This window comes from Mytilus californianus, unplaced genomic scaffold (assembly GCF_021869535.1).
Source record: "Mytilus californianus isolate M0D057914Y unplaced genomic scaffold, xbMytCali1.0.p SCAF_8, whole genome shotgun sequence".
Lineage (NCBI taxonomy): Eukaryota > Metazoa > Mollusca > Bivalvia > Mytilida > Mytilidae > Mytilus > Mytilus californianus.
This window is the reverse complement of record NW_026262734.1, coordinates 75,829,999-75,890,946: the sequence shown is the minus strand read 5'-3', so window position 1 is coordinate 75,890,946 and position 60,948 is coordinate 75,829,999. Positions and strand designations below refer to the sequence as shown.

Below are 60,948 nucleotides of genomic sequence, written 5' to 3'. Positions count from 1 at the left end.
TTCCGTGGAGTGCAAAATAAATAGGATACTTTGGTTAATTGAAGTAAACTATACAACACAGAGCAGAACTCAAATTGGAGATGCAGATTATATATAAAGGGTTAAACATACATTAAGGATATCATCTACCAGGTGATATTGAAGATCTTTTTTTCCAAGGAGTTGTTGATCAAACATTTTTTGAAATGTCGAAATTGAAGATTAGATCTTTGTCCATAAATTACAGCATAAATAAATCCAAGGAGGAAAATGATATTTCATATTTAGAAAGTATTATGAATCATTCTTCAAATGATGAGGTTCAAAAATATTTATTTGAGGAAAAAAAAATTGAACTAGTAAAATTGTCGAAAAGAAAAGGTTAAAGGCATTGCTGCTTAGATCATGTGCTAACTGGCATAAGAAATAACAAAAATACCGAACTCCAAGGAAAATTAAAATCGGAAAGTCCCTTATCAAATGACAATATCAAAAGCTCAAACACACCAAACGAAAGGAAAACAACTGCATGTCATATTCCATAACTTGGTGCAGGCATTTCCTTATGTAGAAACTGGTGGATTAAACCTGTTTTTTTTTTAGCTAGCTAAGCCACCACTTGTATGACAGTCGCATAAAAGTTTTCAAATTATTTTTTTTTAAACGAAACTAAGAGCTGAAAAAGGTCAACATATATCAGAGCAATTAAACATTCTGATGGAACAACGATTTTTTTTTATAGAAATGTGTACACTAGCAGAAAATGAAATCGCGATGAATATGTCCCAACTTAAAAATTTCATTGTTCACTTTCAAATTTTAATTTTTAGGGATTTAATTTTCATAAGATTTGAACTGTATTACCGAAATTAATTTTGCCCATAAGATTAAAGAGGTCACTACAATTCTGGAAGGCTGGCACTATCGTAAACTCACGTTATTGGGGAAAATCACAGTAATTATATCACTTGCTGTTTCATAATTGGTCATCACACTCCAGGTTAACAGAACTCACTTTATTATTTTATGATTTTATATGGAATGGAAAACAAGACAGAATTAAGGGTAACACGCTTATTGGTAATAATTCACACGGCTGATAATATGGTACATTTTCATTTCTTAAATTCTAGTATTTGAATATCAGCTGAATAAAAAGACTGCCGTCAAACCCTGATGGTTGCTAGCAGCAGTTGCTACTGGCAGACCTTATACAGTATGGAGATACAAGAGTTTTACATCTACAGAAAGAAAAGCTGATTGAGATTTCTCAAAGATGTAAAAATTCTTTCTTAAAGGATGTTTTAGTCTGCTTTACTTTTGCAAAATACCTAAAACTTGGCGAAGAAACCATTGAACGCCTGTTTTTTAAATGCACAATATCTTTTCAATTGTGGCAGTCTTTTTCAAATATTGTAAAAAAAGTTATAAACTTGGTTCTCAAAAAGGAGAATGTGTTTCTTGGTTGCAAACATGAAAGTTATCTGTTAGTCATAATTACAAAGAATTATATATATAAATGTAAATGAAATGAAACAAAACCAAATATGGTTGAGTTAAAGAATAGAATAAGAATAAAGAAATACCAATTTCTTGAATATCATATTGCAAAAAAAAAGTCCAAGTTTGTGAAAAAATTTGGTCTCCTTTACAGGTAATATTTATTTAATATCGTTTCATATTATCTATTTTTTAGTTAAGTGAAAACAAAAATGTATAGACTATGAGCAAAGTTGTATGCTTGTCTTTGAAATAATTGTTTTAAAAAGTAAGTCCTGATACATATTGTAGCAAAACAGATGAGTGAAAAGTATTAGAATTGTATGAGAGAAAGTCAGAGAGAGGGTTTAATCAAATATTTATATATATAACCTTAAATACTATAATTATTGTTAAATTAGTCCAATTAGTCAGCGATACATATTGAATACTGCATTATTTTTTTTATTTAACCCCTTGATACCTTTGTCAGGTGGTAATGTATGGGGGTATGTGAAATCCTGACTATTGAAAAATAAATAAAAGTTAAAAAAACGAAAAAAACAAAACAAAAGGTTGATAACTTAAAACTGAGCATCGCGAACCCCCACCAAAAACTGGGGGAGATCTCGGGTGCCCTTGAAGGGCGAGCAGATCCTGCTCCACATGTTGCACCCGTCGTGTTGCGCAGTTAAGTACAAACCCGGTGAAAGTCTATCTCGATAGGTCACACGGGGATTTAACTAAAATATTTCTGATCACATGACGAAAGTCATGGATGCCGAATAATGCAATCCTTTGGAAAATTCTGTGTATCTTAGACCAAATTGACCAACAATGACATTTTCAAACAAATTCGTTGTTCGAAGTAAATTTACGTATTGTCTTTACATAAATTCCGATTTTTACAAAAAACATGTAAAATTTGCAATACTGCATCAAAATTGTTTTCAACAGAAACGTAATAACTGAATTACCCTGTCAGCGCACCCGGTCTCACTTCTTTTGGTGTACATGTGATGCCCTCAATCTTTTTGTTTAACTTGATTTGTTTTAATTTATTTATGGATTTGAACATCGATAAACTGATGTTGCCTAAATTGACATATTTATTTTAAAGCTATATGTATAACATTTGGAAAAAATTTTAAAAGTTTTTTCCATTAAGACTATAATATTCATATTCCCGTAGATTATCGAAAACGTTCCTTTTACGTTCCTGCAAGTAACAAAAAATACAGGAAAAGTTGGCCATGACTCTCACATAAATCACTTCTTTAATACGATATATCTTTTTAAATGTGTGCAATGAACAATTTAAAAGTTTGCTTGTTTGTTTTAAGGAATGGCGAACTCATTATTACGGCATAGTTTCATGCAATGATGGTTATACTAAGCCAATCAAATTCTTGAACAGGTAAAAAGGGAATGACCGATGAAACCTGCTTAACTAGTTCATTTCTATGTAAACGGTTACATTTTTTTGCACTAAGTACACAATCAAAAAGGGACTAGGTTGAAATGACGATACTAAAATAAAACAGTATGCGGAGCTCAATATGTCTTTTGATTTTTATTCTTTGGATAGCTGCCACAACAATGTTCACTTATTTTTTCGTTTATGCATATAGAAAACGTGATAAAAATTTGGGCGGAATGAATTCATTATTTTTCAGACGGTAACGAAGTGAAACAAGTGAAACGAATATTATGTAATGCAGCAAAAATCAATATACATTTAACACTGACATATCTCCCAATTGCTTTAATTAGTAATAGAGAGTTTATATTCATATTTCCCTTTATCATTATGTCAAAGCTAAAGAAGAGCAATGAACTTTTAAACTGAGGTCAAAGTATAATAGAAAATGTCGGATACACATGTACACCATATAATGAATGAGCATACCCAATTTGTCAACCTACATGGTAATGTTTTTGAAAAAGACCTTTCAAAACTTTTATTCTGACTAATTTGGTGCGAAAATGAAAAGAAGGTCATATTATATCCTTTTGGAAACGACTAAGGAAATCGATAGCTAGGAAAAACTTCTAAATATCTGATGTCATTGTCAAATTTTGGAGCTACATTGACCAATCATCACCAATCAATCAAACAAACTTCGAGAAGGCATATTGTAGTAGAATTTTCAAATATGCATCTGAATTGTAACATTCAATACTACGGTACTGACATGCTTTATAACGCACATCTTTGCTAAAATTTTCCGTTTTTAAATTTGTAAAGTATAAAGAAACTAATGTTTCAACACCCTCAAGCAAAGTTGACCTTAGATTGATTTTGCTATTATTTAAGGTAGCCTTTTATCACACAGCTCTTCAACTGTTTCCGTTCGTATGAAACCTTGGCTTTCAAATATTCGGCTTTGAGTGTTCCTGATGAAGGTAAACCCAGAAATACGTTTCGGACACATGATATTTATAAAGCGTTGTTTTCATTCTTTCACTGATATTCAATGTTGTGCATATTCTCCAAATCCTCTAATTTAACCACAATTTTCTGTATGATACGGACAATTTAAATTGGATATAATATGTTTTTCACTGTGATATTTTTATTTTCTACTTAACAAAATATCATTTCATACAATGATATATCCTTAAAAAGCATGAAACTACTATAACACATAATGCAATTGCGATGGATGTCTTACTCTCCATAACAATATTCATACAAAAGCAAAAATGTCTTGTAAATTAAATGAACCTTGCTAAAACATAGCACCTCAGGTTTCTTATGCATTTGACATTAACATACAATTAACTATTTGACTTCATATGAAACTGGAAAAAACATAAATCTTGTAAAAAAAAAAGAAAGTGGAATCAGTCAAAAAATATAATTATATACTCAAAATGAGACATTCTATCAAAACAGAGGGATTAATTATAACAGGGAATAAACTTTCACAGATTGTACCTGTAATGATGGAAATAAAAAAAAATGTGTTTTTTTGTGTATTTAAATAACTACTCCATATTCCTTTACAGATTTTGACCCTCACAGAACATGACAAATTATAAACTTTGATCGTTTGAAGATATGTGGTATGAAAATTAAAAATATACTTGCTCACTCATTATCACTTTGGTGTTTTGTATCTGCAAGATAGTCGAATGATATTAATCATCAAACGCCTACTTTTTCGCTAGCGTTAGCATCAAATTACAATCATATGTCAAATTGAATATAGAGCTTTCACAAGCGTCAATTGAAAAAAAAACAACATAACTACATGATACATTAACGTAATGTTAGCAAAAATAATTATTGTAAATTTTCGTGTAATGGTGCCCCTTTCAATACCTCAAGAAAGCCAAAGTTAAAGTTGGTTTCAGTACATATCGCCCTTATTTCGTCATTACGTTTGTTTCGGTTTTGCCTCAATCATGTTTTCTCTAAATTGTTATATGTGTTCCGTTCAAACTGTTGGTTCAGCATCTTCTATTTGAAATGTTAGTATTATTTATTTGAATTTTTTTTTCTTTTCCAAAAGTAATTCTTTTGAAGTGAAATATTGTCTCTTTTTTTTTTTTATTAAGTACACTACGGAAATTCAGCATTTGAAAATTTACTAAGTAGAACCATATATTAAACAATTTCTAAAAAAATATGCAATATTTCCAGTCAACTAAGCTTTTACCTATGAAGCCTTTGTAAGAAAAATTGTCAGTTGGCACACGAGCTCAGTATAAGATTCAAAGGACTATCAAATTCTGTTGTTTACACAAGTATGTAAATGGAGTTGTAAAATTATAATTTTGATTGTTCATGTTAACCATTTTGTTTCTTCATTACGGTTGGCAATAAACCTGAAAGTATAAAAATGACTAAAGGTAAATGCAATAAAAAAAAGTTTTGGTCGCATGGGTACCCGATTAAAAGGTTATTAAAGAAAATGATGTCATTGTCCTTAAATTAGCATCTTCATTTACTAAAATGATCTAACATGAAAATAAGGAAACTATCCACCAATGCAAGAACCAAATGACAAGAATTTAAACAACCATTACCTGTGCGGCCTTCAACAATGAGCTATCATACCACATCTTAATTGCTATTTCATGTTCCATTCTTAATTGTTTTGCAACAGCAGGACATATTAAAAATCTTTTATAAAACGACAGATAACTGACAGGTTATTTTATTGGATTTCAAATACATCGTTGCTTGTGTTTTGTGCTGGGCCAGGTTATAGGGATTAAATGTTGTTCATATATCTTGCTATAAAAGAGACTGTTAGCAAAGAAACCTCATGGATTTTAAAACATGCAAAGCATAAACCTTTTAAAGATAGAAAAAAGATGATTTTTGTATCTCATATGTATTCGTTACCTTTTGCCTTAGTTGCCATGACATTTTTCACCCCAATTGCAGTACGTAATATTCTTTTGTGCATCAACTCCCGAACACCAAATTCAATGGTACAGCCGAACATTGTTAACAAACCCAGATATCCAATACACTTTCCATATCTTCTATTTGTTTTATCTGCAGAAAAAAAATTTGCTAAACAATTAATTCCAATTCTAGTGAAAACAAAGATAAATATTTTTTCTTCCTGATCAATATACTTGAGGACAAAAATGAAATACTTTTTTTTTGGGGTCAAATCTTAACTGTCTTTTAACCTCGCCATGGAAAAGGTTTCTCCATAGGACAAACTTAGAGGACACATTTCTTTTACTGCTGCTGGATGTTTAACAATATTAACGACCCAATATAATTACATAAACGGTACCAATTTTGCTGCACCAGATGCGCATTTCGACAATCAATGTCTCTTCAGTGATGTTCGAGGCCAAAATATTTGAAAATCCAAAGCTTATTAAAAAGATGAAGAGCTATACACCAAAAAGGACAAAAAAGTAAAGCTAAATCCGGGCAAGGAATCAGAGCTTATCATGAGGTAGATACATTCCTTAATTTTTAATAATTTCCAACATTTTGTAACTGCAAATTTAATAACACAAAATCCATATTTTCATGACCGTACCGAAGTACTGGCTACTGGGCTGGTGATACCCTCGGGGACTATCAGTCCACCAGCAGAGGCATCGACCCAGTGGTAGTTATAACATAAACGGTACCAATTTTGCTGCACCAGATGCGCATTTCGACAATCAATGTCTCTTCAGTGATGCTCGAGGCCAAAATATTTGAAAATCCAAAGCTTATTAAAAAGATGAAGAGTTATAAATCAAAAAGGACAAAAGAGTAAAGCCAAATCCGGGCAAGGAATCAGAGCTTTGCATGCAATTCAACATACCATCACTACAGTAACCATATACATAAGTCACTTGTCCTAAAATCCATACCCCTCCAGCTGAAGCACAGATTTTCTGAAATTAGACATGAGTATAAAACGTAGAAAAAAAAAATGTTCATCTGGCTTTTTATTTAATGGCGAAAAAAGGATGAGTATATATTATTAGGCGTGACAAAATGATAACTCTAATCCATAAAAAAATTATAAATTCATCATTCTCTTCACTATGAAAGCTTACACCGCATCTATGAAAGTGTTTTTTAGGAACTTGAATGGAAATATATAAGACTATGCAATGAAAAGCTAGATAAAGATCACAACGGCAACATGTTAAAAAAATTAAGTTAATAATTAGTCAAACATTTCTGAAGATATGAAATCAAGTATGATCTCCAAAACTGTGACGTACAACTAATGTATGTAGACTCAAGTGATAAATCAGTATTATTAAAAACAGAATTGAAATACAATATAGACATGAATCAAGAAATCTTTACATATGGAAGATGATAAAACAAGGTTTATTTCCAGCACAGAAAATTTCAAATATGCTGTCTTTTTAAAAGGCCTGTTACCAAATTGATTATTATTATTGGTATTGCCATATTTATAAATTAACTGTTCACAAAACTTCCTCTTGAATTGTTAGAAATACTAAGCATTTTCTATCCCCAAAATAGATTACCATGGCTGTAATTGGCTCAATCTTTTTTTTGTTTTCAATGCATTTCAACCTACTGGTAGTTCTCTATTTGAGATTTTAACTTTTTTTATTCTAGCGTCACTGATGAGTCTTTTGTAGACAAAAAGCGCGTCTGGTGTGAAAATTATAAGCCTGGTATCTTTGATGAGTTTGTGAGTTTAAAAACAATAAATATGGAAAAAGTGTATAATGTTATGTTATCTACTTACGGGACGCTGTAAACCTCCAACAAACAACACCATCAGGAATACAGGATAACCCTCCAATCTATAAAAAGGAGATGATGTTCAAATAATGAAGTTATCTTTTTTGGGTTTTGTTCCCAGCGCGTAGCTCCGTGAAGGATACGGCTACACATCAATTATCAGTTACCGTTCGAGAGAAAGCTTTTTTTTCTTCATACTTAATTATTTGGCGTCCTATTCACTTGGCCATGGTATATCGTCAGTTTAATTTGACAATGTTTCACTGGAGTTATGCGACTTCCTGTTGTTTTTTTTAGTATTGTTACAATTACAACTTTGGAACTCAACTCCTCTGAGTCCTTTTATCGTATACTCGTATACTTATTAGGATTGTTTGCAATCATGTGTAAACCTTATTGCACCGCAATTTTATGAGTATTGTGACATATTGTGAAACATTGGGCAAACGACTTCTCTTGAGTCCGTTTAGCAGAAAGTTGTCATACTTGGTACTGTTGTGTTGAATCGTTTGCAATTGACTTGATTTAATAACTTCCATGTAAACAGCAACCCTCTATCCAAGAAATGTGTTATAGGGATAGGAAATGCAAGCTCTGGAATATCATATCAATTGGGAGATATATACTACATAAGCAGGTACTGCTTGAATGTTGCTTCACATAAATGGTAAGTTCACAATTTGTATATTTTATATACTTATAAATGAGCCTTATGCGAGTTTAGTAATATAATTTTAATTAAATTACGAGATTTGATATCAAGCGATATCCAATTGTCATGAGTTGTTAATATAAATACGAATATGTGGTATGAGTGCCAATGAGACAGCTCTCCATTCAAGTCACAATATAAAAAAGTTAACAAGTATAGGTTAAAATACGTTACCCTATTTCTCTTATTGGCAATGTTATCGTTATGTGTAACCCTCTTGATTACCAGTAGTTTTATATGTGCCAGAAAATACGACAGCTGGACGTCAATGACTTCATCCGATAGTAGCCTTCGCGCCCTAATGACGTTACATTTGGGATCCATTGACGAAAAATATTACACTATTTTGTTTTTGAAAAAAAACCAACAATCTCTGCACTCGGGGATATCACTTTACCACTTTACCACGAGACCAAAGAGTCGGTTTAAAAATCATTTTTACATATAAATGGAGAGAAAAACTTTTCAACATTAAGAAACTTATAAACAAGGGAACTTTAATCTCAAAATCATTTCAGATGTCTTTAATGTTATGATGACTGTTTAGTGCTCCATTATATTTAAGCAGTGATGGACAGGGTGTAGCTTCTAGGAATTGATACAAATAGTTTATGCTGATTTTTACGTTTGTGTGATAATTGTACTGAAGAGATTTTGACTCTAATTTAACTTGAATGCAATCCACTTGAAATTAAGTCACCTGCTTACATAACTATTTGTTTTGAAAAAATAAAAAAAATAAAACTGAAATAAACACATTTTTTGGCATTTGTTTTTCAGAAAGAGTACACAACTCCTTCCTGTCAAGTGCATGGCAAAGACAAATGAATTATCATTTCTTTTCTTGGCTTTCAAGTTGGCCAAAAAAGACTGATTGAATTCATACCTGCTGCAATTGAGGTGACCAAACTACCAGGAGACAACCGAAATTATTGATTAAAAAAATTACAAAATTGCAAATAAATAATCAATGAAGAAACCAGTGTCTTGCGCAGGTAAATGGATATATACTACAAACTATTTTAATGATGCAATCATCACAAAATTATTTATACGTACATGTTCTGATGGGCTCTAACAACACAGTTCAGTTTTTCTTTCCCGGGATGATACAGACTTGGGTACTGAAAGAAGAAAACGTAGAGTGTTAATTTGTTTTTTATGTTACTTCTGTGTTAGTTTTGTTGCTGTACACAAATATTAGTTTACCTAAGTATGTTTACATTAAATTTAAATATAGTTTGAGGCAAAAAAATATTCAGCTTGTTATTATTTGCACAGAGCTGGTGCGGTATATGATTTAACATTGCCTTTCAACGTTGAAATACTTAAATCATTCAGGTGTTTTTAACTGCCAAATATTTTCCGTTAAACAAATAACCCAACAGTATATATATATATATATATATTCCATCTTCATGCCTTATATATCATATACTGTTTTACGACGCTAGATAAAAACTGACGAGGAAAGGTAACACCCGGCCACCGAAAGCTTGATTTTATCGAGCCAAGGTGGTCGAGTGGTCTAGCGCGCCAGGCATAGTGCAAGACGATTTGGTGCCACGATATCTCAGTAGCAGGAGTTCGAATCCCGGGCAGGGAAGATAAAAAATTTGCTTCCGGAAATTTACAGATCTAACATTGTTTGGTTGTCATTTAGACGAATTATATATATATATATATATATATATATATATATATAAACAAGTCTAAATTGAAAACAACGTTCAAACCTATGATTGCGTTGGATAAAAACCGCAATTTTTATACGTGTGCATGTAAAACAAATTTCTTGGTAGAGGGGTCTAAATACAGCACAAACAACATTTTCCAAAAGACCAAAATAGTGAAAAAGTATATTTTAACAAAACGCATTTGACTAACAGGTCGAACAACGGATGTTCTTAAACCCTGCTGACTGCCATTGGCGATTGCCAAATAAATTGATCACCAGTACAAAATGGATCTTAATATTAATTTAATACCAAACAGAATATCCGGATTTCGACAATTAATGTCTCTTCAGTGATGTTAGGGATCGAAACGGTATTTGGAAGGCCATATAATTTACCTCAATTTAGGATAGACTCTTGAATTTTAAAGAGTCGAAATAGGATGAACGGATCATATAAACCCGAAGGAAAATATAATACAAGCCCAAACGGAAAAATATAAACAAGTCTCAATTGAAAACAACGTTCAAACCTATGATTGCGTTGGATAAAAACCGCAATTTTTATACCTGTGCATGTAAAACAAATTTCTTGGTAGAGGGGTCTAAATACAGCACAAACAACATTTTCCAAAAGACCAAAATAGTGAAAAGTATATTTTAACAAAACGCATTTGACCAACAGGTCGAACAACGGATGTTCTTAAACCCTGCTGACTGCCATTGGCGATTGCCAAATAAATTGATCACCAGTACAAAATGGATCTTAATATTAATTTAATACCAAACAGAATATCCGGATTTCGACAATTAATGTCTCTTCAGTGATGTTAGGGATCGAAACGGTATTTGGAAGGCCATATAATTTACCTCAATTTAAGATAGACTCTTGAATTTTAAAGAGTCGAAATAGGATGAACGGATCATATAAACCCGAAGGAAAATATAATACAAGCCCAAACGGAACAATATAAACAAGTCTCAATTGAAAACAACGTTCAAACCTATGATTGCGTTGGATAAAAACCGCAATTTTTATACGTGTGCATGTAAAACAAATTTCTTGGTAGAGGGGTCTAAATACAGCACAAACAACATTTTCCAAAAGACCAAAATAGTGAAAAAGTATATTTTAACATCACTGAAGAGACATTAATTGTCGAAATCCGGATATTCTGTTTGGTATTAAATTAATATTAAGATCCATTTTGTACTGGTGATCAATTTATTTGGCAATCGCCAATGGCAGTCAGCAGGGTTTAAGAACATCCGTTGTTCGACCTGTTAGTCAAATGCGTTTTGTTAAAATATACTTTTTCACTATTTTGGTCTTTTGGAAAATGTTGTTTGTGCTGTATATATATACATATATATATATATTGCAGATCAGCTGTGCGATTTGAGTGATTCATCAAGTTACGAATACAATGTGTACCAATAACTTCGAATAAATGAAATTTTAGAGAATTGTCCACCACCAGATAACATTTTTAATGGATGTATGTAAACATTTCGTAGAATAATCATTGTGCACTTATTAAACTCTTTGATATCAAATTCATAACTTTCATATTTTGACCTGCGGAGAATGGTAACACCTATTTTGTATTTAGGTGTGGTTTCAAGTCATATGCTAATATGATTTGTATTGTCGTATGATTAAGCTTTTTCAAAGCCTTTGTAACTGGTTAGTATAACATGAAGAGTGTTTTTTTTATAAACTGACCTGGGATTTGTAGAAGAAAATTAGACGGATTTAAAAATAAAGAAAAGTAAACTGACGACAACACTAAAAAAAATTGCTTTATTGGTCAGGTCAGTAATACGATCTAATATAAGTATTATTAACACAGAATAATTTGTTGCTGTTTTTCTTGCCATGATCCGTATTGAAATATTCTATAAATGTTTTAATTATTATACAATAAATATCCATACTTCGATATCTTTAACTTTTCTTCTCGTATTAAAAACTCTGAACATCGTCCACTGTAGGAGGAGTGCACTTCCAACTCCTGTCAAAACTACATATCCATACCCTTGTGGAAACTTTGAAACCACTGCCATCTTTTAAAAAAAAAATTGTTAATATTGCTTTTTAAAATGTTAATTGAAAGTATGCCATACTCGAATTTCATATATTTTTTTTGCAACAGTGTTTTTGTAGGTAATTAAATTTAACAAATTTACACCCAACACCAGTCAAGACGACTTATTTTTATTCTCTTGGGGAAAAATGAAAACACATTATACAATTCATGCGTTATAAAACTGCCTAAATGACTGTGAATGTTTAAAGCATCTAAATATAACAACTCTAGCCCTTCTACGACTATTCTGTAAGCAGAATTCTTTTTGAAAACTAACCATTGTATCAAAACTTTACATTGATTTAAAAACATACTTATGAATCGTGAGAAATATACGATAAAAAATTATATAATTTCTATCGGTTAAAAACCCTTTTGCTCTCAATGGTGGATGACTTACCTGAAATAAACACAAATATCAAAAACGCTTTTAAATGAATGCAGTCTACACAGAATCAAAAATTGTGTCAAGCTTTGGTAAAGATTTGGTTAAAGCAAGCTTCACTTGATACCGAAACGCATAGACGTATTAACGAAATCAATATGTGTACCATACTATATATTTACCGGTCTTAAACAGGCATATAAAAATCAGCCAAAAATGAGCAAGGGAAAATAAATCAAAATGCTGAATTATTTTGTACAATGTTGGACAATAAAAAAGTGTTACAAACATTACCGAACTCCAATGTAAATTCAAAAAGGGGGAAGTCCATAAAAACTGACAAAATCAAACTGTAGACTATGTCAACCAACAGAACGAACGGAAAACAACGGCCATATTAATGAGTTGGCACAGGCATTTTCCGGAACAAAGAATCATATAGAGAAATGGAGAAGGCAGTCATTTTCGGTTTATTATTTTTAGATAGTAATGGAAAAGCCAATCAATAATTTAAAAGAATATTTATAATGCTTAAAGTTTTCTCTCGTCACTTGTATAATATTCATATGCATTTATTGTAACTGTTTTATTCTCTACACTGTTTTATTCTCTACGGGAAACAAGTTTGCTATTATTCATAATTATTTTGAAGTTAATCGGATTGACAAGTCATCATCCATTATCCCGAATTTGCAATTTACTTGTCCGCTCTTGGACAGTGTTGGACTGATAGTCCCGAGATTATCCCTATAGCTCAGTAGTCAGTGCCTACGTTCTGACATGATTCATAACATATACAAGTAATACATTATTCGTTGAAAAATATTAAAATATAAATTACAGGAACAACAGTTCTCATGGTACTCTGACAACACACAGACTCTTAACTGCTTTACACGTGTTATCTGTATTAGTAATGTTTACTGTTGTAATATAATATCTTGATGTGTAACTTGTAATAAAGTGTAGTTTGAAATAAGTCTTGAATGAATACAGACCTATATATATATATGCCCCATGCCAGAATATAACACCATTGTATACCTTGCTGAAATCTGTTAGCAGCATATGGCAAAGAAAGGAAATCGATGAATATTTTAGACAGGGATTCCGGAAAACATTAGATAGTTTGTTCTTTTATGCTTTAAAATGCTTAACGTGGCTAACTTTCAGTTGCCGATATGAACTTTGTAACGGGTATTAAGATGATCAAAGAAGCCAGATCATTTAATTTCATATTCAGATATATTGATGATGTTCTTTCCATTAACAATCCAAACTTTTCTGATTGGGTTCCAATAGCATATCCTCCAGAACTAGAAATTAAAGAAACAAAAGACACGGCTTCCTCCGACTAATTTTTAGACATATACCTCGAATTTGACATAAGCGGTCATCTCAGTACCAGAATCTATGACAAACCAGACGATTTCAATTTTGAAATTATCAATTTCTTCCACCTTAGTAGCCATATACCACTTTCACCTGAATATGAGATATACATTTTCTAACTCATTCAGTTTTCAAGAGCTTGCAGCTGCTACTCAGACTTTATAAAACGTCGAGCAGAAAGTTGATGAATCAGGGTGATGTCAAAGAACGTCTCGTTCTTTTTCTAAAAAAGTTCACCAGAAGACGCAAAGACCTTGTTGATATATTCTGTATCAACTTCAAAAATAATACATGATGGTCTTGAAGTAAAGATTGTAGGTACTGACGTTGTTTATCGTCTTAATTACGTGTTATAGTGTTCTTCTATGTGTCTTTGTAAATTACCAACCTTGAATGTTTAATCCATTTTTTTGTAATATACTTTTGGCGTGGCTCGGTTCCGGCCATTGTGTAATTGTGCTATAGTATTTTTTTTTTGTATTATTTTATTTCATTTTTGCTTATACACTTTGTCTATATGCAATTTTGTTTTTTGTTGTTGACATATTTGTTTGTTGTTATTATAGTGATTAAGGTTATAACACAATGTTGACTGCAGTACCCTTATTTTTGACATTTTTACCTGTTATGTATGTTTGCTTTGTTCACACATTGTTGTCAATATAATGGAATTTATGCGACTGTCATACAGGTGAGAGGTTTAGCTAGCTATAAAACCAGGTTTAATCATTTTCTACATAAAGAAATGCATGTACCAGGTCAGGAATATGACAGTTGTTTTCCATTCATCTGATGTTTTTGAGCTTTTGATTTTTCCATTTGATAAGGGACTTTCCGCTTTGAATTTTCATTGGAGTTTTTTTGTTATTTAACTTATTAATACATTTATTACCACCGAATTTATTCCTGTTCTCGAATTTGATTTAATAAAACGTTATTCAGAACTACACATTAAAGTTATATAGGAAACAATTCACAATGTCTGGAATCATTATACATGTAATAAAGAATTAAAATTTCATGTGTATTCCTGGCTGGACGCTATCTAACTAAGTATCGACCTGACATGTGAAAACTTACATGCTTGGTTTATTTTTGTTTGGATTTTTTGTGGAATTTGTTGTTGTGTCAGTCCCACACTAAAAGATGTAGTTCCTTTTGTCTTTGTAACAATAAAAATTGTAACAATAAACTGAGAAAAAAAACAAAATTGTTTACATTAAATTATCGAAATTATTATTGTACATGTTGTGTACTCGTCTCATGCGTTATTTTTAGAACGACCTTTTAAATGTGGATGTAGCATTATGTGTACGTCTAGGACGATTAACCGTAATTTATAGATTTAATGAAAGAGGAGCAAACTATTTTTCTTAATAACAAATATTATGTCATAATATTATCTTATGTTAATTGTCCAGAACGCCACAATAATGATCAGTTTACCTCTCCCTGTTTTCTTTACTGGTGGTAAAAAGTTGTTCAAACTGAAAGGAGACCTGGTCTCTTGCGAAGGCGGATGAATGTTCAATGTTGTGTAAAATTAAAACTTGAACGGTCTAACAAATAAACACGATAACGAGTATTTTGTCCTCTTATGTCTCGTATGTCAGAATAGTGACTTTTAAAACAATGATAAGGGGACTATCTCAGGAAATTCGGGGGAGGGGTGAACTGAATAGTTTGGCGTCAGGAAATATGAAAAAAAGCCCACGAGCCCCGTGTAATGATGTTTAGCAAAATTTAACTTAAAATTAAAAACCAGGGAAATGAGGAAAGATACCAAAATGACCAAAGAGGCAAAACACAAGACAGTTTATTCTGGCTAAAGGTCATGACATTCAAGCTGTATTTCAGGTGTAATGGAATAAATATTTGTTAAGATTTGTCAATTTAAATGCATATCTTTAGTATGATTCTATTTCAGATTAGAGAGTTCTTTCTGATGACAACTTCAATATATATTCCCCATTCAAATACCTTATTGTTGGAAAAACATTTACAAAGTAAAATACTCTCTAATCTGTTTGGATTTTGTAACTTATTAAATATTATGTTTCGATATATCATGTTGAATATTGTAATGATATTAACTTAGCTAGCTGCATGCACACAACAAAATGCATTTCAAATAAAACCTTCTCTAGTATTTCTAAATATTTTTTGTTTAATGATATTTGAGCACTCATAAAATACATAAAACAAAAATTATTTCTTAAACAGTAGTTTTTCCAAATACCAAGTATTTGAATGGTTGTATGTATGTTAACTGACTTTTTTTTCATAATGTGCTGTGTAATTTGAATTATGTGATATGTAGACAACATGACATTGATAAATAGCATTTTGTGTAGTTCCCTGCAAGTTTGCAGCAAAAAAGCAGGGAAAAAACCCAAATTTGCATACCAATACTTGCTACAGATCTACAGCAAACACCAATTTATATCTAAATGTTTGCTGCAGGTAATACCGATTCCATTTAAAATTATTCTTGGACTTTCTGCAAAGCTTCAAGTCTTCAGCAAGGTTGCATAAAAAAAGTAAAATAACAAAAAAACCGAACTCCGAGGAAAATTCTAAACGGAAAGTCACTAAGCAAACGGCAAAATCTAAAGCCCAAAACCATCAAACGAATAGACAACAACCGTCACACTCCCGACCCGGTACAGCACACCCCCCCCCCCCCGGAAATAGTCGGGCCATGAGGTCTATTTTTTAACAAAATATGAAAATTTGGAAAAACATTGATTGAATTGATCATAAGTTATTGCATGGAATGGCATAAAATGTTATTTTCCAATTTATTAAGGACCATAACTCCGGTATGACAAATTCAAATTAAAAATCGTCAATACCCAATTTTATCATCAGTAACACCATATTAAAATTGTAAAAGCATCTTAGATGAATTAAAGAATTGTTCATAAGTTTTTGCATGGAAACTGTTGGCAGCCGCCAGCGAACCCCTCGTACTCATTTTAATAACAGGATTTTCCCTGCAGAAAAAAAAACACTGTTAAAAATGTCTCAGTCATAGCTTTTTTGCAAAAATCAGCGCTGAAAAGACCAGTTTACTTTTCTAAGAAGAGCCGAACAGTGACAATGTTTTTTTTTATATAAATATGAGCTTTTTATATCACATGGTTGTATCAAGAAGCTCAGCAAAAGGCTTGGATGATACAAGGGCAACTTGTCACAATGTTGATGGGGATATTCGTCATTAATCAAGGAAATCATTGCCATCCTCAATAGGAGACTCGTGGTTAATCCAAATGCCCTATATTACAATTTGCTTTCCACTGGTTTTCGAATCTCTGTGTGGTTGTGGATAAGCTTTATAGCTTCTATAGTTACTTTCTAGAATCAGGGATCATTCATAAATAAGTTTGTGCAAATGATAGGTTATCTTGAATTGATAAAACCCTCAACTTTTAATATTGTTTCTTAATGTAAACTGTATTCAAATGCACAAAAAATCATTGGAATTTAATTCAGAAAAAAAACTAAGAGATATCAGTCATGCATGTATAAAAGAAATCTTTTTTTTTTATTTTTTAACCCATTTAGAAGTATAATATCATTTCTATAGAGTTCTTTGTTAGTTGCCATTCTAAAGTGGAAACAACACGTTATAAATTCTGAAGCGCTTTTCTTGATTTACCTTCATCAGCAACCTTAAAGCCGAATATTTGAAAGCAAAGGATGTATATGAACCGAAACAGTTGAAGAACTATATGATCAAAAAGGACTTAAAAGTAATAGCCAAATTCATCTAAGGTCAATTTTGCATTAGGGAAATGAAAACTTAGTTTCTTATTAAATCATGTCAGTGCCGAAGTAATGATTAACTGAAGGAAAATCAAACAATATTTATGAGCCGTGAATGATACCAAATGTATTACATGGATAATGACTCGATCTCCCCTACTTGCGAGGTTTATGTAGTCATCGTAGAAGAGATGATATAACGACTGAATATTTGTGTTATGCTCCTCGCCGTTCATTTAAATGAGGCTGTGTGAATAAATCGTGATCTTATTATGAAATAGAATTTGTTCGGTTATCGCAAATTGAACACTGACTTTATATCACATTTAATGCGAAAAGTTATAATTCAATTTTGTCACTCCGCACTGCAACATAAAGACAAACAGTAAGACTATGCAACCTACAATAAAGACCAAAGTTAGGCTTGAGTGTACTCATAATTGTAATTGAGTTTATCAAAATAATGTCCTTTTAATTTGAATAATTTATTTGAATAAATAGCCCTATTTCAGAAATCCCAAATTCAGAATCTCAGAAAATGTGTTAGACTATCAATAAAACATATGAAAAGTGAGATATGTTTGCCTGAAACCCACTCAGGACAAGTGGATTTAAGATACAGTATAACACTAAACGCAGGATTAATTTTAACATTAAGAATGTCTATTAAATCTATTCAGTGATGCCATTAGAATAAAAGTTTAGGGAAATTAATTTGGCGCTGTACATAGAAAATACACAAAACGTACCCTCTATGACCCCCTTAGATTTATATAAAGCAATCATTGCAAAAATTCACAGTATCGCAAATTCATTTTTATTTACTTTTTCATTGACAAATATTTCATGCATAATCAGAAAAGGTGTGTTATTTGATGTTCTTACAAAATGATATAGAAAAACTAGTAATATCATTACGGTTGAAATAAATTCAGTAATTCTTTAATGGAAAACATATTTCGGATTTTTGTACTTTCCCAAAATAGATGGACAAGTTCACCCTTATTGAATGCCAAGAAATCTTTACCTAACATTTTAGACAGAAGCAATTTCAAAGTCATTGAGATGTGCATTAAAGTTTAGTTTAGAGGGAAACAGACTGACACACTGAACACTACATATCTTTCACTAAACTATCAAAGGTCAACTACATTATATATATTTTGTCTTCTATACATGTACCATGATATCAAATCCAATATATGGCAATTGAGTTTTACAACTGAGATCATATGAAGCCCATCTGTTCATACGTTCTCACTATTACGAATCAGTCAGATTTCACACTTACGTACGTGTATCAAAATCTTTTGGCCTACAGCTGGTGTTGGAACATGATGAAAATGTCATATAAATACCTTCTTCAATCCAATTAAGGAAAAAGATGCATAAAAAAAATCAGTCCAATAAAAAGTTTTGTTAACATAAATATTTATATCATGTAATTCATTGAAAAATATTTAAATCATCGTTTTTATCTGTATGAAAATGATTTTTTGTTGGTCAAATCAGTAAAAGATATGGTTCTTCCCAGCGGCACCATTGTATCATTTTCAATGTTTAAATTCCTTTCATTTCAAAAAAATTAACTCATCTACAGCTAAGGATTTAATTTGAGGTGGCATGAATAGATTCAAATGAGGTTGAATTACTGACTTTCAAGCAAATAACACATCAGCAAGATTTTCTGGCTCATTTTGACACAAGGAATGAGCTGTCACATTTACAGCAAACTGGGTTATCTGTATTTTGAAAGGCGCTTTAAACTTTTTTAACCTGCAACATTCTATGCCTATTTTTTTATTCTATCAAGGATCACAACTCCTGAACGCTAAAATTGAAAAATCACCAATATCGATCTTTACCACCATTTTGTCATTAGTAAAACAATATTAAAATTAAAATATGATTGGTTAAACGGTTCTTAAGTCATTGCACAGAAAAGACATAAACTGCCATTTTTCAATCGATCAAGAACCATAACTTCTAAACCTCAAAAGTGAATATCATAGATATAAAACTTGACCTCCAATTTTTCATCAGTAAAAACATATCATAATTTTAAAAGCATTGGTCCGGTGTTTTATAAGTAATTGAAAGGAACGATATAAAGTGCCATTTTCCAATAGATCAAGAACCACAACTACCTGAACCGTAAAAGTAAATAATGTCAATATCGAAGTGGACATCCATTTTCTCATCAGTAACAACATATTATAATTAAAAAACCCTTGGTAGAAGGATTTGTAAGTTATTAAACGGAAACAACATAAAGAGCCATTTTCCGATGTATCAAGGACAATAACTCTTGAAAGGTAAAGTTAAAAATTGTATGTTGAACCTGTCCTCCATTTTGTCATTTTGTTATTAGCATCAACATTTCAAAATTTGAAAAGCATTGGTTGAGTGTTATATATTATTGCATGGAGCAGCTGCCAACCCGCTGCTTACCGCCCACACGCCTTACTTCACCTATTTGATAACTTGATTTTTAGCTTTGGAAAACCCACTTAATAAACTGTAAACACAGAGATATGTCTCGCCTTTTTGTAATTTTGATAATGCAAATGTTGAAATTAAAACAGCAATACTTCAATATGCAAGTTATGCAAATATTCAGTCAATGAAGCATGACTGAAGGTACATGGCTAAACAATCTCCATGGAAATGAGATGTGCCAATGCTAATACAACTGCATACCAAATACCATTGACTTATCATAAGTCCTTCCCTTTAAACAAACCTTAACACAAACATTAACTAGTAAACTATGCAAAAGTTTTAAAGTCAATGAACCATGATGAGGGGTTGGGGCTATATAATATCCATGGAAATGAGAGTTGCAAATGCCAATACATTTTATGCAAAAGTTTTAAAGTCAATGAACCATGATGAGGGGTTGGGGCTATATCATATCCATGGAAATGAGAGTTGCAAATGCCAATACATTTGCATACCAAATATCATACACTTAACATTAGTGGTTCATCTTAAACTGATCTAATCACAAATTAATACATGTAAACTAAGCAAAGTTTCAAAGTCACTGAGGGGGCGGGGCCAAATAATATCCATGGAAGTGAGGTATGCAAATGCTTATACAACTACATACCAAATATTTTTGACCTATTACTAGTGATTCCCAATAAACTTACCTAACCACAAAATAATACATGTAAACTAAGCAAAAGTTTCAAAGTCAATAGACCATGACTAAGGAAGCAGTGCCAAATAATCTCCATGGAAATGAGATGCACCAATGCTAATTCAACTGCATACCAAATATCATTGACCTACCACTAGTGGTTCACCACAAAGTTCGGGCACAAACTAGACCTAATCACAAACTAATACATTGTTGATGCCGCCGCTGGAAACAGCATACCTATGTCTCGCTTTTTGGCTGTCAAGGGGAGGCAAAAATTGAACCAGATGCACTACTTATAAGGAAATATTATTTTGATATTCCTATTTTATAAATGTTTGAAGCCAAAAAAAATCTTATTTTAATTCTCTGTCTAAATTATATCTAGTGTCCCTTTAAGTAGTGAAACAGCCAGGTACTAGATGCAGTGGTGACATGTGATAAAGAATAACCGATTTTAACCCACAATGTTCTTCAGAAAATGCCTGTACCAATTCAGATCAGTTGTTTTCCATTTGTTCAGTTGGTTGATAAAGTCTAACTTTTGATTTTGTCAGTTTGTATGAACTTCCCCTTTTTGAATTTACCTAGGAGTTTGGTATCTTTTTTGTATATTGTTGTTTTAATTCTTGTTTTAATTGCATTTTAACTATATTGTTTACCAGGAACACTGTCAGGGTCTTTATTGCTGTGAAGTAGATATTCAAATGTTGACTTTATATTTCATGTATCCCTGCTGAATCAAAGTTCATCGATTGCCCATAAAGTATGTTGTTATTGTATTGTAGTCAGATTGTATACATCTGAATGTTCATATTTTAGTGATATATTCTGTGGAATAGCTTGAATCTAAAATGTAAACAAAAGGCAGATAAACTCTTTGCTACATTTATTTTTCTACTTAACAAAACAAAATTCATAAGATGTATATATCTTCAAAAAGCATGGCACTAAAAAATAAGACAAAACACAGGCTTACAAAATATAGTCTTACTCTCCAAAATGAAATATAAATAAAAAGAAATGTCTTGCAATTATACCGAGCCTCACTGAAACACATCAGTTCAACTTCAAGGCTTCAACTAAGTTTTTGCACATTTCCCATAAAAATGCTTATCAATAAATATACTAAACTATTTAGCTTCATTTAAAAAGAAAAACCATAAATTCTATTTCAAGCTTTGCCTTCTTTTGAAAAAAAAAGAAAACAGTAAAAAATGAATTATAATTAACTCAAAATGAGAAATCCTATCAAAACCTAGTAAATAATTATATAAGTGTGTGTCTTTAATGATACACAAAAAATTTCCATAAAAGATCATTTCTTTAACAGATTTTTACCCAATCCCAAATTGACCCAATATCAGTTTTCCCCAACTCAATTCATCAAATTTTGTATGAAAAGCCATTTTGTATGGATAACATGTCATCACTCCAGTTTTTGAAGATGTAAAATTATTAATAGAAACATAAATTGAACAATTCCTAATGGAATTGGCAAATTCCCAGCAACAAAACTTTACATATTTGAAGCCCTGGTAGAAAAAAATTGTCAGCTGTGCTTGCACATGAGCTCAGTATAAAAGTGGAAGTATGTTATTTACAGTGATATATAAATAGAGTTGTAAATAATTTGATTGTTCATGTAAAATATCTCTCTTGTTTCTTCAATATCAGGAAGACAATCAAACCTGAAAGTATACAATAACATAAAGGTAAATGGTTATTAATGATCTCAAATTTTTAGGGTCTTAATTAAACATAGCGCAGTTGTTCAACAGAATGTCAACTTAACAATTAGCAAAGCCAAAAGACCACTTTCGAGTTACGTCCTTCACTTCGACAATCATGGGCGCCTTTATGATTTCATTTTCCAGATAGAGTGGACTGCCTGTATCCCTGCACTATTTAAGTTCATCAAGCATCTTCGTGATTGTCATTATGCAGGATAAACTAGAAATAATGGTTGTTCTGTAGGTACTTAATCACAATTCCCTAATGACAGCAGTGCTGATTATCAATTATAAGAATTTAATTTGCCGAATTATTCGTGCAATATAGCATCATATTTTTTCTATCGCTCGCTCAACATGGGAAGGAAGTGACGATGCCCCTCAACGCACGAATGATGTTAACTAAAACCAAAGTTTTTGACGGAAATGAAAAGAACTCGAAAGCAGGGCTTCCAAAATTATTTTTAGCCAGCCGGACATTTTATATATTATCCCGATTTTAATCCCTTAAGACTAAACAAACAAAAGTCAATTATGGTAATCAGTTGCCCAGTTGGCCATCCCAATGATATTGACATTAAAAAAAAAAACGATATTAAACTTTCTTTGATTCAAAATCGAAGTTCTGACGTAAACTGTTAAATTGGCAGTGCATCATTCGTTTTTAAATCTAATATACCCGATGTTATCTTGACAATGGTAAAACATGGACCAGAGATGGATACGTAAATTCCGTGTACGTTTGCAAAGCGTCAATGAGTGGAAGTAGCTCTTTCTACTTTATTTCTTCAAGAAAATATTCGAAATAAACGTGAGATAAAGGTATCAATGACAATTTAAGCATTTTTTGAAGAAATTAGGATGCATAATTAAATTAAACACCTGCGCACACGTGTACTAGTTCTAACAGAGACATGTCTCTAGTTCAAACAACATGGTTATGACGATTTTTCATTTTCACCTTTTTAATTTTTTGATCAAATCATATTTGTAAACGTATTTCTGATAATTTAAATCTTTTTGACTAAATTAATTAGATGCAAACCGCTGAAATGTAAGAAAATAACTTTGAATAGACTGATCAATGTCCGGTTCAAAATAGTTTACCTGTCACCTGAACAGGTAAATTTCAGCTGTTCGACAACTAATTAGCCTTGATTAAAATGAGAAGGTATTAAAGTAGGGGTTGTTTTGATAGTACTTAATGATCATGTTACTTTTATGACCGGAAATGTGTGGCTGTTAAAGGCAAAACATTGGGTCAAAAAGATCGCGAATTATGTTTAAAATGACCGTCTCTTAAAAGCCTTGAAAACTAAAAAGTAGATGACCGTTTCATGCTTTGCCCAGCCAGACTTTTACCGAACATTATACAAATGTCCGGCATATATGACCGTTTTGGAAGCCTTGCTCGAAAGTGGTCTATTTATACACATAATTGATAAATGGAAGGTCATTTATGATTTAGTGACAAATGACATCGTAGAAAGATGTCTGACAGAACATTTCATGACAAGGGGAAATAAAATGTGTGCCTTCATCTAAAGATGCAAATATGGCATGAAAGAAGGTAATACATTGTAGGTAATTTGAAATCTTAGGAAAAAAAAGAATAAAAAAATTTCACAGGATTTTAAGATCTTGAACTACTGTTACCTAAGGTTTGTTTACTGTTAAGGAAAAAGTGCCTTGAGAGTTGAAAAGTCATTGATTTCTGAACATTAACTTAAAACCAATATTTCAAGAATGCACAGGCAACTATGCCTTATTATACTTGTGAAGTGGCATACAAAACTTGAATGTTTGGGAGAGGTGTGGATGTTTTTGAATGGTTAAGAATAAGATAATGAAAAAGCAATAAAATGATTTTGTATTTAAGATATTCATTTACCTTGATCTTTAGTGGCAATGTCTAGGTAACCATCCTAACTGTCGAACACCAAATCCAATGGTACAACCCAACATAGTAAACAAACCAATATAACCAAACTGTCCATACCGTCTGTTCTTTAAATCTGCAGAACAACACATTGATCTTTTAATCAATTTCATCATTTTATATATTAGGTTTTTAAATATCTCTTCAAAATTGAAAGCAATTTTAGTGTAAATAGAAAACAGAAGAAGATAAATGGAGAATGTGTCTATAGGCCACAGATGCCCCCGCTTGTAAATATGCATGAGTCAACTTCCACATACAGATGCAGGATTCACGTAGTTAAGACCATTTTGTGATTATAAGCATTGTGTATCAGTTTCATAACATTTGGTTTTAGGCAAACTAAAGTTAGAAAATGGAAATGACAGATTTATCAATTTTTCCATTTATAAAGGGGCATAACTCAATAACGGTAAAAGTACGCCACATTTTTTCAAACTTGATCTGTGTTTTGTGGTAATAAGCATTGTGTATAAGTTTCATAACATTTGGTTGAGGCAAACTAAAGTTAGAGAACGGAAACCAAATTTGGGGACGTACTGACAAGGGTAACACTTAATGCCCCCTCCGCTACGGCGGGGGCATAAAAATTCGATTTCCCTACAAATCTTTGAGTTCAGATAGGAAGCTTTAGAGAATATAATAAATAATTTAAGGTGACATTCCAGCTATCTATTTTGTAGTCCTTTCTGATAGGATTTCTCCAAACAGATGACTTTATCTGCACAGACATGACAGAGACCAATATTCAAGTCAGCAACATATAATTATATAATTTTTCAAAGAAAAGCATAATCTTAAGAATAGACTTTTGGTTTTTTCGAAATTACCTTACAGAAAAAATAACCAAGCATTCTATTTTCAGGGATAGGATCTATTTAATTTATTTTTTAACAGCTAACATATATTTAATGCTTGTATGTTGTGTGTTTTTCAGTTATTTTTAGTTTATTATATTCTTGTTTACAGGAGTCTGTATTTACATCCTAGTTGATCTGTATAAATCCTAGATTCTAGTTTACACAAATGTATAAACACAATCACAATGACTGTATCAAACTGACCAAATCTAGGTGAATAAATACTGGTCAAAATCACAAACAATTCTACCAAGTTTGGTCTCCTATATATAGATTATGAAGGTTGTGAGTATTGTTCAGATAATCTAAAAATAGAACATACCATCACTATAGTAACCATATGCATAAGCAACTTTTCCTAAAATCCACATCCATCCAGCTGCAGCACAGGTTTTCTGAAAGTATGTTAAAGTAAAGATACAAAATACAAACAGATAGGACATAAACTTTTACATCACCCTACTTCATTTCATACCAAAATTTAAACTAGAGGTTCTAAAGAGCCTTTGTTGCTCACCTGAGTTTATAACCATCTTCAACAATGGCCACTCTCCATCATTATAGACTAGAATATAATTCATGACTAAAATTCTCTATTTTGCTGATCATTTATGTTGTTTAAACTTGCTCTACTAAAGTTTTTGCCAAAAGTATGAAAAAGGGTAAAAAAATCATCATCATTAAAGGGTGACAACTCCTGTGGTGAATGAACTGACAATATACACTAGATATAGGTACCACAAAATGGGCAACCCAAAATGAGGGAAATTTAGACTGCCACTGGAAAAGAGCAGAAAAAATGCAAAAGCTTTAATAGATCAATATCTCTAGTTTAAAACAGTTATAAAATAAAACTCTTAACAGGAACAATGAAAATTTATCATTTGCTGGATATTTCAACATGGTTTATTTCATACACTGAAATTTTCAAATATGAAGTTTTTTAAAATGGCCTATCACAAATGAAATCCTTAGCAGGAGTTCCAGTTTGTATAGTAGTAACCTTGAATTATATTATATCATGTTACATTGTAAGTGCACTTACAGGATATTGTAAACCTCCAGCAAACAACAACATCAGGTATGTAGGATAACCCTCCAATCTGTAATAATAATATTATGTTCATGATCAAGAAATCATCATCAATGAATCTAATTGTAATTTGTTTTTCGGTAATTAGTAATGGCAAATTTTTTGTTGTTGTGATATTATCCTTTTTTACAAGTTTTAACTCTATTGTCAATAAAGCTATCTTTCTATTGCAGAGTTTAGGCATAAAATTATTAATCCACTGCTCCTTAAAGTCCAGCGGTCATTATTACATGCAAATCCGGACAATAACATATTAATATAATAGGATTATAAAACTTGCTTTGTACTAGACAAACATGCTAAGTCTGTTTTTAACTTGCTACATTACAAGGTTATAGACCACAAGGAAAAATATCATCCTCTTAAGACATTTCATTTCCAATTCCTAGTCAACCTGTTCTTACTCTTACTTCTAGATGTCACGTACATGGTGGAGAAGAAGCAAATTATAATTTTAATATTTTAGATAATATTGACCTCACATCTTAAATTAAATCTGCAACCTTCCTGCAACAAGAGACACTCATAGTGTCTATTAAAAATGATTATTAGTTTCAAATACATGTACATATACCTAATAAAGTTTATTCCAAAAGCTGGTGTCATGCACATTGAAATTACATAATTCAAAGTATGTTATATGTCTATCCTATGTAACATGTTTCAATGGACAGGGCATAATAATCTCATAATCAATGGAAATAAGATAAGCCAATGGAAAAACAACTCCCTACAATATATCAATAGAGTTCTGCGACTCTTTTCACAAAAAAATCTTACGATTAATATTGATCGTAAGTTATACTGAAATGTGTATGACTTACGAGTATTTTTACTCTTAAGATTTTTTGTGAAAAGAGCCGCAGGTTCTTCTTAATAACTGACCTAATCACAAATTTAAACATTGTTGATGCTGTAAATAGCACATCTAAGTCTCACCTCTGCTACTCCATTTTGGTAAGAACTAGAGGCTCTTTAGAGCCTGTGTCGCTCACCTTGGTCTATGTGCATATCAAATAAAGGACACTCTCCAACATTGTAGACAAAATACATTAAACAGACCATGACAAAAATCTCTATTTTGTTGATCTTGTATTACTTATCTTTTAGTCTGTTTAGTTTCTCTCTATCTTCTTTAGTTTTTGCTCAAAAAAACAAAAGAGGGTAAAAAAAAAATCCTCATTTAAGGGCAATCACTCCTATGAAGAGTGACAGTCTACTAACTATATCGGCAAAATTGGACTTTTTAAAGGGGCACTAGCTGTCAAATTCATGTTCACCGATTTGACTCAAATTCTCATATTTGATTTATAACAATGTAAAACATTTATCCAAATTATAAAAGGTCTAAAATAAACAATTTACAGGGCATGGGCTCGAGAATATGTAGCTTTGTTTCGTGTGTATTTTAGTCTAGACACCACCTAATTAACTATCAAGTTGACCTCCAAAGACCTCCGATGGTTATATAAGCGATATAAACATAAGTATAGATATAAATAGAGGTGAACTCGTGCAATTAGATTTTTCTAGGTCTGTTTAATTTCATATTATAGATTAATAATGCCCCCTCCGCTACGGCGGGGGCATAAAAATATATGTTAATCATCGTTTTTACCTGTATAAGAATGATGTTTTGTGGATCGAATCAGTCAATCAAATGATTTACCTTTGTTTCACTTTCAATGTTGTCATTCTTTTCCTTTAAATAACTTTAAATGAGAATTATTTTTTCACTATTTCACTTTCATTAATGATTGAACAAAAAAAATCATATTTTGATTTTTCATATATCTCCTAGCTAGTGCGCCTTTAATAGATCTTGCCTTGCTGATCATTTTTATGCTTTATAGTTTTTATTTATCTTTTATAATTAAAATCATATAAGGCATAAAGGAAAATAAATGAGGAATGTGTCCATGGGACACAGATGATGCCCCCGCTTGCATATAATGTTATAAAGGATCATAACTCAAGAACTGTAAAAGTGATGCTACCCAAATTTGTACTTGATCCGAGTTTTGTGGTAATTAGCATTGTGTATACGTTTCATAACATTGAGTTGAGGCAAACTTAAGTTAGAGAACCGAAACAAAAAATCCAGCAATTTTTCCATTTGTAAAGGGGCATAACTTTAGAACAATAACAGTGACCCCACCAAAGTTCAAACTTGGTCTGTGTTTTAAGGTAATAAGCATTGTGTTTAAGTTTCATAACATTTGGTTGAGGCAAACTAAAGTTAGAGAACCGAAACAAAAAATTTAGCATTTTTTCCATTTGTAAAGGGGCATAACTCTAGAACGACAAAAGTGACCCCACCAAAATTCAAACTTGGTCTGTGTTTTAAGGTAATAAGCATTGTGTATAAGTTTCATAACATTTGGTTGAGGCAAACTTAAGTTGGAGAACAGAAACAATAAAATGCTTCGCTGGGGCGCAGCTTGATACGACCGCAGAGGTCGAACCCTGAACAGTTGGGGCAAGTATGGACACAACATTCAAGCTTGATACAGCTCTGAATTTGGATTGTTATTAAATATTTGACACAGCATAGGTTTCTGACACAGGAAGAATGTGGTCTAAGAATTTGAATTTTTTTTAATTTACCTATTATGGTCCAATGTCCAAAATCAAAATACATGGTTAGATTCAGCATATCAAAGAACCCCATATATTCAATTTTTGTTAAAATCAAACAAAGTTTAATTTTGGACCCCAACTTGGACAAACTTGAAAACTGGGCCCATAATCAAAAATCTAAACACATGTTTAGATTCAGCATATCAAAGAACCCCAAGAATTCAATTTTTGCTAAAATCAAACTAAGTTTAATTTTGGACCCTTTGGACCTTAATGTAGACCAATTTAAAAAACGGGACTTAAAATTAAAAATCTAAATACACGGTTAGATTTGGAATATCAAAGAACCCCAATAATTCAATTTTTGATGAAATCAAACAAAGTTTAATTTTGGACCCTTTTGACCTCAATATGAACCAATTTGATAGCGGGGCACACAAATAAAAAATCTAAATTCATGGTTAGATTCAGCATATCAAAGAACCCCATATATTCAATTTTTGTTGAAATCAAACAAAGTTTAATTTTGGACCCCAACTTGGACCAACTTGAAAACTGGGCCCATAATCAAAAATCTAAACACATGTTTAGATTCAGCATATCAAAGAACCCCAAGAATTCAATTTTTGCTAAAATCAAACTAAGTTTAATTTTGGACCCTTTGGACCTTAATGTAGACCAATTTAAAAAACAGGACTTAAAATTAAAAATCTAAATACATGGTTAGATTTGGAATATCAAAGAACCCCAATAATTCAATTTTTGATGAAATCAAACAAAGTTTAATTTTGGACCCTTTTGACCTCAATATGAACCAATTTGAAAGCGGGGCCTACAAATAAAAAATCTAAATACATGGTTAGATTCAGCATATCAATGAACCTCATATATTCAATTTTTGTTGAAATCAAACAAAGTTTAATTTTGGACCCCAATTTGGACCAACTTGAAAACTGGGCCCATAATCAAAAATCTAAATACATGTTTAGATTCAGCATATCAAAGAACCCCATATATTCAATTTTTGTTGAAATCAAACAAAGTTTAAATACTGGACCCTATCTTGGACCAACTTGAAAACTGGGCCCATAATCAAAAATCTAAACACATGTTTAGATTCAGCATATCAAAGAACCCCAAGAATTCAATTTTTGTTAAAATCAAACTAAGTTTAATTTTGGACCCTTTGGACCTTAATGTAGACCAATTTAAAAAACGGGACCCAAATTAAAAATCTAAAAACACGGTTAGATTTGACAAATCAAAGAACCCCAATAATTCAATTTTTGATGAAATCAAACAAAGTTTAATTTTGGACCCTTTTGACCTCAATATGAACCAATTTGATAGCGGGGCCCACAAATAAAAAATCTAAATTCATGGTTAGATTCAGCATATCAAAGAACCCCATATATTCAATTTTTGTTGAAATCAAACAAAGTTTAATTTTGGACCCCAACTTGGACCAACTTGAAAACTGGGCCCATAATCAAAAATCTAAACACATGTTTAGATTCAGCATATCAAAGAACCCCAAGAATTCAATTTTTGTTAAAATCAAACTAAGTTTAATTTTGGACCCTTTGGACCTCAATGAAGACCAATTTAAAAAAAGGGACCCAAATTAAAAATCTAAAAACACCGTTAGATTTGGCATATCAAAGAACCCCAATAATTCAATTTCTGATGAAATCAAACAAAGTTTAATTTTGGACCCTTTTGACCTCAATATGAACCAATTTGAAAGCGGGGCCTACAAATAAAAAATCTAAATACATGGTTAGATTCAGCATATCAATGAACCTCATATATTCAATTTTTGTTGAAATCAAACAAAGTTTAATTTTGGACCCCAATTTGGACCAACTTGAAAACTGGGCCCATAATCAAAAATCTAAATACATGTTTAGATTCAGCATATCAAAGAACCCCATATATTCAATTTTTGTTGAAATCAAACAAAGTTTAAATACTGGACCCTATCTTGGACCAACTTGAAAACTGGGCCCATAATCAAAAATCTAAACACATGTTTAGATTCAGCATATCAAAGAACCCCAAGAATTCAATTTTTGTTAAAATCAAACTAAGTTTAATTTTGGACCCTTTGGACCTTAATGTAGACCAATTTAAAAAACAGGACCCAAAATTAAAAATCTAAATACACGGTTAGATTTGGAATATCAAAGAACCCCAATAATTCAATTTTAGATGAAATCAATAAAGTTTAATTTTGGACCCTTTTGACCTCAATATGAACCAATTTGATAACGGGGTCCACAAATAAAAAATCTAAATACATGGTTAGATTCAGCATATCAAAGAACCCCATGTATTCAATTTTTGTTGAAATCAAACAAAGTTTAATTTTGGACCCCAATTTGGACCAACTTGAAAACTGGGCCAAAAATCAAAAATCTAAATACATGTTTAGATTCAGCATATCAAAGAACCTCATATATTCAATTTTTGCTAAAATCAAACAAAGTTTAATTTTGGACCCCAACTTGGACCTTCATATGGATTTTTTTGTAAAAAAAAAAGATGCAACATTTGCAGATATTTTTACTGGTCTTCCTTTATAAATATGCATTTCTTTACACATAATTTAAAAGCAGTGTAAGGGAAGTAACCAAAACGTTGTATTTGGATTACCTCCCTTACACTGTTTTAAATTATCTTAATTGTTCATTAACCATTACTTTATACATAATTTAAAAGCAGTGTAAGGGAGATAATTTCAATGATGTATTTGATTTATCTCCCTTACACTGCTTTAAATTATGTTTTGTACTAAAGTATTTGTCCATTAACCAGGACAACCTTGTTTTTCCCCCTTTTTTGCCCCTAATTCCTAAACGGTTTGAGCCATAACCCCCCAAAGCAAATCCTAACCATCCCTTTGTGGTATGGAAACTTGTAGTATAATTTCAGAGAGATCCATACACCGTTCCACAGTTATTGTCTGGAAACTAGAAAATGCTTATTTTTGGCCCCTTTTTGGCCCCTAAATCCTTAACTGTTGGAACCATAACCCCCAAAATCAATCCCAACCTTCCTTTTCTGGTATTTAACCTTAAGGTAAAATTTCAAAGAGATCCATTCACTTAAACTAAAGTTAGAGTGCGAAAACCAATGTGTCTTCGGACGATGACGACGCCAATGTCATACCAATATACGATCGCAAAAATAAAAACTGCAAAATTTATTTAAAATTACCAATTCTAGGCCCGGGGCAGCAACCAAACAACGGGTTGTCTGATTCATCTGAAAATTTCAGGGCAGATAGATCTTGACCTAATGAACAATTCAACCCCACGTCAGATTTACTCTAAATGATTTGATTTCAAAGATATAAGCTAAAATCTGCATTTAACCCCTATGTTCTATTTTTAGCCATGGCGGACATCTTGTTTGGCGTGCTGGGTCATCAGACACATTTTTTAAACTAAATACCCAAATGATGATTGTAGCCAAGTTTGGTTAAATTTGGTCAAGTTGTTTCAGAGGAGAAGATTTTCGTAAAAGTTAATGGACGACGGACGCCAAGTGATGAGAGAAGCTCACTTGGCCCATTGGGCCAGGTGAGTTAAAAAAAAAATTACTGTATTGTATATACTTACGTATTTTGATGGACTCTCTGGACACAGTTAAATTTTTCATTGTCTGCAGAATACAAGGTTGGGTACTGAAATAAGAAATAATATTCTTAAAGATTTACAATCTTTCATTTTTATAACTGCATAAGCTGTGGAAAAAATTTTTACCTAAAAGATTTTTATAGTTTATAGTATTAAAATTGGATCAAATTTAATACTAATTATTTCTGCAATGCTTCTTTAACCAAATCTATAATTTTTTAAAATTAAGACATCCAATAACACTGCCACTGGAACAATATACATGTAAGTGAAAATCCTCAATTTTGTATGAAGTTTAAAAATAAATCACCAAAGTATACTATGTGCAGACATGTGAAAAAACGCTCTGTACGTGCCTGTCCCAAGTCAGGAGCCTATAATTCAGTGGTTTTTGTGTGACTGTATATCATATGAATTGTTTTACATTTGTCATTTTGGGCCTTTTATAGGTGTCTATGCTGTCAGGGTTTTACTCATTTCTGAAGGCTATATGATGACCTATAGTTGTTAATTTCTGTGTCATTTGGTCTCTTGTCATGCTCGTGGACAGTTGTCTCATTTGGAATCATGCCACATTTTCTTATTTTTATAATTATTTGTTTAGATGAATTGCCCATAAACCTTGCAAAAGAAAACCGACCCATAATTCTCAATTCTGTTAACCCCATCTAGACCCTCATATATGCATCCGTAAAAATTGGATGATGTTAAATGCTAACAATCACAATACTAATAACTTCTAAGTAAGACTCTTTAATACTGTGATTAATTTATTTTTGTTGGTACAAGTTTTCCTAGTTAAGGGGAAAATTGTATTTTCATGGACTTTTGATATCATCGTTTTGCCAAAGTACAAGTATATAGAAAATTAGTACTTTAATGAATGTTTAAATTTGTGGATCACCTGTTTCAATGAAATCCATGATATTGGATAAAGCCTTTTTAAACACTATCTTCTTCATCAACTATTTAACTTTTTTTGTTTATATGTACTAGCAATTTTAGACTATGACAATAACATGAATAAGATTAGCATTCAGTGAAAACCCATGTGACATCATGGTCATCAAGTTTAACATCTGATAAGCATGAAATGAGGGACTTTTGTAGAAGCTCTCCCCATCATTTCTATAAAGTTTGAACCGATTTGGCTTTTCAGAGGAGAATTCTTTAAACTGACCAAAAACAATTGATACACTCACTGGGATATAGCTTGCCCCTATCATTCATCTAGTCTGGAAAAAAAATCCTTGTATTTTACAGAAGAAGAACACAAATAAAATTGAAAAACATATTGCAAAGGATCTATCATACTTCATTCCTGCAAAAGCTGGTTTTCAATATAATTTTTGCATTCCACAGGCAACTGAAGAAAAAAACCAATTAGCACTGGTTTTCAATATAATTCTAAATTTTTAGGTTGTAAACTTTTGACCTAGATTTCATCATATATTGGGAATATTGGCATAAAATAGCTTTCAATGTCAATTCCCTATATCATTTACATTTTCAAGGGTTTAACTGAAATAAATAAACTGCTTTGCCGAGCGCAGCTGGATACGACCGCAGAGGTCCAACCCTGAACAGTTGGGGCAAAAATGGACACAATATTCAAGCTTCATACAGGTCTGAATTTGGATTGTAATTAAATATTTGACATATTATAGGTTTCTGACACAAAATAAATGTAGTCAAAGAACTTGAAATTGGTTGTACGATTTAAATTTATATTCAATTGATGATTTCTTGCTGTTGTGCAATACACTGTGCTGTTGCCCAATACTTAGTAAATCTGTTTTCAGACTATAAACAAAGAATAAGCAAAATAAATTGTGACCCCCCCCCCCCCCTCCAAAAAAAATAATATTTGAAGAGAATTTTCTTTTGAGGAAAAAAAATTGCCCCCCCACCCCCCCTTCCAAAAAAATTAATTTTGAAGAAATTTTCTTTTTGTAAAATGTGGTACAAATTAAGAGACACCCATACACTTAAACACAAGTTATTGTCTGAAAACTAGAAAAATGTTTGTTTTAGACCCTTTTTGGCCCCTAATTCCTGAACGGTTTGGGCAATTACCCCCAAAATAAATCTCAACCTTCTACTTGTTGTATTGAACCTTGTGGTACAATTTCAGAGCAATCAAAATACTTATTCACAAGTAATTATCCTGAAACTAGAAAAATGCTTGTTTTGGCCCCTAATTCCTAAACGGTTGGGACCATCACCTCCAAAAACAATCCCTACCTTCCTTTTGTGGTATTGGACCTTTTGGTTAAATTTCATAGAAATCCATACACTTAAACTAAAGTTATTGTCCGGAAACCAAATGTCTTCGGATGATGCTGACCACGTGATACCAATATACGACCGCAAAAAGTATAAAAATAAATGGGGAATGTGTCCATGGGACACAGATGATGCCCCCGCTAGCATATAACGCTATAAAGGGACATAAATCAAGAACTGTAAAAGTGACGCTACCCAAATTTGTACTTGATCTGATTTTTGTGGTAATAAGCATTGTGTATACGTTTCATAACATTTAGTTGAGGCAAACTAAAGTTAGAGAACAGAAACGAAAAATTCAGCAATTTTTCCATTTGTAAAGGGGCATAACCCTAGAACGGTAAAAATGACACCACCAAAATTCAAACCTGATTGGTGTTTTGTGGTAATAAGCATTGTGTATAAGTTTCATAACATTTGGTTGAGGCAAACTAAAGTTAGAGAACGGAAACCAAAAATCCCAGCAATTTTTCAATTTGTAAAGGGCCATAACTCTAGAACCATAAAAGTGACGCCACCAAAATTCAAACTTGATCTGTGTTTTGTGGTAATAAGCATTGTGTAAAAGTTTCATAAGATTTGGTTAAGACAAACTAAAGTTAGAGAACGGAAACCAAAAATCCCAGCAATTTTTCAATTTGTAAAGGAGCATTACTCTAGAATGGTAAAAGTGATGCCACCAAAATTCAAACTTGACCTGTGTTTTGTGGTAATAAGCATTGTGTATAAGTTTCATAACATTTGGTTGAGGCAAACTAAAGTTAGAGAACGGAAACCAATTTTGGGAAGTATGGACATACGTCATGTACGTCCAGATGTACAGACGGACAAGGGTAAAACTTATTGCCCCCTTCGCTACCACAGGGGCATAAAAATCCTCATCTTCAAATTTGTTTGAGATACTGTTGATGTATTTAAATCGTTGGTATCAAATTCATTTAAAATCAATCAGGACCATAATCTATGTAAGTGTACTTACAATAAAGGAAAAAAAGACGCACATAATCATTTTAATTACCCTGCACTGCTTTGTGGCAGGGGACAGAAAGAGTTGGTCTGGAAAGATATTCTAAACAAGCATTCTGAGAGTATTGCATGGCAATACATAGTCCCCTACCGGTTAAAAATTAATTGTACTGGAACAAAATGCTAACTTGATCTATAACTGGTCATGGTGTAAACTATACAACAAATATCAAGTCAATATCTTCAAGCATGACAAAAAAAAGTGCGGAAAACTGATAATTTAAGTGAATTTTCTAAGTCCAAAGACTATAACTCTGCAAAAAATCATAAAACAGAAATGAAATTCAAACTTGGTCTGTAACTTGTCATGATAAAACAATGTACCAATTATTAAATCAATATCTTCAAGAATGACAAAAAAAGTGCGGAAAACTGAATATTTGAGGGAATTTTTTAAGTCCAAGGACTATAACTCTGCACAAAATTATCAGACCGGAACAAAATTCGAACTTGATCTGTAACTTGTTATGATAAAACAATATACCAAATATCAAATAAATATCTTCAAGCATGAAGAAAAAAAGTGAAAAACTGATTTGCCGTACTGACAGAAGGACAGACAGACGGACGGAGTGCAAACCTAAAGTCCCCTTCGACTTCGTCGGTAGGGGACTAATAAACCAATTGGAATCAAGATGTGGCTTATAAATGTGCCTTTAGTTACAATGTTTTCATTTGATAAAAATAAAATCTGGACTTATTATACAGAACCTTATGTTACAGACAAATGTGGCTTAGTCTGGCTTACAAGTTGAAGAGAAAAAGATCAAAATCTGTAAAAATAATAGAATATACATGAAGATGCAAAAAAAATGACAAGGGACACACAGGTCAGGAACAAACAGTAAATAATTACAATAAAACAAAATATTTTAGTAAAGATGAAGTTTCAACCATTTTCTGCGATAAATTGATTCATAAATCTATTTGACTTTCATATTTCAAAGATCCATACTTCTACTTTGTACTTCTTTCTGGCAGCTACAACTTTGTAGGTCATCCAATAAATAAGAAAGGTACTTCCAACTCCTGTCAAAACTACATAGCCATACTCTTGTGGAATCTTTGATACGACTGTCATTCTCCTGAAAATGATAAATATAAATTCATACAATATATATATATGAAAAGTGTCATACCCAAATTTTATATTTCTTCCTTGCCACAATAACTTTGTAGGTCATCCACTGTAACATAAATGTACTAGCAACACCTGTCAGGACTACATATCCATATTCTTTTGGAAGCTTTGAAACAACTGTCATGATTCTGTAAGAAAAATCAAATCATATTTCAGACCACTTCTACACAACTCGTTGCCTGAAACAAGGAAAATGAGAGTTGATTGTGTTTACAGATACATGCATTAGTCTGAGCTCAGAAATGTCAGTCATGAATTTGTCTAATTCTGCTTTTCACTCAAGAGGTCTAAAATTGAACATGCATGTTTCATGGATTGTCTCCCTTTATCTTAAAACAAAATATGACTTCTACAAGTCAATTAAGTAATACTAAGCAAAATATGCTTGACTTCATTAAAAATGTTGCAAATAGTGACTTCTTTTAGCATGTTTAGTTGATAAGTTACCAAACTAAAAGACCTATGTATGAATGAGAGTCTAATTATAAAACAAGAGTACACATATTGGAATGTCTAGTCTGCTTTACTGATCATGACTGAAATCATGTTGATAGTCTTTTTTTTTTCTTTTCAGTTTTTTAATAATTGATTGAACTGTTTTGAAAGTTTATAATTGAGGAAAAATATGACATTTTTGTTGCTTATGACATGTATAAAGGAAAACAAAATCAAAGAATGACAAGCAACATATACATATATATAAAAAAACCAAAACATCTCTCATTTATTTAAAAAGGAGAGCTTTGAAAATAATGATACATACAAGTTACGTTGTGTAAACCACATAATAGGCACATTTTGTAATAAAAAAGTTGTGATGGTGTGACTGCCTTTTTGGGAAACATCTAGACAAAAAGTGTGATATTTGATAATGAATGAGCTTCTTTTAACCGACATTAGTCCTGAAATTGCATTGATTTTTTTATTTCTCCGGCATTTACCAAAAGGTTGTTGTTTATGTAACAGTTATTTTTTTACAACCTACACATGTACCGGTACATGTATCCTTATATTCCCCATCTGTATCTGTCTGTATCTCTACACAACGCAGGAACCCTTGGCGTTTTCTTCAAACTGGAAGGAAGGCAGTGGGACTTAGTACAACTGTTGGAGGGCATCTCTAATGGTCAGGCCAATATTAAAAATATGTTTGTTTGCCCATCTCTGACCCATCATTTTAAATGTGGTTAGTAGTAGGCAAATTATTTTATTTTATTATCATAAAAAGTAGTTTGTAAAAATTTTGTCAAGATGGAAGATACTGTTGACAGTTTATATGCAAGTCATTTTTAGCTGGTACATTGTGTGTAAAAATTTTGTCAAGATGGTGATACTGTTGACAGTTTATATGCAAGTCATTTTTAGCTGGTACATTGTAATGTATATCAAAAAAGAGTGGAATTTGATTTACCTGACAAATTTCAGATTTTTTCCCTCAAAATCACACATTTTTAATAAGTGCTTTCCTAGAAAAAAAAATTCTTAGGGGTTGAGAACGCCAGATAACACAAGGTGTACAACCAAGTAAATGAAAAGAAAGAAAAATCCATTGCAAAAAAAGCATCAATTCTGTGTACACTGATGATTGCATTCAAATGAGGAACAGTATAAATCTTCTAAGTCATGTTAATAGAACAGCCAGGAGTTTTTTGTCTATCAGTCAAAAACTGCTTCGCTGAGTGCAGCTGGATACGCCCGCAGAGGTCCAACCCTGAACAGTTGGGGAAAAAATGGACACAATATTCAAGCTTGATACAGGTCTCAATTTGGATTGTAATTAAATACTTGACATATTATAGGTTTCTGAATAAATGTAGTCAAAGAACTTGAAATTGGTTATATGAATTGAATTTATATTCAATTAAAGATGTCTTCTTGTTGTGCAATACACTGTGATGTTGCTCAATACTTAGTAAATCTGTTGTCAGTCAGGGGACTTACTTAAATGAATGATTTTCTAAATCACTGATTCAAGTAACATAATGTCCATAAAGGTTGGAAGTAAGAGCTGTCTTTCTTTAATAATCACCTATTTAAGTAGTACAAATTAATCACTAGACTAAGTGATTTAATTTTATTGTAGCTTTAAATATAGAATACTAATGATCCAGGGACTAATCATGTTGCTAAAATTATCAGAACCAACATCTTTGTTGATAGGATGACCGGGGAAGGTCAGGTGATGACCTTGTACTAAATCTAGGATAATGACATAAAAATCACTTGTTTAAGTATCATACCTCAATTTCCTTCCAAAAAATCACTTTTTTAAGTATCATTATTTTAATAATCCCCACTAATTTCAACACCCCCGAACAGTGAAATTTTGATTGCGAACAGTAGAATTTTATTACATAATCTTTAAGATGAAACCTTGAATTTTACAGGAAAAATACTCCCACTGCTGGGAAAAATCTGTTAAGAAAGTATCAGTTCATTATGTAAAGCCATTTTTATAGCGTTTTTTCAACTAAAATAGAATTTGCAGCTAAATGATTGCATCAAAGGCATAAACTTTGCTGCTTAAAAGAAGCAAAAAGTTCGTTTTTTTAAATTTTACTAATGAAAAGATATTATCTAAACCTATGTGTTTAAAATTTTGGTAAAACTATAAAATCACAATTTGTGACAAAACTTCTAATTTGCTACTTAAATAAGTGATTTAAAAATCACTTATTTCAATAAGTCCCCTGACTGGTTGTCAGACTATAAACAAATAAAGTTCAATTACTTCTCAATGTTATATCAGAAATTTATAAAAAATTAAAGGGAGGTTATCTTAATAGATATAAATCAGTCATCAAAGTTTAATGAAAACTGCTCTAAGCACTTTAAGGATATTGTCCAAAAACTTCAAAAATCACCCCTTTTTTTATGAATAAAATCTTATAACTCCGAAACGTAAAATCTAAAATTCATAAAAATCAAAAGGGAGCTTACAACAATAGATATAAACAATTTATCAAAGTTTCATGAAAGCATTTTTGAGTTCTTGTCCGAAAACTGGAAAATCCCCTTTTTGTAATGAATAAATCCCCATAAATCGTAAACTTATAGTCTAAAATTTATAAAAATCATAAGGGAGCTCATGTCGATAGAAATAATCAATTCACCAAAGTTTCTTGCAAATTGGTGAAATTGTTTTGAGTTATTGTCCGAAAACTGAAAAATCCCCCCTTTTTTAAGGAATAAAACCCCAAAACTTGGAAACGGTAAATCCAAAATTTATAAAAAACCAAAGGGAGCTCACATCAATAGATATTAACAATTCACCAAAGTTTCATGCATAATGGTTTAAGTGTTTTTGAGTTAATGTCCGAAAACTGGAAAATCCCCCTTTTTTAATTGAAAAAAACCCCAATACTAGGAAACTGAAAATCTAAAATTTATAAAAAATGAAAGGGAGCTCAGGTCAATAGATATACACATTTCACTAAAGTTTCATGCAAATTGGTAAAAGTGTTTTTGAGTTATTGTCCGACATGTTGACGACAGACGGACGGACGGACAACGGTATACCATAATACGTCCCGTAAACGGGCATATAAAAAAAATTATATTTACATTATATTATGGTACATTTTTTTTTTGTAATTGTCAAATTGATACATGTAGGTAGTAGTTTGGAGTTGAATGGAACTAGTGTTACCGTTATTATGACATATAAAAATCATTTATGAAACTTTATATCAGTATGCATCTCGTAAAAGCAGACATACTGAGCCAAAGCAGACTGCCAAAATCCTTTTTTAATGTAATACAAGTAGGTAAATTTCAAGACAGTCTGTTAAAAGCAGACTTTCTAAATCCTATGAACTGGTTAGTTATTCCCTTCATTCAGGTTATCATCCTTTAGATATATTTCCAAAGTAATGTATTATTTTCAGGTCAATCAAATACATCACGGGTAGTAACCTCGTCATACCGAGAACCGTTTAGTACAGTGATTTTGTCATAGTTTGGTTAAGATGAACATGGTTGTGTTAAGTTACTTCCGCGAACGATTGCCTCAGTTCTATTCAAACGAGCAAATAAAAAGCAAATAAGATGTTTTAATTTGCATTGTTAGTCAAACGATCTACATTGGAATTGTTGTTTTCAAGAAACTAACGCAGAATAAGCAAACTATCGAAATTGCTATGGTTTGGTTAAGTTATGACATGGTTCGGTTAAGTGTCTAGAAATTCGTCATGGTTTTGATCAAGTTTGTCATGGTTTAGATCAAAATTAATATGTATGTGTTTCAGCTCAATATTAATAGTTTGTTTAAAAAAGCTTGTAATTAAACGAAGTTACACAATTTACCAACTGACTAAGAAGAAAAAAAGCATTTAAAACCAAAATTAGATGCTGTAATTGGCAAAGCGTACATTTAACAATTTAACTGTTTGTGACTTGTCTTTGTATGCAAATCGTACTACTACGAGTGTCTCGTAAAAGAATTAAGAATATATGAGCACTCATGTAATCCCACATACAAAAACCTCATTTGACAAGGATGAGATTTTGGTGATTCACAAGTTGTTAATAGCTTCAATGAACCTTACTTTGAGCAGCAAATCGGAGGACTTACCTAGTTTGTATTGGATACCAAAGCTTCACAAAATTCCGTACAAACAGCCGTACATTGCCAGCTCATCTGCATGTTCGACGAAAGAATTGTCCATTAGATTGACAAAAATTCTTTCCGCAATAAAAAAGGGTTTTCAGAAATACCGTGAAACTGTTTACTCGCGTAGTGGTATTAACCATATATGGATTTTAAAAAAAGCTCTTAAAGAACTTCTGAATAAATGTAAATCTCAATATTTCTCTGAAGTTAGTTCTATCAAAACGTTTAATTTTTCAATCCTGTGTACCACTATTCCCTATGTGTAATTGAAAAATCGTCTAAAAGAAATAATTTAAATCTACAATGCTTTTCAACATAAAAAGTGTAGCGCACGCTATACATTTATTACTTTTGGATACCATACGGCATATTTTGTTAATAGTGAACAAAAAAATAAAACATGCTACATAGAGGAACAAGTGACCAGTATGCTGGAGTTTCTTATTGACAAAATATTTGTTGAATTTGGAGGTAGACTTTTTCACCAAATTGTAGGTATTTCTATGGGAGCGAACTGTGCGGTAGCGACCTCTTCTTATCTTCATATAAGTCGGAGTTCCTTCAGACATTTGTAAAAAACAAGAAGATCAAAGAAGCCAGATCATTTAATTTCACATTCATATATATTGTTCTTTTAATTAACAATCCAGACTTTTCTGATTGAATTCCATTAATATATCCCCAAGAACTAGAAATTAAAGGAACAGCAGACACGGCTTCCTCTGTCTCATTTTTAGACTTATACCTCGAATTTGACATGAGCGGTCATCTTAGTACCAGAATCTAAGACAAACGAGACGATTTTAATTTTAAAATTATCAGTTTCTCCAACCTTAGTAGCAATATACCAACTTCTCCTGCATATGGGATATACATTTCCCAACTCATTCGATATTCAAGAGCTTGCAGATGCTACTCAGACTTTGTAAACTGTCACCAGTGTCTGAGCAGAAAGTTGATGAACCGGTGGTATGTCAAAGAACGTCTCGTCCTTTTTCCAAAAAAGTTCATCGGAAGACCTTGTGGGTAAATATTCCTTTTCAACTTCACAAATAATAAACAATGGTCGTTAAGTAAACATTCTAAGTACTGACATTGTTTGTCACCTTGATGACGTGTTATGGTACTCTTTTATTTGTCTTTGTAAATTATTACTTTAACTGTTTAGTCTATTTTTGGCCCAATCCATTTGACGTGGCTCGGTACTTATACATCCCGTCATTGTGTTATTGTGCTATGGTGAATTTTTGTACTCTTGTCTTTCGTTTTTGCTTATGTGCTTTGTCTATATGCCCTTTTGTTTTTCTTTGTTGAAATATTTGTTTTGTTTTTATAGTGACTAAGATTATAACACAATGTTGCCTGCTGTACCCTTATTTTTTTACATTTTTACCTATTATGTCTGTTTGTTTTGTACACACATCGTCGTCAATATAATGGAATTTTATGCGACTGTCATACATGTGAGAGGTTAGGCTGGCTATAAAACCAGGTTTAATCCACCATTTTCTACAGAAAAAAATGTATGTACCAAGTCAGGAATATGACAGTTGTTATCCATTCGTTTGATGTGTTTCAGTTTTTGGTTTCGCCATTTGATTAGGGACTTTCCGTTTAGAATTTTCCTCGAAGTCCCGTATTTTTGTTATTTTGCTTTTATAATTTAAAAAGTCACTGCTCTTTTAAACTAACTTTTGAGATAATAATTACAAAAACAGAAAGCGGTGCTTCTGTTTGACATAGATTATTTTCTCCGTATGTCCATGATTGACTCTGTCGATGATATCGTGAGCGGCATCACTTGTAAAATTTGTAAAAACTATTACTAAAATTAAAATAAAAAAAAAAATACACACAAGTTCAGAATTTAAATATATGAAAAATCACAATTCCGAATTAGAATGAAGCCGATTTAATGTCCACTTTTATCAATTATTATAACGAACGAATAATAAACAGCAGCGCCATGAGCGCATGATCCGCCCGTCGTCTTGTGTGTGAATTTTTATGCAATAATCATAAACAGTTTCTGACATACGGCGCGACATGCGAAACCCCCCCCTTTTTTTTTTACAAAAAACTCAACATCTCTAAAATAAAATTTTGAGTCAAAACCAAAAAGTATACAGATCTTTAGATTAATATAACTAAGAAGTGTGTAAAATTTTAAGCAATAATCATAAATCGTTTTTGAGATACGGCGCGACATGTGAAAAACCCCTCCCCCTTTTTTTTTTTACAAAAATTGAAAATACTCAATAACTCAAAAATAAAATTTTGAATCATCACCAAAAAGTATACAGATCTTAAGATTAATATAACTAGAAAGTGTGTAAAGTTTTAAGCAATAATCATAAATTGTTTTTGAGATACGGCGCGACATGTGAAAAAAACACACACCTGTTTTAGTTACTAAGTCCCGTAACTCAAAAAGTTTTAATCTTATTTTCACCAAAAAGTATACAGATCGTTTGACCATCATCAGAAACAACTATGTTAAGTTTCATGAAATTTGGAAAAGTCGTTTTCAAGTAACAGTGCGACATGTTTACGCCGGACAGACAGACGGACAGACGACATTTGTATACCATAATACGTCGCGTCAAAATTTTGACGGGCGTATAAAAATGATTATGTTTTTGTAATATTGAATAATACATTGGTTTTCTCATTTAAATTTTTTTTACATATAATTTTGTCGGAGCCTTTTTTAGCTTGCTAAAAGGTATGGATTTTGTTGATTGTTGAAGGCCGTACGACATATAGTTGCTTACATCTACGTCATTTTGGTCTCGGGTGGATAGCTATCTCATTGGCAATCAGACCGCATGCAATTAATATATATAATACTACATTGAATGTGCGTATATATGTCCTTTTGTATTCCAAATAAAACGATTTAAAAAAGAGTATTTCAATATATATAATGTCTGTTTATTTTGATCGTTACTCTTCCTTCATTCACGAATAGAATCACATAATTGAACCATGTTCAACATGAAATAAACCATGACACGAATGAACCAAACCATGACACCGAATATTCTGTAATCTTAAATTGTGTGCACTAGGGGCTGTTTTTCGGGAAAATAGACGGCAGTTTTATATCATAACAAAATATGTGATGTAGCAGACAGTAAGCAAACCACTTTTCTTTATGCATTAGAAACGAATCACAACTTTTAAATTTTGATATACGCAAGCATTACTCTGTGTCAAATTAATAACTATATGATATAAATTTTGATGTACTAACATATTAGTTATAAACAAAGATACTTAGCAGCTTGAATTCGTTGTCATTTGTTCCTTTAACAAACTATTCGAATGTTTATATTTTGACACTGTTTGTCATCAAAAACACTCAACACAACCATGTTCATCTTAACCAAACTATGACAAAATCACTGTACTAAACGCTTTTCGATATGACGAGGTTACTACCCGTGTACATGAAGAAAAAGAACCCAAAGAAAGGATAATTTTCAAGATTAAAGTTAATTTTGATAAGCTTCTATTTTCAGGAATACAGAACTTCATAAATGCATTGCTTTGTTTTATATAATAAATTTTAAAAATCATTTCAATTTTGTACAACAATGCGGCATAAAATCAAGACTACGGGGCCATCAACTTAGGTGGGACAATAACTACTTAACTAAAGGCAAACTATAATTAATTTACCTAATCAATTCAGACAAAATCTTCAAAATATCTGATACACAATCATAAAAGTCATCATGGTCATAACATCTGCTTATACATGTTATATGACAACAATATTATTGTACATGAAAATTGACATCACTGGTCAGCGATTAGGTAAGACAATTGTTTCTTACTACAATCTAACAGCAAATATTTGGTTTTCAAAAGCAATGCTTTCAAGAGACTATCTAACCATAGGCACACAGTGATCAATATCAAGATTAATCTTTAAAAATATTCAATGTTGAACATCACTAATTTTTCAACATGACCCTCAGACTTTAAAAAAAACAATCATAAAAACATCATGTTGGACAGCTGTTTGAGTTGTGTTTCAGACACAAGAATATATTTTTACCCAAATTTTTCACAAATCATATTTTCATTTGTACAGACATGAGAATTATAAGAAACTATATTTAAGTGTGTATATATTTTGTAGATTTAGCTACTTCTTGTTTTGGAGGGTGCCTTAGGAAAGACTTGGAACAATCATGACAAAATTATAGTTCCAATCTTTCCAAAAAACAATGATTGAGCGCACAGTGTCGAGCTTCAAAACGGCTCTCATGCACCGTCAACAAATCGACGACGTTGTCTCCACCGTTGTTTAAAAGTCAGTATTTGGTATAGAAAACGTATTTATACAGAGACAGATTGCGTTTTGTTTTCGTTTCTCATAATTTTTTGCACAACCCGTAAAATTATTCGACATGTTTGTAACATTTGAATTTTCTTTACCGAAAATGACACTCATAAACAACTGGCAGAATTTAACCCTGCTATGTTAAATTGTTTAAAGGATTAAGCTTATACTTACAAACCCTTTTGCTTCTCCTAGAAGCGTGATGATTTATGGCTGTTCAAAGTCGAAGGTGACCACTGTGTCCTATCCTGGTAACTTGCAAAAATCGAGCAAAGAACCAAAAGGTGTAAAATTTGGTAAACCAGTTGAATAAATAATATATTAACCAAATAACGAATAGATCTTGAATTCCGGATCACTACCTGATTAGGTTTGTTCCAAACCCCCATGCAAACCTTAGACCTCGAAACTTCGTAGGCTAGCACACTAAAGGAAGATCTGGACTGAAGTGTGTGTGTGTATTTATGCGTGTGTGTGTGTGTGTGTGTGTGTGTGGGGGGGGGGGGGGTCAAATATTGCAAATTTTTATAAGGTATAATAATCTTTATTGTGGTTTAATTTATTATTTAATTTCTAATACATTTGACACAGGAACTTGTCTCAGAATTTTTTTGTCCTATATACATTAATATAACACGTGTTATATTAAGGTATATAGGAAATTTTTTTTTCTGAGACAAGTGCCTGTGACATTTGAGAATAAAGTGGATGTAAGCAATTATAGGCAACCATACGGCCTTCAACAATGAGAAAAACCCATACCATATAGTCGGCTATAAAAGGCCCCGACATGAAAAATATGAAACAATTCAATTGAGAAAACTAACGGCCTAATTTATAAATATGTTATTCTAACTATTATCTATAATCGTTACCTCTTGATATAGTCTTTCACTTAACCAAGTACTGAAGTATAAAAATATGTCCCTTGATTTATGCCAAACTGCGGCAATATATGTTTCTTCCTTGCAAAGTAATTAATTTACATATTGATATAATGTTGTTTGGTGCAAACTGTTAGGTATAAACATGATAAACCTATTGAAATATCATTCCGATCATGTAAAACATGATTACTTAGATATAGGAAGATGTGGTATGAGTGCCAATGAGACAACTCTCCATCCAAGTTACAATTTATAAAAGTAAACCATTATACTTGTTTATTTTGACAAACATACGAGGTAAAGTAAAAAAAAACAAAAAACAATATGAATCGGAATTGATTAAATTGACAAAATAACACACTACAAGTTTTAAGAAAGGCACGAAACACATGAAAGTTCGTGCTAGGTAACTTAAATTACAGATGCAATTGAAACATATATCTATTATTGATTCAAAGTTAAAATTTGAAATGAAATTGACTCGAGGTCTGTTCACAAGCATTTTTAAGTTAAGGAAAACGGTGCGTTACAAAATTCATACACTATAACTAGCATCAAGGATTTGTAGTGTGTCTCACTATAAAATTCCTTGTAAGCTTACACATTAAAACGATTATAGTCGAAAATCGAATCACTGCATGTTGTCTGATATGTTGTCTGTTTTTGTTTTAATTAAATACGCGGCGGAGATCAAGAATAAACAGTCAAGGGTATACGTATATTAAACCAAGGAGGTTGTATGAGGTCTCATAAAACCTCCTGGATTAAACTAATATCCAAATTCATTTTAGGACAGTAAGTTTCATGTGATATCGAGTATGGATAGATCTCTCGATTAAGAAAACGGAAAATCCAAACATCTCTTAATCTAACACAATATTTCAAGAATTCAATCTAAATTTTACCACCATCACTACCAATACATATATGAAAGCTCAATATACCGGTAGATACAATATTGAAGTAGGAATAAATGTTGTCTTCATTTGACGTTCCTCTAATAAATGAAGATTTGAAATATATATAGTTTTGATTGATCTATTATAAACAATGTGCATGCAAATGTAAAGGTTTTTGCAATTTGATATGCGTAGCTGCATGGTACTGCACCGATTATTCATCGATTTATGTGGGTACGTGCATTGTTTTTTTTCATATGAATTGTTTGATTCTGAATTTCTGAAGAAAAACAATGTTTCGGAGGGAAGTGACTTCAAAAATTTGAAAAGAATAACTTAATAGTTTAACATTCATTTATAAAAAAAATATTGTTACTGTATCCCCCCTTTCTAAAAATAAATGACGGTTTGTCGTCTAATGTTTGGTTCAAATATTAAAATTTTCAAGTTAAATATCTTCTGTGCATGTGCATATGCTTAATTTATTTTATTTTCGTATGTTTTCATCTTCAGCTGTATGCTTTTTGTCATCATTTTCCTCAGTTTGAGTCTCTTCATTTGCTCATAACTGTTTTAGGAGTCCGTAGGTGACCTGTTTCAAGGCTAAATTTCTGTCTGCATCCAATATATCCTCATTTTCAAGTAGTATCCAAATTTTTCCCTATCATCCCGGTAGATCCCCTATTGCAGGACCTACCTATTGTATCATTGTTAATTTGTTCTCGTCCTGAACATGCATGAACAATTTGCGACTGGACAGTTAGGAATCAAGAATCAATCAATCATTGACTTGCTTATCTTGGTTTACATGGAAAAAAAACTGAAAACGCGATATGCAGTTTTAAAATAAACTATTATGTAATCAAAGCAAACATTTTTTCAAAAATATTGCCCAAGCTGTTTCCAGTGTTTCTTCACTGGTACAGCTATCTCATTGAATGTCTCTGTTCAATATGACGAACAGACCAGGGAATAGTCAGGTAGATAAACTGCAATTTTGTCAATTGTTTACATACAAACAAACACATAATCTTCTTAATTTATATCATAAAAAGTATATTTGTCCGAGGTTTTTAATTCACAGTAAATTTTCTGTTTACCTAGTGTAATAATGCTAATTTTTCGGTGAAAAGGATATGATAAACTCCTCAGATAGTGTCAGTAATGTCCTTCCTTTTATAATCCGAATTACCTTCTCAATCAAATTTACTTTGAACCTTTATGCACCTACGACAGTTTTTTTTGGGGGGGGGGGGGGGGGGAGGGCTTTGTGCTTATTGGTCTGTGGTATCCTTTCGTCCAACCTGTATCATGGTACTTGGAACTTAGTACAAATAATACTTTAATTTTAATTATATTGCCATATAAACAATTTTAAAAATATTTGTGACATTAACATACAAAAATATATGTATAATGGTGTAAACTTCGAAAAAAATATACGCCAAACCTACTAGCCGAGGTCATTTTTTTTTTGTGTTGCGGTGCATTGATTATAAGGAAATGTGCAAGTGTGAGCGGAACATTATCTCCCGTGAAAACAACCTCTTGTTTTATTAATACATTGATGGTTTGTACATCAACTCCTTTTAAAAAGAATATCTACTTGGAAAATGATTTAAATTACTGAATTGATTTTATTGTGACGGATGAGGCGGTTCCGATTATCCAATCAGAGATAGCATGCAACATACCGGTAGTCTGATATCTCCATTGTTTTCAAAGTGCACGTTAGGCTAAACAGATAAAAGGACAACAGCTAGCCGCGAATTTTTTTCTGACTTTTTGAAGAAAATTCAATCATACATGACTCCAACTCTGATTAAGATACAGATCATGTGTCAACGCTTCGGATTTGATAACATTTGGTTTGTATTATAAGTACTCGTTAAAGTGCATCTGAATATCGTACACATATATATGTAGCATTTATGATTCCAAAGTTACTGTCGATTTAAATTTTTTGAAATACTAGTAGTATAAAATTAATGTAAATATGAAAATAAGAAGATGTGGTATGATTGCCGATGAGACAACTCTCCACAAGAGACCAAATGACACAGGAATTTTGAAACAACTTTAGGTCACCGTTCGGCCTTCAACAATGAGCAAAACCCATACCGCATAGTCAGCTATAAAAAGCCCCGAAATGACATATGTAAAACAATTCAAACGAGTAAAGAATGTCTATATTAAAAATGTATATTAAATTATATTAAATGTTTTCACTTTCGCGTTTTCCCGAACATCCATCTACAGAATTTAGAATAAAAATGATAGGCTATAGATGTAAACAATTCCGTTCAAATGATATAAAATATTAGGGGTCACCGTTTTTGCTGTCTTACACATTTATGTACTAGTATGAGTATTGTATGAAAACACATTAAAGATTTTGCAGCGTGACGCCGTCACAACGTTACAATTAATATTGTCGTTTTGAACTTTTGTCACGCTTCATACTGAGAGAGACTATCGGTAATTGATCACCCCTGAAAAAATGAATCCGGTGACTCCATAATATTTCTATATCATTAAAACTGAAATGTTTACAGAAATTACATATCATTTTTAATATAAATTCTGTGGACTAATTTTCGAGAATTTGAATAAAATCTAAATCTTAGCGGCTTTTTACATACGTTCTATACATTTTCTATTTCACAAATATCTAATCGACTTTATCTTTCAAATTTTTTCGATTTTCAAATGCAGACCATCGAGTTTTCCATGCATACTAAACATAAAATCAACCCATTACATGTATTTTTCCTCAATCTAGTTATCTTTACATCTATCGCAACGATTGAATTTGACTACGACTCATACGTGTATTTCGTGGGTAAAAAGCAATTGACAATGCGTAGCTGACAATGCATGATTGTTAAACAGCATTTTGATAAATGATAACTGTTACAGATTAAATAAATGTGTCCAGAGTTACTGTTCTTAACACAAATTATTTGCAAAATTTCGCAGTTTTTTTTAGCAAACAAAAATAATAATTAGATGTTGTAACTTTGTTATATATACGTAAATAGTTACAGTTTCTTTGGAACACAACAACCACTAGTTGCAGTTGTATAATTGGACAGATTCACAATCATTAATGACGTAAAATGTTGTAGATTCTTTGTTGAAGTTTATCGCATAAGGCACGTTAATTTCGCTCGCCTTTATCACTACATCACTTGAAGAGCCATTATTCCTTATTCGACGAATTTCGGGTGGCTTCCTCATGCTATAATAAACATGTCCTTGTCTATCTATTGCTAATCCCGCTTCTCCTGTTACATCAGTCTTAAACACTATTTCCCCGGTCAGATTCACGTACCATAGTGTACTCGAGTTTCGACAAATAATAATTTCATTGGATTATGCTTGATTCGACATGGTATAGGGGTTTCCTCAACTGAGCCGATGGATTCGATTTTCAAATCATGTATGCCTGTTAAGGTCAGTTGAGCTCCAACAAAGGTCGAAGTCATCTCTTTAACTCGACTATCAATTGATTGGATTTTTTTCTCCTGTTGTCGCAAAGCCAAAAACAGCTGATTATTGGATCCGTGTTCTTTAAGGAAAATTAACCTGATCATGCCTTTTCTGAACTTCAGCTGTCAGTTCTGCTATTTCGGTTTTGTTTTGTTTAAACTTTATTTCTTTCTTTTTCTTTATGCAAGAAAGTTCTTTGGTGACCTTTTCCTCAAGTTTGTCTATTTGTTTTACTAGGTTTTCCTTTACAGTTTTTAACTCCCTCAGTATGACTGGTTCATCATCTTCTAATTTTTTGATATTGTTATTTGTATAGTCCATCAAACCTGTCAAAGTCTTCGAAGCACTGTCCATTGCATCTAAAGTATCGTTGAGGACTTCTGAATTTCTAACATTCTTTGAAACATCTTCTAAAGGAAAAACATTTGTACAAGACTGGTGTTTCAGAGGGATACACGACCTACAGCATACAACGTCATGCTGCGTGCAGAAAAAATCGAGTAGGCCATCCGCGTGGACGTCACAGTATTTTTGAAAGGTAGGAATTTTAAATCCAGCTGCTAAAAGATCGATCAAATGATGAGATCTCAATGCTTTAAATTTAGATTTAAATTCACAGAACCGTTCTTCACAGTCAGAGCAGAATTTGACTGCCGGTGATGATTTTCCTTGCTCCGAACAGGGATCACACTCTCGTTTTGATGCCATCGTTTCTTTATATCTAAAATAAGGTTAACAGACAACATAATTATGAATCAGTCTTCGCGAAATGCTTTATTTTTGTTTTTTAAACTCTTTAAGGTAACTGAATGACGCAAATGTAGCTTGCGTTTACACTGTAACGGGGAAGGGATTTTTGATTTTATTACGGGTATATAATTCTAAATAATAAAGAAAAACAAAACACATTAGAAAAAATAAAGCTTATGAATTAAAAATATATTTTGATTGACTGATTGATTGGTGGCGCTTAACATTCTGTCGCAGAATTTACATACATATTTAGAAAGTCCAGGAAATGTCGAGATATGAATACAGTCTGCTTTGCACATATACAATATGAGGTCATTGACAGAATAATATAAACTTTTTGTACGAGGCTGAGAAACTGGGGATGGGCGAGGTTTAACCGAGCCCTTCCACAATTTTGTGCCGAATACAAAAAAAGTTTATATTTTTCTGACATTGACCTAAGATTGTTTTTAAAAAGCAGCTTAAATTCATACTTTGATAGCTTTTAAAATTGTAACACAAATCTTAAACTTATTGTCATTCCTAAAGGAACACGATAGCATACTTCTCTGTCCTGACAGACCTACAAATTTCGCAGAGATGAGCAACTCAACTTTTTCTAGCTACCAATGCCGCTTGCTTGGTGGAGAATCGGCTAACAAAAGATTCAGAGCTCCAGATAAGAATTTACAAATTGGGGTTTTTACTAGCCGATTTTTTATGTTATTGAGTGAAATATTTTCTTCATTTGCATCATCAATTTCAGTTCACCCCTCAGGCTAAGATCTAAGTATTGGGGTTTTCATCATCAAGCTCCTAGGTACACAGTTCCTGAATTAATTGGGGTTTTTTTTTCATTATGAAGTTATTGAATGTTATCATTTATGTAACAAATCAAGGTGGTCATCTACTGTTAAATAAATTTCATTGAAGTATATAATATGTATACTAGTATGTGATAGCTGTTTTTCGTGGTTAATATAAAGAGGCAGAACCAAGGCAGAAACTGCTCTTGTGTGAACAAGGTGCACAAATGGAGATGTACAGGTACTGAACCATTCTGGATGCATACAAAACAAGTAATTTTTCTTAGTAAAATATAAGTAAAAATTAACGAATCAGCCACTATGAACGAGCAGATTAAGGTTTTCTCCGACATCACACCTCCCCAATTTACTTTCTGAAACAAATAATAACATATTGAATTATCCAACAACAGACTGGCGTCTTGTCCCAGTTTAAGTCACATGTGTTCTCTGTGTGCATAGTGCATCAAAAATAGTTATGTCAATGTGTAATAACATCACAGACAGTTTTCTTTGACATTACCTTCGATATAGTCCATGTACAAGACAGAAGCAAAACAGGCACTGTCAAAATATGCATGCCACACTCTATTAAAAATAATCCAGTTACACTTTCGCAAAATGTACTAGGTGGTCCTGATAGAAATTTTAGATACTTCAAGGTACTCCTTCTTTTTCTGTCAACTTATATAATTATATGTGAAAAAGAACAGATATGGGGACCTGACACCAATTTGTAAATTCTTATCTGGAGATCTGGGGCCTGTTGTTAGCCCAGCTTACATATTTTGTACACATCTTTTTCCTTACTTTCATGATTTTGTTGTGCAGAATATACATTTTCAACCTGTTTTCGACAATATTATTTGTTTTCAGTTCTAACCAGGCCATAATGTTCATTTTCAAAATCATCTTGCCGCCTCCCCCTCACATTATCATCCATCCATATTTTTCGATATATACTGAAGGATGTTTCAATATCATAAATAATCATTGGTTTTATACTGATATACTATAGTTAACATTGAAAGCATTTGGTATGTCATGATTGTGTAACAAATAAAAATGCAAGCGCTAAATTAACAAACTATATATTTATAACAGATCTGTTACTAAACCACTACACCAAAACATTTAACCACGACTGTTTTGGTGAAAACCGCCAAAATATTCCTAAAGAACAATATCCCGATTTCCTGTAGAGCACACATGTTTGAAGTTTAAAAAAGGATTGTATGCATTTTTAGACATTTCCAAGGCTAATACGGATCTTTAGATAAAAAAATAGTCGTCTGTTCTGTAAATTTACTATGTTGATTTTGAAGTCTTATACGAATTTGTCGGTATCATGTCAAAAATATTAGTTGAGAGAACCTGGTCTATGAGATTCTGGATATCTTTTATTTATTTGAGGTAGGACAATAGTAATTATCTTAAGATACAGTTTTAATTTTGGACATACCACTTAAATATTGGCTGTTAATTAAAATCATTGAAATAAAAATAAGGAGATATGTTTTGAATAACAATGAGACAACTATACACCACAGAACAAAAAAAAAAAACGAGGATGAAAACAACTCATGGCTTTTTATGTGATTGTATTTCTGCTCAATAAGATCCTCCCTATTTATGAATTAAGAGGCAGTTTCCTTCATCATGTCTTTCACAATGTGTCAGTTCAAAATGCATAGTTGATTAGGCGATCAACAAAATGACGTCATATCAAATAAAGAGAGAACACACAAAGGGCGCAATCAATAATCAATATAAAAAGAAACCATATGAGAACACCAAGGTCAGAAAGAAAAACCACGAAAAGACAAACCACAATTACAAAACTATACACAGAAAGCTAATGGTTGAGCAACACACACCAAATCAGAAGGCATGGATGAAGACATTTGAAACCAAGTGTGTCATATGTCAGGTTTTTGTCGGTGTCTCAACTTACTAGTGACATGTTTTCGAAGTCTAGGATCTTTAGATAACAAAATAGTCGTCTTTTTTGTAAATTTACTTGTTATTGCCTGTTCCAGATTGTGACATTTTGACTGAGGGTTGATTTACATATAAGAAAATTGTTACATGAAGAAAAAGCACCAAGGGAAGAAAGTAGTAGTTAAACCCATTTTATCCAAAGACACAGGTTGATTTGAGGATCTCCAATCATAGCCATATAGAAATTATCATTTTCTTATGGCGAACAGATATAACAAACAAAATTTTGTAACAATAGAGATCTTACGTTAAGATAACATATTATAGTAATAAGGAACACACACTTCTTTGGTCGTGAATGGAGATTTTGTTAAAGTCTGCTGGATTAGCTCTAATTTGTCTATACTTTTGACGATTTAGAGCTGATAATATTGCAGAGAAGAGTGCCTATTAAGTGAACCCTATATTGATATCATGTTTATATCTATTGTTTTCTTCTGTGTTACGGTATATCTATGGATAATACACAACCTAATACATAATGGATATGCCAAAGATTTTTAAAACGATAATTCTGAATAAAGAGCTTAAAATTAATGTTTAAACAAAAATACTTAAATAAATTCAATGTTTCATTCAATTTGAATATCATTCATAGGATATAAACAAGTCTAAATTGAAAACAACGTTCAAACCTATGATTGCGTTGGATAAAAACCGCAATTTTTATACGTGTGCATGTAAAACAAATTTCTTGGTAGAGGGGTCTAAATACAGCACAAACAACATTTTCCAAATGACCAAAAAGGTGAAAAGTATATTTTGACAAAACGCATTTGACTAACAGGTCGAACAACTGATGTTCTTAAACCCTGCTAATTCATAGGATATATATATATACGCGGTTTATATTAAAACAGAAGACGATTCAGAATCTGAATTTAATGTCATTTTTGCAGTTACGTATTTTGTCATTTGTATTGAAAAGGAAAAGGTGATTGGCAGGAACATTTTGGAAACCAATATACCAATATCCTGGACTGGTATAAAACAATTAAAAATAAATTTGCACAAGACAAGACAAAAATTAGTATTCTGGCCACAAAAATGCAGGAAATGATCTGAACAAACCATTTCAACTGATTTTTATACGCCCGTTTACGGGACGTATTATGGTATACCGTTGACCGTCTGTCCGTCCGTCCGTCTGTCTGTCCGTCCGTCGGTCCGTCCGTCCGTCCGTCGTCAACATGTCGGACATTAACTCGAAAACGCTTTAACCAATTTGCATAAAACTTAAGGGAATTGTTTATATATATTGACGTGAGCTCCCTTTCGTTTTTTATAAATTTTAGATTTAACGTTTCCGAGTTATGGGGTTTTATTCATTGAAAAAACGGGGATTTTCCAGTTTTCGGACAATAACTCAAGAATGCTTTCACCAACTTGCAAGAAAGTTTGGTGAATTGTTTATATCTATTGACATGAGCTCCCTTTCGATTTTTATGAATTTTAGATTTTATGTTTCCGAGTTTCAGGGTTTTATTCATAAAAAGGGGTTTTTTCCAGTTTTCCGACCATAACTCGAGAATGCTTTCACCAACTTGCAAAAAATTTTGGTGAATTGTTCATATCTATTAACATGAGCTCCCTTTCGATTTTAATAAATTTTAGATTTTACGTTTCCAAATTACAGGGTTTTATTCATAAAAAAAGGGGGATTTTCCATTTTTCGGACAATAACTAAAAAATGCTTTCAGCAGTTCTCATGAAACTTTGGTGAATTGTTTATATCTGTGATGTAAGCTCCCTTTAGAATTTTATAAATTTTAGATTTTACATTTCTGAGTTATGGGTTTTTATTTGTTTATAGTCTGACAACAGATTTATTAAGTATTGCGCAACAGCACAGTATATTGCACAACAGCAAGAAATCTTTAATTGAATATAAATTCAATTCATATAACCAATTTCAAGTTCTCTGACTACATTTATTCAGAAACCTATAATATGTCAAATATTTAATTACAATCCAAATTCAGACCTGTATCAAGCTTGAATAGTGTGTCCATTTTTGCCCCAACTGTTCAGGGTTGGACATCTGCGGGCGTATCCAGCTGCGCTCAGCGAAGCAGTTTATTATAGTTTGTTCCAATTTTGTGCTATTACATCACTCTCACGAGTTAGGGGAGGATCCGTCGCAAACATGTTTAACTGTATGCGCCTGTCCTATGTCAGGAATCTCAATTCAATGGTTGTCGTTTGTTGATGTTTATCCTATTTGTTTTTAATTTGTTTATCGTTTTATACATAAGTCATGCCGTTAGTTTTCTCGTTTGAATTGTTTTACATTTGTAATTTCGGTCCTATGTGATATGGGTTTTGTTCATTGTTAAAGGCCGTACGGTGACTAAAGTTGCTAACTTCTACGTTTTTTGGTCTCTACTTGAGAGTTGTCTCATTGGCATAGCTGAGTGGTAGGGTATGATCGAAGTTAAAATGATCAAATAACTCATTTGTTTTACATTTGTACATGTACTTTGTGTTATTCATCTGCATGATTTTTGTGCAAATATTTTCCCTTCGTCTTGTTTTGCTTACTTTGCTTGAGATGTCTCCATAAATGCAGAAAATAAAAAACACAAACACGAGATATCCTAGTCTACATTTTTTTCGAATATAGTTTCAAGATTATCAACAAGTGCGTTTTTTTTCGGAGTTTTCATTTAAAAGTAGGATTTCTTTTTCAATGATGTTTGCTCCTCTGTTTCAAAATTACAAGCTTTTTAAAAGACCATTATACATTGATAGGTTATAAATAACGGTACTTTAAAAGCAGAAAAAATGTATAGGTCTTTGTCCTTGTTTTAGAGATATAATCATTTAAAAATTCGGCGGGAAATGATCCTCTCTATCATTTTCATACATTTAACTTTGGCTCCTTTTTCCCTCAAAAACTATGAAAAAATAACAAGGATTTTATAAGATTTTCAAAAATGGCCTTTTAAAATATAAGTTATAAAATTATAAAGACAAATGTAAGGGTTATCGGGCAAAACGTTTATTGGCACTACATGGATAAAACTAGAGGATTCCGAAAATCTGACAAAAAGTCAAAAACAAGAGAAGCGAACATCCTTAATACATAGTATAATCGCATTTTTTAATATAATATAAGCATAAGATAGGAATCCAAAATATAGGACTGTTACAAAATAACACAAACAAACAATAAGCAATGAACAATAAAAACATGTAACATTGACATACAAACTCTAATAGAAAAACAAAGGATATGGGGTATCCATTCATGACACAAAATAGGTATATGCACAACAAAAACACACAAAAAGCAAAAGAACAGCGCTTTTATTGCTGTTCTTCATCTTAAAGTCACAGTGAGGCTTTCAACAAGGAGAAAAAAAACTCTCACTTCACTACAGGTTTGAGACGGCCCCTAGCACCGACTTGAGCGGAATTCTTTGCAAAAATAATTTGGATAGACTTTGTAAGTTGTAACACCACCCAAATGGCCACTTTCAAAAAGGACATACTGTAAACTTAAGATGTACATATTTAAAACAAAATAGTTCCTACGCATAGATGTAAATATCAAACTATGTAGATCATATGTTGATAATTTAGGTATCAAGTGAAATGTGATGGACTGATGATCCTTGTAGAACACATTTTGACTGATAATTTTGAATACTAGTAATACACAAATGTATGAATTAATTCTGAAATTTATGACATATATTGCATGTTTTTCAGATATGATCGAAGTACCTGGTGATCTAAGTTTGTTTCTTGATTTTCTTTTTTTTTTCAAATGCATCACAACATGCCTCTCCTAAAACTACTCTTCGAAAGAAATTTGGCTTACCTCTATTGTTTTGATATTTATATAGTTTACTGGGTTATTCAAAAGGAAAAAAAAAAAGAAACCGATTAAACCATAGTAAAATATTTAGCTCATGCACAATTGTTACTGTTGTTTCTATAATCATAGTTCTCACTTATACCATTAAAAAATATCAATTTGTTATATGCTGCACAAGAACAAAACATTAGTTTTATTACTCATTGAAATAAAGCAAGGAAAAATATCAATAACCTCATTAAATATTTTCACTTTAGAGTTGACAGTATTTGATAGTATTGTTCTTTCCATTGTCATCAAAATGAATTTAAATCTAAACACATAAAAGAATAGTGAGTCAGTATACATAATATCTAACGAAGTATAAAAAACTCTCATCTTTGATAGTATGTGTTAATCGTGAATGTCCCATTGGTATCTTCTATTTTAAATACGTTTTTAATTAATTATTTCAGAAAGTTAGGAAACGGCAGCAGTTGTAAGCACGACAAGATATCAAGAAAAAAAGTCACGGAAATAGTTAATAATTATGACGTCTTAAAAGGCTATTTAATGTTTTTTTTCTGCAGAAGGAAGGGGGAGGGGGGGCGATAAGTTTTGACAATTAATTATTCTTGAAAGTAACAATAATTTCTTATTGTTACTTTGTGCAGCGAGCGCGATGTGTGGTTCTCGGGTTATTTTTTAAAAGGGGGAGTGTTTGTTACTTTATCAAATTACCAAGTTTGGATTAAAAAAAGATTTAAAATCTAACCATAAACTCCAAGGTTCCTGCTTTTTTTAGCAGAACTTCTCGTCTCTAATATAAACAATAGTTAACTCATTTAATCAGCTGTTTATCTGTTTACCATGTTTACGGGTTTAACTAGTCCGCCATTCCATCGTAGTGTATGGACAGGGGTCCAGTTTATTTACGGGTAACGTCTGTAAACCAGAACAATGATAAAACATTGTCGACATTCCCTCAATTCCGTATACTTTTCTTATCTTCATACTAAAGAGCTCCAAAAGTAGGCGTGCATAGTTGCACTGGGCGTGTCTAAAAACCGACCCTCAGTGGTTAACGTCTCTCGCTGGTTAACTTTAAGTGCCGACCTTAATTTACACCTTATTTCGGTTAACTTGTCCTTAAATGATGGCCATAAAAAAATCTTACCTTGACTAAACCTGGTCACCACAATACGTAATGTTTTAAAGATGGCTGGTAATGATGCTAAAGTTTTAAATATTCAATATTTTTTTGACAGGACAGCTGCGTTAGGCTCCTGAGAGGCTCTAGTTTTATCTTTTATACATGGTGTTTTAAAAAGGTTAAATTCTAATTTTGGGGGTAAAAGGGTTGCTGGTTAAATATTCTCATGCTAAATAGTTTTTTTAAAAGTCTCATTGGGTGAAAAAACGTATCATAAAGGAGGCAAGACTGGATATACCGTAAGTTAGGATACTTTGCCTTTAGTCATATTTTAGTTGATGCAGTATTTACAATACGGATGAGTAAAATATTATGAGCCATGCTAATGATCATACAATCAAATTATCCAATAATACAATCTAATTTATTTGAATGAGGGAAAATAGTAACACCCTTTATAAAATTAGTACATGTAGTGTCAACATATCAAGTTTTAAAGTAGTTTAATTATCCCGTTTACTTGATTACTTCTGAAATATATATGAATGACTTTATTTCTCATTGAACTACGTTACATATTTATAGATAACATATATATATGGTAAACTTATTACATGCATACCAGAATAAAAAGTTTATTGTAACAACATTTTAATTATAAAATGTAACTTCAATAGATCTACCATTAGTTCTAATGTCAAACTATTACAATTAATATAAATGTTTTAGATTAATTATTTCAAATTATTATCATAATGATGTTTATCTCTGGTTGTTTATTGTTTTGTTCCATTCCATGCATTCAAAACATAAATATTTTATGTATTTTAAATAATAAAATGTAAATTTTTTCGAATAAACAACAGTTTGAAAATTATCAATAAGTGTGTTAGGAGTTTTTATTTATAAGTAGGATTTCTTAATACATAGCTATATAAACTAGTCAACAAAAGTAACGATACACAAGTTTGAACTCCAATTTATCATAAATTATAATAAATAGGAAAAACTGTTAAGTTATGATTAAAAGAATCTGATCAAATTGGAAAGTGAGAAAATACCGTGTTATTGATCACAGGGGTCAAAT

General features: G+C 32.0%; 2 protein-coding genes across 3 annotated transcripts; both read right to left on the bottom strand.

Moving 5' to 3' along the window:
• Positions 1 to 4,304: 4,304 nt before the first annotated feature.
• On the bottom strand, positions 4,305 to 15,435 carry LOC127712485 (microsomal glutathione S-transferase 3-like). The gene is made up of 7 exons (XM_052218948.1): positions 15,358 to 15,435; positions 11,983 to 12,111; positions 9,429 to 9,493; positions 7,662 to 7,719; positions 6,750 to 6,822; positions 5,816 to 5,971; positions 4,305 to 5,292 (listed from the first exon to the last, which is right to left on the bottom strand). The coding sequence occupies exons 2-7, from the start codon at positions 12,109 to 12,111 to the stop codon at positions 5,255 to 5,257; spliced, it is 519 nt and encodes a 172-aa protein (XP_052074908.1). The 5' UTR covers positions 15,358 to 15,435; the 3' UTR covers positions 4,305 to 5,254.
• Positions 15,436 to 21,698: 6,263 nt separating this feature from the next.
• Positions 21,699 to 46,399, bottom strand: LOC127712487 (microsomal glutathione S-transferase 3-like). Of its 2 annotated transcripts, none has more exons than XM_052218951.1 (7): positions 46,264 to 46,399; positions 36,938 to 37,067; positions 32,653 to 32,717; positions 26,402 to 26,459; positions 25,679 to 25,751; positions 24,449 to 24,572; positions 21,699 to 22,515 (listed from the first exon to the last, which is right to left on the bottom strand). In XM_052218951.1, exons 2-6 carry the CDS (start codon positions 37,061 to 37,063, stop codon positions 24,457 to 24,459), a joined length of 438 nt encoding a protein of 145 aa, XP_052074911.1. In that variant the 5' UTR covers positions 37,064 to 37,067; positions 46,264 to 46,399; the 3' UTR covers positions 21,699 to 22,515; positions 24,449 to 24,456. The 2 variants fall into 2 exon arrangements, with proteins under 2 accessions (XP_052074911.1, XP_052074912.1); XM_052218952.1 differs by lacking the exon at positions 36,938 to 37,067 and adding an exon at positions 37,122 to 37,251 and having other exon boundaries at positions 46,264 to 46,370.
• Between the last annotated feature and the right edge of the window lie 14,549 nt (positions 46,400 to 60,948).

Bases quoted from the DNA above. Each gene is read 5' to 3' on its own strand.
- LOC127712485 (XM_052218948.1), bottom strand. From the start codon at position 12,111: ATGGCAGTGGTTTCAAAGTTTCCACAAGGGTATGGATATGTAGTTTTG. The intron at 6,823-7,661 runs GTAAGTAGATAA...GTCTAATTTCAG, and splicing joins TTGGAGGTTTACAGCGTCCC to AAAATCTGTGCTTCAGCTGG. The intron at 5,972-6,749 runs GTATGTTGAATT...TTTTTTCTGCAG, and splicing joins ATATGGTTACTGTAGTGATG to ATAAAACAAATAGAAGATAT.
- LOC127712487 (XM_052218951.1), bottom strand. From the start codon at position 37,063: ATGACAGTCGTATCAAAGATTCCACAAGAGTATGGCTATGTAGTTTTG. The intron at 25,752-26,401 runs GTAAGTGCACTT...ACATACTTTCAG, and splicing joins CTGGAGGTTTACAATATCCT to AAAACCTGTGCTGCAGCTGG. The intron at 24,573-25,678 runs GTATGTTCTATT...GTTGTTCTGCAG, and splicing joins ATATGGTTACTATAGTGATG to ATTTAAAGAACAGACGGTAT.